This window comes from Tachyglossus aculeatus, chromosome 16 (genome assembly GCF_015852505.1).
Source record: "Tachyglossus aculeatus isolate mTacAcu1 chromosome 16, mTacAcu1.pri, whole genome shotgun sequence".
In the NCBI taxonomy this organism is placed as follows: domain Eukaryota; kingdom Metazoa; phylum Chordata; class Mammalia; order Monotremata; family Tachyglossidae; genus Tachyglossus; species Tachyglossus aculeatus.
The window spans coordinates 27,840,026-27,902,015 of NC_052081.1; the positions used below are offsets into that span (position 1 = coordinate 27,840,026).

Consider the following 61,990-nt stretch of genomic DNA (forward strand, 5'->3'; position numbering starts at 1 on the left):
GTTCAAGTGTCTGACTTTCCCTCTTTAGCTCACCATTGGAAACACCTCTGGATATATGGTAGTGGAAGAAAATGGTAAAGGATCGAGGGGGTAGGGAATTTACAATAAATGGCAAGAAATTTAATTATATATATATATATATACATATATTTGGATGAAATTTGATAATGCTTAGCAGATTTTGACTACCCTTGACACTCACCAATTTTAATTGTTGGGGAGTGACACAGTATATGTCTATAGAGCAGATGACAAACTACTTATATGCATGGTCAGATTTTTATTTGTACTAATACACCAGCAAGATTTTGGTTTCTAGTTAACAAGGTAAGAGTGTGAGCAGAACATCTTCTCTCACTGTTTCGGTGCTGCAGAAATCATGCCTAAAGAGAAAAATGGATATTTAGTGACAAATTCCTGTTGTTTTCTCTAGCTAATTTAGTTTGCTAGGATTGTAAATTTTTAAAAAGCATTTTGGTCTGGTCCATGATTCTTCCCTATTCAGATTAGGGAAAACTGAGGGTAGAATTAATTTATATATGACCTCTGATCATTATTATGGTCATATCATTTCAGCTGGAAGAGGGGAGAGGTTATTTTTCTTTGTCCCTGGACCAAAATGAAATTAAGAAAGAAATGGCAACCGTGAGGATGGGGGGGATCTCATTTTATATTACTTTACTGAATCTTTGCCTCTTCTTGTGCCTTAGTCATTCTTTTTTCTTATCAAGATAGAAAATGAGACTTTCTCTAGTGTTGCCCATAAAGGCAACTTAGACATGAGATGATAGAGTCCAGAGAACAAGTGCCTTGAAAGGACTGCAGTGGACAGGAAAAGTTTGGGAAGACCCACTACAGGAGCGGATGTATCAAATAATTATAATAATAATAACAACAATAATAAGGGTAGCACTTGTTAAGTGTTTACTATGTGCCAAACACTGTTCTAAGCTTTGGAGTAGATACAAGTTAATCAGGTGGTACACAGTTCCTGTCCCACATGGGACCCCCAATCTAAGTAGAAGGGAGTAGGATTTAATTCCCAATTTACAGATGGAGAAACTGAGGCATAGAGAAATTAAGTGACTTGTCTTCCCATTTGACTGTGAGCCCTGTGTGGGAAAGGGACTGTATCTGATCTGATTGTATTATATCTATTCCAAAGCTTGGCACATAGTAAGCACTTAACAAAATACCACAACTATAAAAATTATTTTTATGACTGGATTTCTGGGAGCTACTGCTCACATGATCTCCCTCACCCCTGAATCAGAGAATCCCTCTCTACAAGAGTTCCATTTTCCCCAACTGGCTTCTAATCATACATACACTGCTCCATCTTCTCCATTTTGGACCGAGATCTTTGACACTCCCACTTTAGGGAAGGTTGGATTTATCACGTCGTTATTCCAAAGAAATTTCACTTTTTCAATTGTTCCAACATTAAGCTCGACATCAAACTCATTGGAATGAGTAGAACCTGGTAGGAGCAATCCCCTTTAAATGTAGAAACAGAAGCAGGTTAACTCCATTTGTTGTAGGGCATCCAATTTTAAAATATTTGGAGGAATGCTGAATGCTCTAATACATTAATAGCCTAAAGACACCATTAGATAACAAGGGATAGGGATGGCAACAGCATTATCGACGGGTGAGTGGAGACCACAGCAAGAGAGAGATTTTGACTATGGAGATTATGGGGGAGGAGAGGCGGGAGAGCCAATGAAAGCAACCAGGTCTACCTGATCTCTGTAAAAATGGATGTATATTAGCTAGAAATTCCTGATGCATGCTCCAGAATTACAATCAAATGATATCCTTGGTGCCTTTAATACACAAACATGATGGGACATAAACACCAAGTTATGCGCTCTATTTTGGCATATTATGGGCTAGGCCCTAAGGATTAAAAACACAATATTGCATTACAATATGAAACTTACCTGAAAATGTGATACTGTCTTGTGTTTCCATTCCTCCCATAGAAAGCAACTTTAATCTGTCCTGTAACCATTCTCCCAGACAGAGTGGCATTTACTTCATATCTCCAACCTGCAAAAGGGAATGAAATAATCAAGTAATAGATGGTAATGTGTACTACCTTTGAGAGTAATAGAGGTTTCAAAGTGTGAATTATTATTTCCATAGGTTGTGACATTGAATCAACTCAAAGAAATGGAGACTGAAAAGTACCTGACTCTCAATATTAACTTTAAGCCTAAGAAATAATGAGCAGAAAGATATATGGTGGAAAGATGTAAGTTGTCAATTCAGAAAAAGTTGTGTTGGGCAGGAAAACGTCATCATTTCCCTGGACAAGACATGTGAGGAAAATGGAGGACAGCAGGATATCCAAGTATTCTTGAATGGGGAACTGAAATACAGATGAGGCAGGAGGGCAGAAAAAGTAATTACAAGATAGAGTAAAGCCCAATCTCAAGTAGGGCGACAAAGAGGTGGACTGCCAGAAAACCACAATAAAGAATACATCAACTTGGCAAGTAGCCATCAGGAGACAAGTTGTTCTCTGTAACACAAGCCTTCGCAAAGACTGAGACACCAAGAGATAGGTGGAAAATGAGTAGGCCCCTTTGGCACCCACCCAATAGCATGGCAAGGATTTATTAATACATTCAGACAACAATGGAGTTTGTTGGAGACTTTGGATTGTAAGCTGTGGACTCTAAGCTCATTGTGGGCAGGGAATGTGTCTGTTTATTGTTATATTGTACTCTCCCAAGCACTTAGTACAGTGCTCTGTACACAGTAAGTGCTCAATAAATACGAGTGACTGGCTGAATGAATATGTCACGTCGTATAGCTCTAGTTGTATTAGACTTTCAAAGGTAGTACACATTATCATTTTATTCCACAGTCAGAAAAGTTGTTGAGATGTGGGAGCATGCAATATTTATGGTAAACTGTCCAATCTTCTCTGAGAATGCAACAGTTTCACAAGAGAAACTTGCAAACAGAGAAATTAGACATTACCCCAAATTTAAAGAAGGAAAACAAATTTCAACTTACGAGCATAATCACTGTCCTCTCCTGTGTTCAAAAAGAACTTCTTGCCATCTTCATTATTTTTTCCAGCAAATTTATCAGCATAGTGACCCATCTGAGGACATCCTCCATTTGGACATGGGAAGCACTTATTCTAATGGAAATAAAGAGAAGCGAAGGGGAGAATTGTTTTGCTACATGCTAATTTTTCAAAACTAGGATCAAATATCATGGATTCATTCCCATTCTGAGAGCAAAAGTAAGGTTTCTGGAACTCCTGTTAGTCACGATTGCTCAATAGCTTTTTTAATGGTATTTGTTAAGCACATACTGTGTGTCAAACAATGTTATAAGGGTAGAGGCAGATACAATTCAATGAGGTGGGACACAGTCCCTGTCCCACATGGGCCTCACAATCCAAGTAGGACAGAGAACAGGTATTTAATCCCCATTTTACAGATGCAGCAACTCAAGCACTGAGAAATTAAATGGCTTGCCCACGGTCACACAGCAGGCAACTGGTGGAGCCAGTATTAAAACCCAGGTCGACTGTTCCATACCCTCTGCTTTGAGCACTAATCAAGTGTACAATAAAGTTAGCTTCCTCATTATGTATCTGCCTGTGCTGCCCCTGCATCTAATATAATAGTATTTGTTGAGTGCTTACTATGTTTCAAGCACTGTTCTAAGTGCTGGGGTAGATATAAGCTAATCAGGTTGGACACAGTCCCTGTTCCACATGGGGCTCACAGTCTTAACCCCCATTTTACATATGAGGTAACTGAGGCACAGAGAAGTTAAGTGACTTGCCCAAGGTCACACAGTAGACAAGTAGCTGAGCAGGGATTAGAATGCAGTTCCATCTGACTCCCAGGCTGGTGCTCTATCCACTAGGCTATGCATCTCTCATTCTCTCTCTGCGCCTCCCTTCCCCTCCACCCACACACTTTCCAGCTCTATCAGTTCCAGTAGTCTCATGAAATGTAGGAACTAGTTCTGAATTGCTTAAATTAATTTTATTTTGTATTCTGAAGATATTGCATGTTCATTTTGTCCTCAGGACAATTGGAGTGAGTGTATACCAGGGGAGGCAATTCTCACATTCTGTATGTAAGGGAGAAGAGAAGGATCTTTTGCAGAGTGCTTAAATTAGAGCAAGGACAGTTTCAGGGAAACAACCTGAGGTTTGCAGCCCATTATCCCTATGTTGTTTAAATATGATAACTCCAAGTGTTGATTAGACTTCACGGATGACCTTGGAGGGAAAATAAAAACCACAGATGTGTTCATATGGGAAAAAAAACACACGGACGCCCTCTCTGATAACCTCACATATTAAACACATACAGTGTACCTAAACCTCTGAACCCATTATGTGTGAGAAAAATCGATACAGTTTCTCGTAAAGCAAGCTGGAGAATGCTCCAATTGTCAAGATGAATTTTAGTGTAAAATATCTATAAAGAGTTCTAATACAACACTGTTTTCAGAGTCAACTGTGATACTTGTCATTATAAATTTCATAAGGAATAACATCTCAGTGAAGGGAGAAACAAGGACAATATGCCCTATTCCAGTTTTCCATAAAACATTTGAGAAGACTTAAGCTGTTGAGGGTCAGCAGTTATCTGGCAAATTTGAGGTGTGTAGCAAGTATTATTAAGCATTTAGGCCAATAAAATCATCCTGATTGACTTTATAAACCCCTGTTTTCTGAGACAAGAGAATAACTTACGGATTTAAAAGTCAAGTAGGAGTCACAGGGGTAGGCAGTAAAGCCATCATTGTTGATGATGCTCTCAGAATAATACTTGTAGCTTCGTAAGTGATTACAGGCCACAAAGTCACGAGATCCTAGAAAGCAAAATCCAGTTGAACATAATCACACAGCCATGAGAGGATTTTCTTTTTCAAGCCAAGCTCCTGAGTAGGATAATACCACTGAATGCATTTTTTATCATTTGAACTCTTGATCGAGTGCTCAATTATAACAGACCATCCGTGCTTTGGTCTTGATATAAACTGTAGGAAAAACAGAGACATATTGCAACACTCCCTGGCTGCTCTCAGCTATTCATTAAGTCACTCTGAGTTGGTTTCTCGTGGCACCTAATGTTGACAAGTGACATGAGACATGAGATGGTAATATTAGAATTGCACAGAATCTTGTCTAGGTGGATATTCCTTACCACTTTCATTTTACATTCAAAAGTTAATTTTATTTAGCGTCTCACTGGCTTGTTAATTATGCAGTTGTACATCATTTCCCGACTTTGAAACAATCAATAATCAATCAATGGTATTTAATAAGCTCCAACTCTGTCCACAGCACCATACTAAGCACTGTGAGAGTCAAATACAACAGAATTGCTAGGCATATTCCTTGGCCACAAAGGGCTTCCAGTTTAGAAGGGGAGGCAGACATCCAGTGCTTAGAACAGTGCTTTGCACATAGTAAGCGCTTAACAAATACATTAATTACTAATTATTATTATTTAAATATATTACAGATCTGTACATAAGCACTCTGAGGCTAAGGGTGGATTGAATATCAAGTACTTAAAGGTTTCACATCCAAGTGCCAGGCAAAGCAGAAGGAAAATAGAGTAGGGGAAATGAGAGCTTGGTTGGGGAAGGCCTCTTAGAGGAGATGTGATTAATACAGTTTGAAGGTGGGGAGAGTGGTTGTTTGTCGTACATGGAAGGGAAGGAAGTTTCAGGTCAGAGGGAGGGCCAGAGGTCAGGGCGAGATAGACAAGATCAAGGTACAGTGAGTAGGTTGATGTTAGAGGAGGAAGTCTGCAGGCTGGGTTGTACTAAGAAATCAGTAGTAAGAAATCAGTGAGGTAAGGTAGGAGGGGGGTGAGCTGATTGAGTGCTTTAAAACTAATAATAAAGAGTTTTTCTTTAATGCAGAGATTCAAGGGCAACCACTGGAGGCTTTTGAGAAGACAGAACTAGTAGCATGGCCTAGGGGAAAAGAGCCCAGGCCTGGGAGTCAGAGGACCCAGGTTCTAATCCCAGATATATCACTTGTCTGCTATGTGACCTTGGACAAGTCACTTAACTTCTCTGAGCTTCAATTACCTCATCTGTAAAATGGAAATTAAGACATGACCCTCATGTCCCACCCAATTATCTTATACCTACTCCAGCACTAGAACAATGCCTCACACATAGTAAGCACTTAACAAATACCATTTCAAAAATAAAAGTGGGGAGACACAGTCTGAATATTTTTTCGGAAAAATGATTCGCATATGATTTTTAATATGGACAAAAATGTAGTATTCACAACTATTGCCAGAAAAGCAAAAAAAAATTTCCATTGAATTCGCAATCATCCATGAATGAAATCAGAGAAGACTGCTGTTACCACATCAAGAATTATCATCATATTCTCGATCAACTCCATTTTGTTCTTCCTCAAAGAAGGGCATTGCTTAGTGACTTTACCTTGCCAAAGTCCATCTATATCCACAATCGTGGAAAGGATATTCTTCTTACATCCCGGCATCTCTTTTCCTCCATTTGGGTAAAAGTCTAAGTGTCCCACAGCCTGACTCATCCCCAAACCTGAAAGAGTTTGAACAGGAGTGAGAAAATGCCAACCCATCTCCATGAGGCTGGTTCCCTCTGCCATGTTGACGGCCCCGTAATTGAACCTCACCCATGTTGGGGATCATGGGAGCGGAATCCGTGTGAATCACATCAACAAACTTGGCGTCACTAGGATCTAGTCGTACTTCCTCTGGAGTATCTTGGAAGCAAGGTTCAGACGGATCCAATCCTGAGAGAGATACGATACGAGAGATACAAGTTAATCACTGGTCCTATACGTTGTTCCATAAAGGATGTGAACTGTGTAGGTTTGGCCTGTATGTAAATAAAGTAATACACCCAGGTTTACATATATGTGAAGGTTATGAAAGACACAATATGCACTGTGGCACAGAAAGACAGAGAAAGAAAGAAGAGAGATACATCTTGTTAAATGTCATAGATTTATTGATTTCCTGCTCTGAAATATATGCCTCTAGTTCATCATCATCATTATAATCACCAAGGTATACTGAACATCTATTATTTGCTGGGTACTGTACTAGGTGCCTATGGTGCTAAGAACTATGCTGATCACCTAATAGATAGAGGGCTAGCAAATTCCACCTGCAAACTGCTGCATAAAGAACACTGTAGTAGGTGCCCACGGTATACTGAGCACCTACTGCAAACAGAGTATTGTGCGGGAAACCATATTGACTACTAAGCAGAGTAAGAACTGATTCAACACCTAAAGAGTGCAGAGAGCTGTGTTGATTGCCTACTGTGTTCAGAGTGCTTTGCTCTAGGCTTTCACTGTGTGTAGAGTACAGAACTGAACATCTGCTGTGAGGAGAGCACTGGAACATATAATTAAAATGCCTGACGTATTCCCTGCTCCTGAAGAGCTCACAACCAGGAAAACATGTTTTAGGTCAGAGAAGACCTCCCAGCCTCCTGTCTCTCTCTACTCCAGTCCACACTTCACTCTGCTACCCAGATCATTTTTCTACAAAAAGGTTCAGGACATGTCACCCTGCTCCTCAAGAAATGCCAGTGGTTGCCCATCCACCTCCCCATCAAACAAAAACTTCTCAGCATTGGCTTTAAAGCACTCCACCATCTTGCCCCTCCTACCTCACCTTGCTTCTCTCCTTCTATAACCCAGCTCACACACTTCACTCCTCTAGTGCTAACCTTCTCACTGAGCCTCGATCTTGCCTATCTCACCACCAACCCCTAGCCCATGTCCTACCTCTGGTCTGGAACACCCTCCTTCCTCAAATTTGACAAACAATTACTCTCCCTCGCCTCAAAGCCTTATTGAAGACACACATCCTCCAAGAGGCCTTCCCAGACTAAGCCCCACCTTTCCTCTTCTCTCACTCCCTTCTGGGTGCCCTGACTTGCTCTCTTTGCTCTTTTTCCCTCCCAGGTGCATGGCGCTTATGTATATTTCTGTAATTTTATTTATTTGTATTGATATCCGCCTCCCCTTTTCTAGACTGCAAGCTCGTTGTGGGCAGGCATTGTGTCTGTTCAATGTACTCTCCCAAGTGCTTAGTACAGTGCTCTCTGCACACACTAAGTACTCAATAAATACGACAATGAATGAAAGAAGAGATTCCTCCTTCAACACTATTCTCTGCGGCATGCAGCATCAACAAATTTCCATCGTATTGATTTTATTTTTTTTATTTTAATTTATTTTATTTTATCTTTTCAATTTTATTTACCAGTGATTCTCCCCAGGCCATCTGTCTTCCTTCCAGCCTCTCCGGCAGCATGAGCTCCCATACTGTGGCCGATGATGTGGACATCAGAAGGAGAATATCCAAAGGTGGTCTGAAAAAAGGGGAGGCATTTCAGAAATAACATCATGGTGCTCACCCAATCCAGTTATGGTGGCAGATTCACTACTCTTCACATTGGCAAGTAGTAAAGCCTAGTGGAAAGAGCATAGGCCAGGGAGTCAGAAGCCTGGATTGTAATTTTGGCTCCACCACTTGCCTGCTGTGCAGCCTTGGGCAAGTCACTTAACTTCTCTGGGCCTCAGTTTCCTCATCTGTAAAATGAGGATTCAATACCTCTTTTCCCTTCTACTTAGACTTTAAGTCCCTTGTAGGACAGGGACTGTGACTGACCTGATTGTCTTGTATCTACCACAGTACTTGGAACAGAGTAATGGCTTAACAAATATCACAATCATCACTGGGAAATTCACATCTTTGCAGTGTTGAGCTCATTAAATACCATTAATTAATAACAGTTGTCAGGGGGCCACAGGAGTGACTAAACTCTCACCCTAAGATCATATTTCCCATCTTGTTCATGTTGATGTCCTGTGGGGTGGTTTCAGAAGTTTTCCTGCAGCCTTCCATTGACAAGGAGAAGCAATAGTCAGGATCGACTGCTCTCTTCTTGAATGTTCCACTTTTCTCATTCTACTAATTTTGCACAAATCTAGATCATTCGTTTTCTGGAAGCATTATGGTCTTCCAGATGACTGTGGAATAATTTATTCTAATATTTTCCCCAATATCAACCCTCAGATGGCCAGTCTCCAACTCCTATGTTCTTCCTTTTCCCCTTTTGTAAATAGGATCTTAACATATACTTGCCTTTAACAATCAACCAATCATATTTGTTGAGCACTTACTGTGTGTAGAGGACTGTACTAAGTGCTTGGGAGATACCATATAACAGAGTTGGTAGACACAGTCCCTGCCCACAATCAATGGTATTTATTGAGTGCTTACTGTATGCAGAGTATTATCCTAAGCACTTGGGAGATTACAGTACAATACAATACAATGAAGATTACAATACAATCCAACAGAGAAGCAGTTTGGCTCAATGGAAAGAGCACAGGCTTGGGAGTCAGAGGTCATGGTTTCAAATTCTGGCTCCACCAATTGTCAGCTGTGTGACTTTGGGCAAGTCACTTAACTTCTCTGGGCCTCAGTTACCTCATCTGTAAAATGGGGATGAAGACTGTGAGCCCCACGTGGGATAATCTGATCACCTTGCATCCTCCCTGAAGTTTAGAACAGTGCTTTGCACATAGTAAGCGCTTAACAAATGTGAAAAAAAAAAAGTTGGTATTTACTTTCCCTGTCCACCAGAAGCTCAGTCTAGAGGACCAGAGGGCAATCCAACACTATAATCCAGAGTTCTAATACAGGTGATCTCTTCCATAAGGATGGCTCTTGAGACATAAATTCCAAACCTTTCACAGTTAAATCAAGTCAATCTGCTATTTTTTTTTAAAGAATAGTTGCCCTACCATAATTCTCCACTCGAAGTTAGAAATACATTCTGAATATCACAAATTAAGATCATGAAAATGCATCTGGTTTCCAAAAATGACCACTCACAGAAAGGACATCAATGAAATGAGCCATTTGAGAGCCCACGACCCGGATGTTGTTCGCTGCCTGGGTGTATTCCGTTTGGGAGCCTTTCCTCCAGTCCACACAGATGCAGTTGACCTCCTCCACCGTGAACATGTTCTGACAAAAAGACACAATAAACGGGAAAATAACTATGCAATTCTCAGTGCTAAAAACATCAAACGTCAAACGTTAAATGTGTACTTAGGGAGAAGTAGAACTCTGAAAGACCTGAATGCTTCCAGAGATCTTGTCCACTGAACTTCCCCCAGTTTCAGAGTGTGAGTGTTGCTCTAGTTACTACTTAGAAGCAGCCTGGCTCAGTGGAAAGAGCACGGGCTTTGGAGTCAGAGGTCATGGGTTCGAATCCTGACTCCACCACATGTCTGCTGTGTGACCTTGGGAAAGTCACTTAACTTCTCTGAGCCTCAGTTACCTCATCTGTAAAATGGGGATTAAGACTGTAAGCCCCACATGGGACAATCCCCCCAGCGCTTACAACAGTGCTTTGCACATGGTAAGCGCTTAACAAATGCCATCATTATTATTATTATTATTATTTCTACACTTGTTGGATTTGCTGATTCTATTGAATTCCCTACTTTGTCTTCTTCCCTTCTGCCCCTCAAAATGTGAGCCCAGTGCTGAGCACAGTGTCCTGCCTCTGGAAGCAATTAATCAGTGTCACTACTAGCTCTTCCCAGAGCCACACTTTGGCTTCACAAGTGTTGCAAGTGTCTCAGGAATCCCAGTTTGCTCCTCCTCCCCACACCTCCCCCCATCCCACTCTTTGACCCCTGTGGCTTTAGCCTTTAGCTTCGGTTTTCATTTGTTTCGAAACGTCACCATTAGGTGGGAGTCAGACCCAGCCTCCTCTAAGAGTATGACTGACTAGGCAAAGGAACAGGAAACCTTCGGCACCAAACCTTGCACATGTCTGACAACCAATTTTCTTCTCCTTTGTCTAAATAGCCATGGATGATGAAACGGGTCTTTCGGTCTGTTTGGAAGTTCGAAGCCTCGATTGTTGATGGGTCCGATGGAATAAGAATCTGGAAAAAACATAAAAGGAATAAAGGCAGAATGAATATAAGTTGCTACTGAAATCTGCCTGAAGGATAATTTCCCCAGTAACTAAAGATAATAATAATAATGAGGATATTTGTTAAGCGCTTACTATGTGCCCAAGCACTGTTCTAAGCACTGGGGTAGATACAAGGTTATGAGGTTGTCCCACATGGGGATCACAGTCTTAATCCCATTTCACAGATGAGGCAACTGAGGCTCAGAGAAGTTAAGTGACTTGCCCAAGGTCACACAGCAGGCGTGTGGTGGAGCCAGGATTAGAACCCAGGTCCTTCTGACTTCCAGGCCGATGCTTTATCCACTAAGTCATGCTGCTTCTCCCTGTTGGGGGGGGCGGTAGTTTGATGATGGCCAAAGTGATTAAGTCTTATTTGCATTGGAAGGATGGTAGGGATCTATGTGGTGTGAGGGTGGGAGTGGCCATTAGTCTGCAACAGGGAGAGGCCAAGAATATATGAATGAAGGACTCTGGGAAGCAGAAAGGCAGGACCAGGGTGAGATAGTCTGGGCTGGGGAAGCTGAGTGGGGGAATGTGGAGAGGGTCTTCATGAGGACCGTGACTTTAGCCAGCAGTGTGTTCGCCTCCACTCTATGTCTCATGTGCCAGGGTTACCCTGGAAACAGGGGGTCGAGGGACTCCTATAGTCCTCCTCCAGGATTCTGGAAAGGTACATGGGGCAAACCGAAAACCTTCCCAATGATCATCAGCTCCCGTGCCCCTCACCCCAATATTGTGACTCCAGGCCTTGCTGGCTGCTGCTATTTTAAGGAGACTGCCCTCACTCTGGCCTGGGGCTCCCTCCCTCTTGGTATACAACAGATTCATATACAACAGACCAGCGCTCTCCCCTCCTTCAAGGCCTTATTAAAATCACATCTTCTCTAAGAGGGCTTCCTTGACTGAGCCCTCATTTCCCCTATTCCCCTCTCTCCCTTCTGCATCTCCTATGCATTTGGATCTGTACTCTTTGAACACTTGGTATTCGCCTCACACTCAGCTCCACCACACTTCTGTACACATCCACAATTTATTTTAATGTCTGTCTCGCCCTGAAGAATGTAAGCTTTTCCTGGGCAGGGAACATGTCTACCAACTCTGTTGTACTGTACCCTCCCAGGTACTCTGTACAGTGTTGGTACATAGTAAGCACTCAGTAAATACCACTGATTGAATGATTGACTGATCTCTAGAGCTAGAGATTGAGAAGCAGTGTGGCTCAGTGGAAAAGAGCATGGGCTTTGGAGTCAGAGGTCATGGGTTTGAATCCCGGTCCCGCCACATGTCTGCTGTGTGACCTTGGGCGAGTCACTTAACTTCTCTGAGCCTCAGTTACCTCATCTGTAAAATGGGGATTAAGACTATGAGCCCTCTGTGGGACAACTTGATCACCTTGTATCCCCCCCCCAGCGCTTAGAACAGTGCTCTGCACATAGTAAGCGCTTAACAAACACCATTATTATTAGAGCTAATTTCACCGCAGCAGCAGCTTGGACAGCCAGAAGACTCAGCATGGGCCGGAAGCCAGGGTTAGGCCAGTTTCAGGGCCCCCACCGGGGGCATTGCTCACATGTATCCTCCCTGATCAGTTTGTGAGCCCCGAGATCCACCATTCTTCTCTTTCCCCAGCTCCAGCACATTGCTGTTGTTGGGCGAGGGAAGGGAGGACAATGCTAAGGAGCAATCCAGGAGGCTTCTGTTCCAGCCTGGGTCCTATCCTTCACCACCATATTCCTCTGCCACCTTAACCTCTCCCTCAGAAAAAGAGTCAAAAACCAATGACATTATTCCAGCTTCTCATGCAGTCCCACAACTGGTAAGTGTTTCATTTTGTGGCAGTAGAAGCGAGGCTAAATTGTATCCTGTCTTGTCAGCCACTCCCTGCCCTGACTGTTGCTCTGAATCACTAGCAGAAGTGGGGTCAATCAGTCAGTTGTATTTATTGAGTGCTTACTGTGTGCACAGCATTGCACTAAGCACTTGGAAGAGTACAATATAACAATAAATGGACACATTCCCTGCCCACGTAGGGATTGACAGCCAGAGCTGGTGGGACAATAGGGTGGGATGAAATATGAGAAAATATCCTTCCTGCAACATCCCAAAGTGAAAGACATCACATTGCCGCAAGCCTCTTTAATAATGATGGTATTTGTTAAGCGCTTACTATGTGCCAAGCACTGTTCTAAGTGCTAAGCACTGTCCTCTCCTTGGTTCCAATTAGGGTCCCAGGCAGGCCCTCTTCCCCTACCCCAAATCCTGAAAAGGGCAATCTCCCTCTCTCCCTCTCTCTCTCTCTCTCTCCCTCTCTCTCTCTCTCTCTCTCTCTCTCTCTCTCTTTCTCATGCATATCGCTGGCATTTGATTTTCACGTATATATCATTGTCAGTGGGATTTAGTCAATGAGCGGTCTTTATTGAGCACATACTGTGTGCAGAGCACTGTACTAAGCACTTAGGAGAGTACAATACAACAGAGTTTGCAGGCATGTTCCCCGCCCACAACATTGACATGTTTCTGGGTCAAATTAAGTCACTAGCTCCCTGAGGATAATGCTGAATAAATGGCAACCTTAATAATGATGAAGTCTGATCTAAGCACCATACTACACAATAGGTGTTCAATAAATACCAATGAATGAAGGAGTGATCCTCCAGTGAAGGCCATATCTGCCCTGCTCTGAACTAAATCAAATCTTCCAGTACACCAGCTTATCATTTCAGTAAAGTGAAAGAGGTAGTTCGCTAACTCTCATAGGTTAATATTGCATTTATCTCAATAACAACTATCATAACAAAAGAACATTTTCTATAGAACTATATCATGGGAGAATTGAACTCTATTTGGAAGATTGGCGCTCTAGTCGCTGTTAAAATAAATAAGACTTAAACATTCTACTATTAATGGCTCTTACTTGAAAATTGTTGGGGTTTTCATTGGTGTAGAGCAGAAAGCGTGTGTTGATCTTTTCAGGACTCCAGGGTAAAACTTTGAGTGGCCTCTCTAGGGTGCCAGCCCAGGGCTTTTCATCTGTGAAGCACCCGATATCCTCAAAGCATACTTGTTTTCCTGAGGAACAAAGATTGGAATGTTGTCATTCAGTCATCTTTCCACTCCCTTTCTCTGTTGGGCAAATGATGGTACTTTCTGGGGCATCATTTTCTACATAAACTAGTAAAGTGATTAATTTATGTATCGCCACATTTCTTTGGGGATATGTGACATAGAGACCTTGATGCCACTCTCCTCCTCTCATGCAGAGAGAAGCAGGTGGACAATCAATCAAATAATCAATGATATTTACTGAGTGCTCACTCTGTGCAGAGTGTGCTAAACATTTGAAAGGGTACACTACAATAGAGTTGGTGGTGTCTGTTTATTGTTATATTGTACTCTCCCAAGCTCTTTATACAGAGCTCTGCGCACAGTAATCGCTCAATAAATATGACAATGAATGAATGATACCTGCTCTCTAGGAGTTTACAGAGTAACCACACACATGTTCCCTATTTTCTCTCCACTCTGGGCTGTGAAGGATGCCTTTCTAGATAGGAGAGGACAGGGTGACTTTGGCAGACTTCCTCACTCACTCTGTTTGCTTCCCCTGGAATGATGGTGTAGGATCCATCAGTCAACATTTCAATCATATTTATTGAGCGCTTACTGAGTACAGAGCACTGTTACTAAGCGTTTGGGAGAGTACAATGTAACAGAGTCAGTATACACTTTCCCTGCCCACAACGAGCTTACAGTCTAAAGGGGGAGACAGACATTACCATAAATAAATAAATTATGGCTATAATAAATACATTGTGGATATACTAAATAAATAATTATTATTATGGGGAGTGGGTTGTTCCACACCACTCTGGGGCAGGTATACAATATGGTAAGAGTCTATGCTCACCCTGGAGAGCAATGGGGGATTTTATTTTTAAATGGTACTTGTTAAGTGCTTACTATGTGCCAGGCAGTGTTCTAAGTGATGAGGTAGATACAAGTTAATCAGGCTGGACCCAGTACCTTTCCCATGTGGTGTTCACAGTCTAAAAAGGAAGGGGTAGGATTTAATCCCCATTTTACAGATGGGGTAACTGAGGCACAGAGAAGTTAAGTGACTTGCCCAAGGTCACACAGCAGACATGTGGAGGAACTGGGATTAGAATTCAGGTCCCCTGGATACCAGGCCCCTGCTTTTTCCACTAGGCCACTCTAGTTTTGTCATGCCAGTCTATTTGTCTAGGCAGTAAGCTCCTTGTAGGAGGAATCATGTCTACCAACTCTATTGTACTGTACTCTCCCAAATGATTAATAAACTGGGAAAGGGGCGGGGGGGGGGGGGGGGGCGGGGGGGAGAGAGAGAGCTTGCCTCTGTTGGTTGTGGCTGACAGATGAATCTACCATCTGTTCTGAATGATGAAGGCAGAGGAGACTTAAGACACTGTCTAAACCTGCTCCCAAATCCTTTGGTCTGAACGGTATTCTCACTCTCCTAATTTTCTCACAAAACCTGTGCCAGAAATTCATTCATTCAATCATATTTATTGAGTGCTTACTGTGTGCAGAGTACTGTTCTAAGCACTTGGGAAGTACAAGTTGGCAACATAGAGACGGTCCCTACCCAACAACGGGCTCACAGTTTAGAAAGGGGAGACAGACAACAAAACAAAATATATGGATGGGTGTCAAGTCATCAGAATAAATAGAGATAAAGCTAGTTGCACATCATTAACAAAATAAATAGAATAGTTAATATGTACAAGTCAAATAAATAGAGTAATAAATCTGTACAAGCATATATACAGGTGCGGTGGGGAGGGGAAGGAGGTAGGGTGGGGGGGGATGGGGAAGAGGAGAGGAAAAAGGGGGCTCAGTCAGGGAAGGCCTCCTGGAGGAGGTGAGCTCTCAGTAGGGCTTTGAAGGGAGGAAGAGAGCTAGCTTGGTGGATGTGCGGAGAGAGGGCATTCCAGGCCAGGGGGAGGATGTGGGCTGGGGGTCGACAGTGGGACAGGCAAGAATGAGGCACAGTGAGGAGGTTAGCGGCAGAGGAGCAGAGGGTGCGGGCTGGGCTGTAGAAGGAAAGAAGGGAGGTGAGGTAGGAGGGGGCGAGGTGATGGAGAGCCTTGAAGATGAGAGTGATGAGTTCTTGCCTGATGCATAGGTTGACTGGTAGCCACTGGAGATTTTTGAGGAGAGGAGTAACATGCCCAGAGCGTTTCTACACAGAGATGATCCGGGCAACAGTGTGAACTATAGACTGAAGTGGGGAGAGACAGGAGGATGGGAGATCAGAGAGGAGGCTGATGCAGTAATCCAGTCGGGATAGGATGAGAGATTGAATGAGCATAGTGGCGGTTTGGATGGAGAGGAAAGGGCAGATCTTGGCAATGTTGCAGAGGTGAGACCAGCAGGTTTTGGTGACGGATTGGATGTGAGGGGTGAACGAGGGAGCGGAGTCAAGGATATCACCAAGGTTGCGGGCTTGTGAGATGGGTAGTGTGGTAGTGCCATCTACAGTGATGGGAAAGTCAGAGAGAGGGCAGGGTTTGGGAGGGAAGATAAGGAGTTCAGTCTTGGATATACTGAGTTTTAGATGGTGGGTAGACATCCAGATAGAGATGTCCTGAAGGCAGGAGATGACCCGAGCCTGAAGGGAGGGAGAGAGAGCAGGGGCAGAGATGTAGATTTGGGTGTCCTCAGCGTAGAGATGATAGTTGAAGCTGTGGGAGTGAATGAGTTCACCAAGGGAGTGAGTGTAGATAGAGAACAGAATGGGACCAAGAGCTGATCCTTGAGAAATCCCCTAGAGTAAGGGGATGGGAGGGGGAGGAGAAGCCCACAAAGGAGACTGAGAATGAATGGCCAGAGAGATAAGAGGAGAACCAGGAGAGGATGGAGTCTGTGAAGCCAAGGTTGAATAGCATGTTGAGGAGAAGGGGGTGGTCCACAGTGTCAAAGGCAGCTGAGAGGTCGAGGAGGATTAGGGTAGAGTAGGAGCCTTTGCATTTGGCAAGCAGGAGGTCACTGGTGACCTTTGAGAGGGCAGTTTTGGTGGAGTGTAAGGGACAGAAGCCAGATTGGAGGGGGTCGAGGAGAGAGTTGGCATTGAGGAATTCGAGGCAGCAGGTGTAGATGACTCGTTCAAGGAGTTTGGAAAGGAATGGTAGGAGGGAGATAGGGCAATAACTAGAAGGGGAGGTGGGGTCAAGAGAGGGTTTTTTTAGGATGTGGGAGACGTGGGCATGTTTGAAGGCAGAGGGGAAGGAACAAGTGGAGAGTGAGTGGTTGAAGATGGAAGTTAAGGAGGGGAGGAGGGAAGGGGCGAGAGATTTCATAAGATGAGGGAATGGGATCAGAAGCACAGGTGGCTGGAGTAGCACTTGAGAGGAGGGAGGAGCTCTCATCTGAAGATACTGCTGGGAAGGATGGAAGAGTAGCAGAGAGGGTTGAGAGCAGGGGCAGTTGGAGTGACTTCGGGGAGCTCAGACCTGATGGAGTTAATTTTACTAATGAAGTAGGAGGCCAGATCGTTGGGGGTGATGGATGGAGGAGGGGGAGGAACAGGGGGCCTGAGAAGGGAGTTAAATGTATGGAAGAGCTGATGGGGATGATGGGCATGAATGTCAATAAGGGAGGAGAAATAGTTCTGTCTGGCAGAGGAGAGGGCAGAGTTAAGGTAGGAAAGGATAAACTTGAAGTGAACAAGATTGGCTTGGTGTTTAGACTTTCACCAGCAGCGTTCAGCAGCTCGAGCATAAGAGCGAAGGAGGCAGACAATGACAGTGATCCAGGGCTGTGGGTTAGTGGTACGAGAGCGGCAAAGGGAAAGGGGAGTGAGCGAGTTGAGCTGAGTAGAGAGGGTAGAGTTGAGAGAAGTAATCTGATCATCAAGATTGGGTAGAGGGGAAAGGGAGGCAAGGTGGGGTGTGAGGCGCTCAGAAAGATGGATGGGGTCGAGAGAGAGGAGTTCTCTGTGAGGTAGTAATATAGATTTACAGGGGAGAGGAGTGTTAGTGAGGAGGCAGGTGAGAAGGTTATGATCAGAGAGAGGGATCAGAAATCACATATAATAACGTCTTTGGGGGTAAAAACACATTATACTGAAAAGTGAAATGACATGAAGTTATCTAGATGTCTATAGGAGACCATTTTGAGCCATCTCAATGTGCCAATGTGATTAAAATTATTTGAAGATTAATTTAAATGACAGGTCACCTCATCAAAGGGTGGTCCATGTGGGCCCAGGGTGGCCATGGCTAGGGAGTGGGGCACGGGGGAATCTCACAATGGCATCATATGCAAATTCTACTGTCATTGGTGTCTTTGTTGAAAAGAAAGAACAGTTATATACTCTTTCTCACCTGTGGTGGTGCCCAGCAGGAGAAGGGCAACTATCCAAAGCGTCAGCATCTAAAACAAATTTAAAGAAACACAGTTTAGTCTTGTTAAACCTGTATAAAAGTTAGTACTGGCAATGCAGAAAAATATCTCCCTGACAATTGGAAGATGACTTACTGTGACAGAACCTCTCAGAGCTCAGGCACTCAGATTGAAAGTGGCACCATCCTTTTATAGCAAAGCCTTATCATTTCAAACTTCTTTTCAAGGAAACAGGCACATAAAATTAGAAGGGCAATGTGTATACTTCCAATTTTAATAATCATAAATACACAGAACATGATTGATATGGTGGGCAAAGCTTTCCAGAGCAACTGAGGTAAGAGTAAGAATATTTTAAGATGGGTGAAAGTGGCAAGAGGAGAGAAGCAGAGAAAAGAGAGAGAAGTGAACATGCGCTGACAACATCAAACAATCCTTATGACAGTCTGGAAGTCAAGCAGAATAAGGATTGCTTCCCAAAGCTACAAGGCCCAGGAATCTATAATGAATGGCCTACTGAATAAGATTCATTTTAATAGCAGTTTCAAATCAGGTGCTACACTTGATGTAGACTCAGAAGCTTCTTCCCATTATTTAACAGTCAGTCTCTTCCTAGGATCACCCCATAGAAGTTTTCAAAAATGAAATCTAGGAATGCTAAAGATCACAAGTCTTCAAGCGCTTAGTACAGTGCTCTGCACACAGTAAGCGCTCAATAAATACAATTGATTGACTAGAGGTGGATTACAACAGCACATAGCCCAGGTCTGTTTAGAAGCAGCTGCAACAAATGGTATCCAATTCACACGAATAGGTGATTCAGCCTTTGGTTTTTCAACACAATTTTATGCCAAAACAAACACAATGATAAGACTATTTGATATCTCATTAAGGATTAAAAGAGGCAACAAAATATGAAAATCATTTTATCATTCAACAATGGGAGCTATTAAATTTGTTTCTTAGTGGTATAATATAACCACAGTGACTAAAAAAGGAATCTGGTTAATTTGTAAATTGTAGGCTTTATGTAGGACACAGGGAAATAGTGTGGACTAGTGGATAGAGCACAGGTCTGGAAGTCAGAAGGACCTGGGTTCTAAACCTGACTCCACCACTTGTCTGTTGTGGGACCTTGGGCAAGTCACTCCACTTCTCTGTGCCTCACTTTACCTCATCTATAAAATGGGGATTAAGACTGGGAGCCCCACGATGGACATGGACTGTGTCCAACTTGATTATCTTTTATCAACTCCAGTTCTTAGTACAGGGCCTGGCACATAGTAAGTTTTTAACAAATACCATTAAAAATTAGGTATATCTTATCCCCTAAAGATGATTCATCAGTCTTCCCTTTACTCTGAAGGCCTGAAGGACTATTACCATTCTCACCAACAATCACTAGAATAATAACGATAATAATGATGGCATTTGTTAAGCACTTACTATATGCCAAGCACTGTTCTAAACACTGGAATAGATACAAGGTAATCAGCTTGTCCCATACGCAGCTCAAAGTCTTATTCCCATTTTACAGATGAGGGAACTGAGGCACAGAGAAGTTAGGTGACTTACCCAAGGTCATACAGCAGACAAGTGGAGGAGCCGAAATTAGAACCCACGTCCTCTGACTCCTAAGTCTGGACTCTTTCCACTAAGCCGCTTTGCTCCTCTAATGCTAACCTTCTCGCTGTGCCTCCATCTCACCTATGTTGCTGCCAACCCTTCACCTACATCCTTCCTCTGGCCTAGACCTACCTCCCTCCTCAAATCCTACAGACTCTCCCCGTCCGTCCCCCCCCCGCCCACGAAAGCCTTACTGAAGGAAAATCTCTTCCACTAGGCCTTCCCTGAATAAGCTCTCCTTTCCTCTTCTCCCACTTCCTTCTTATGACCAGGTAGTTACATATGACTATGACCAGGTAGTTACATAAATTGTCCCTGTCGTTATGAAGCTTTCAATTCATTCATTCGTTCATTCAATCGTATTTAGTGAGTGCTGACTGTGTGCAGGGCACTGTACTAAGCGCTTGGGAAGTACAAGTTGGCAACATATAGAGACGGTCCCTACCCAATAACGGGCTCACAGTCTAGAAGACGGGCTCACACTCTAATGAGGGTGGTAAACAGACACAGTTGTCAAATTTATAATAGGCAATATATAAAAAACTAAGTAAATAACTTATAGATAAATGAAAGGACAGATATATACATGAGTGTTGGGGTGGTTGATTGGGAAGCGTAACCAGGAAAAAATGGGATTAATCAAGGCATGCTTCCTGGAAGAGGTGGGATTTCAGGAGACCTTAAAAGTGAGGAAAGACATAGTCAGATTCAAGATGGGAGGGACTTTCAGAAAGGTGAGGAATGTGGGAGGAAGTTATGAACAATAGCTCAGACATGAAACATTTTGAGAGTAAGGTGTGGTGATAATATTTATATATATATATATTTATATCTGTGTGTACACACACACACACACACACACACACACACACACACACACACACACACATATATATATATGTACATATATATGTATATTCCCCCTGACCTGGAATGCCCTTTCTCCACATATCCACCAAGCTAGCCCTCTTCCTCCCTTCAAAGCCCTTCTGAGAACTCACCTCCTCCAAGAGGCCTTCCCAGACTGAGCCCCTTTTTTCCTTTTCTCCTCCCCATCTCCCTGCCCTACCTCCTTCCCCTCCCCACAGCACCTATATATATATATATATATATATATATATATATATATATATATATATGTTTGTACAGATTTATTACTCTATTTATTTTACTTGTACATATTTACTATTCTATTTATTTTGTTAATGATGTGCATTTAGCTTTAATTCTATTTGTTCTGACAACTTGACACCTGTCCACATGTTTCGTTTTGTTTTTGTTTTGTTTTGTGGTTGCCCTTCTAGATTGCGAGCCCGTGGTTGGGTAGGGACCGTCTCTATATGTTGCCAGCTTGTACTTCCCAAGCACTTAGTACAGTGCTCTGCACACAGTAAGTACTCAATAAATATGATTGAATGAATTAATGAATGAGAAGGTTAGCTTGGGAAGAGCAAAGGGTAAGAGTTGGGCTTTAAGCAGGAAAAGAGAACTAATAGGTGAGAAGTCAGCTGGTGGAGAACCTTCAAATCAATGGTCAGTCAATGAAAAGTATTTAATGAACACCTGCTGTATGCAGAGCACTGTACTATGTGCTTAGGAGAATACAATCAAATTAATAGACAGGATCCCTGCCTTCAAGAAGCTTAAAATTTAGTAAGGGAAGACAGAAGCTAAAAAGAAATAGGAGGAAGTAATAGAGTATAAAGAGGTGTGTGTGGGGTGTGTGTGTGTGTGTGTGTAGTGATATCAGAAGATGACTAAAGATGTGGAGAGCAGTGACCTGTTGCATGTGAAGTGGGAGGGAATTCATCAGCAAGGTGGGTGTGAGCAAGAGGTCAGTGATGAGAGAGATGCAACTTAGATCCAGAGAGTAGATTGGTTTGAGAGGGAAAAAGCATGAGAGCTGGGGTTTAGTTGGGGAGGAGAGTGGAGATCTGCTCATTTTAACATGGGCTCACACAACAATGAAAATAATGAACATAAACCAAATCTGTGTATTTAACTGGACCAGATCAGATTTCCTGTAGAATTTGAGTCCCTTTCCCACCCAATAAGCTGTGAAATTATTTGTTAAGCATTGATTGTTTAACATGTCTGAAAGAGAACAGCTCATCTTTTCACCCAAACCCTGTCCTTCCCTTGTCTTTCCCATCACTGTGGACAACACCAATTGCCTCCATGTCTCACAATCCTGAAACCTTGGCATGATTCTCAACTCATCTCTCTCATTTATACCCACATATTCATTCTGTCACCAAATCCCGCTGGTTCTACCTACAAAAATCCACCCTTTCATCTCCAACCTAACTCCTACTACACTGATCCCAGATTCTATCCCATCTTGATTATCCCTATCCCTTTGCCAGCTTCCTTGTTGACCTCTCTGCCTCCAGATGTGACATAAGTGCTGTGGGTTGCGGGAGAGCTGAATAAAGGAGGCAAATCAGGGTGACAGAGAAGGGAGTGGGGAAAGAGAAAATGAGGGCTTAGTCGGGAAGGACTCTTTGCTATCTCTGAATCAAGTACTGTGCTGCATGCTAGAGTAGATACAAGATAATCAGGATGGACACAGTGCTCACAGTGTAACAGGGAGAGAGAAGAGGTAATTAGCTCCATTTTAGAGCTGAGGAATCTGAGGTATAGAGAAGATAAGCTCAAGGCAAGTGGGAAAGTTCGGACTAGAACTATCTCCTAATTAATAATAGTAATAGTAATAATAATTTTGGTATTTGTTAAGTGCTTACTTTGTGCCAGGTACAACTCTGGAATTGATGCAAGTTCATTCATTCAGTTAGTCATATTTATTGAGTACTTACTATGTGCAGGGCACTGTACTAAGCGCTTGGGAGAGTACAATACCACAATAAACAAACACATTCCCTGTCCACAATGAGTTTACAGTTTAGCGGTAGAGACAGACACTAGTAGGAATAATAAATTACAGATATGTACATAAGTGCTATGGGGCTGGGAGGGAGGATGAATAAAGGGAGCAATTCAGGGTGACAGAAGGAATGTGGGAAAAGAAGAAAGGGGAGTTTAGTCAGGGAAGGCCTCTTGGAAGAGATGTTCCTTCAGTAAGGCATTGAGGTGGTGGGAGAGTAATCATCAGTAGGATTTGAGGAGGGAGGTAGGTCTAGGATGTAGGTGAGGGATTGGCAGCAAGATAGACGAGATGGAGGCACAGCGAGAAGGTTAACAGAGGAGCAAAGTGTGCGGGCTGGGTTGTAATAGGAGATTAGCGAGGTGAGGTATGAGAGGGCAAGGTGATTGTGTGTTTTAAAATCCATGTTGAGGAGTTTTTGTTTGATGCGGAGGGGGATGGGCAACCACTTGGGTTTCTTGAGGAGTGGGAAAACATGTCCTGAGCATTTTTGTAGAAAAGTGAAGTGAAATATGGACTCGAGTGGGGAGATGCAGGAGGCAGGGAGGTCAGCTAGGAGACTGATACAGTAATCGAGGCAGGATAGGATAAGTGCTTGTATTAATGTGTTCATAGTTTGAATACAAACTATCCAAAGTGCAGATTTTACCAATATGTTATGAAGGTGGAACCAACAGGATTCAGTGATGTATAATGGATAATAATAATAATTTTAGTTATGGCATTTGTTAAATGCTTACTATGGGCCAGGCACTGTACTCAGCACTGGGGTGGATGCAAGAAGATTAAATGTAGACAACTCTCAAGAAATTTGGAGAAGAATGGTATTTATATAAAGTCTGAAGGCACATCTCCTCCCTGACTAATCCCTCCTTTCCTCTTCTCCCGCTCCCTTCTGTGTCACCCTGACCTGCTCCCTTTACATTCCCCTTCCCAGCCCCACAGCACGTATGGACACACCTGTCATTTATTTGTTTCTATTAATATCTGTCTCCACCTCTAAACTGTAAGCTAGTTGTGCGCAGGGAATGCGTCAGTTATATTGTACTCTTCCAAGTGCTTAGTACAATGTTCTGCACAGTAAATGCTCAGTAAATACGACTGAGTGACAATGGTGGAACTGGGGGGAGCCGGACATTTAAGGGAGGAGTTTCTTTTTTTTAGGATGAGGTCACATGTGTACATTTGAAAGCAGAGTTGAAGAAGAGAGGTGAAGAAGAGAGGTGGCCAAGTGATTTAATAAAGTATGAAGTGATGGGATCAGAGGTGCAGGTGGAGGAGGTAGATTTTGAGGGGAAATGAGAAATATCTTCTTGAGTTACCACTGGGAATATTGGGAGAATTGAAGAGGGAGGCTGCCCTTAGGAATTAACTAGGTATTGACTTTTTCATGGGCACAGGATTGCTAGCCAGTATATATCATTTGAGGAGCAAGGAAAATGTAAAAAATAGTTCACAGCAATGAGAAAATATTCTCCTGCCACTGCAGAGTGTTTTGGTCTGCTATCCTTGTATAATGATGAGCTATGGTGGGGAGTGTTATGGTCTGTTATCTCTGGTAATGGTAAGCTGTGGTGGGGAGATGGAATTATCTGGGAGAAGGATGGTTGTGTTCACAAGGACAATTCCTCTAAGAAACTATAAATTTAGTTTTTAAAAAGCCAGAAAATCAACCCCTTCTCCAAGTTTACTGTGTCCACTAGGTTGTATTGTAATACAGACCTCCATTTCAAGTAGGTCCAGTAGGAACTGAGTGGATTCCCCTCACTCTGTTTAAAAAAACAAGCCCCCACCCCCCAACCACCACTAAAGATGGAAAGGAGAAAGATGTGTGTTTGTCCAAATGTGTGTCTTAGAATGTAAACTCTTAGGCAAGATCTGCACCTATGTATGTTCTATACAACACATAACACTGGCTCAGTACATAAATCTTTTAAAATGTCCATAAACTATGGATGAGATAGTGTTGTTTGAGAAATACCATGCTCCTAACATGTGAAAAAGTCCCTTGGGAACCAAATATTTTTGTGAGGTGTAGCAAATATTCATCCGGATTTAGGACCAATCCCAAATTTCGGTTTTTAATACTCCCTTCCTCACCCTTCCAAAAATGACCAATAATCATGAAGGCATCAGCAGCATATGAATGACTATACACATCATTTGTTTTTATTGGTTCTAACTAAAAGTGATGATATTTTGACACATCTTTAACAGGGGGTGAGTATCAGCAGAACATTTTCTCTCACAGTTTCTTTGCTGCAGAAATTATACCTGCCAAGAAAAAGGTCATGTTAAGTACAAATGCTGATTGGTTGACATGGCTAACTGATCCTGGCTCTGCCATCTGTCTGCTGGGTGACCTTGGGCAAGTCACTTCACTTCTCTGGGCCTCAGTTACCTCATCTGTAAAATGGGGATTGAGAGTGTGAGCCCTTTTGGGACAGGGACTGTGTCCAACCCAATTTGCTTATATCCACCCCAGCGCTTATGTGCTTGAAGCATAGTAAGTGCTTAACTACCACAATTATTATTATTATTGTTATTATTTATCAGCTAGATGCCCAAAAGTAGTGAGCAACATTATTTACATAAGAAAGGCTACTAAGTGACTTGCCCAAAGTCACACAGCTGAAAATTGGCGGAGCCCACGCTGCTTCTCTATTGTTAAGCTATTGTTAAGCTTCTTTGGATTCTACTCAGTCTCTTTCCTGGGGGAGACCTAGGTAGCTCTGAGGCTCTTTGATATCTCAAGGTTTACTTGGTCCATGATTATACGTACTTTTGTCCATCGACAGTCTGCACTACTATCATGGCAGCCCCAACTCTGGGCAAGGTCGGGTTGATCAGGTTGTTGTCCCAGAGAAATTTAACTTTCTGAAGATCTCCAACATTAAGCTCTGCATCAAATTCATTGGAATGAGTGTCACCTGGTTTGAGGAATCCCCTAGAAATACGGGAAGATAAAAAGGTCATGGTCAGTAATAGATTCTGATTTTATAAGGCAGAGCTCATTTTGCTATTGACATTTACCCAGATGGTGATGCAAAACTCACTTGTAGATTTCATATTGCCTGGTGTTTCCGTTGTTGCCAAACAAAGTAACTTTGACCTCTCCAATAACTCTGGCTCCAGACAATGTGACAGACACCTTATATCTCCAACCTGCACCGAACAAATGAAATCAACCAGATTAGGAGTTTCAGAATAGATCTTTTGGAGGCTACATCAGAGAATGAGGTTGTACACTTGCAACTGGTTAGATGGTGAACACACCGAAGGGAAGGAATGTGTCTTTTGCTATTGTGACCCTATCCTAAGCTAGCAGTGTTCTGTTCACAGCAAGGGTGTAGTAAACATTGTTCAAAATCTCAACCTGGGCTATCTCTCTCCACAGAGTCAGACGACTCCCTGAATACGGGATCCCTGAAACTTGGAGCAGGCCCACTCAGGGTCGACATCAGGCACTGGGCCACCTTGAAATTGGTGAACATGTTCCACTGTCTCCATTCTGTATGAGGCCAAAATCCATTCAAACTCCTGAGCCTACAGTGTCCCTCTTCTGATGCCACACTCATCCCCCACCTCCATCCATCATCTGGAGCCTAGATGTTCCCTTCTAAGGTCTGTGTTTCCACCAGGGTGGTTTTCTACTTGAGGAGGGAGCTGATACACTTTTAAGCACCAGTACCCTGCACTCTCCCCCTTTGCTCACCACTTGAAGTTGGCCTGGACCGACTTCAGCTTGTGTAGAATGCACATTTCGTAGGCAATGAGCGTACACCTCACCCAGCACGTAAAGCCTGAGGAAGGGACAATGGCAACTTACGAGAAAAATTAGTAGCATCTCCAGTGTTCAAATAGAAGGCTTTTTCCGCTTTGCTTGCTTGACGGGTGTACTTATCGGCGTAGTGACCCATCTGGGGGCAGCCTTCAGAAGGGCAGGGGAAACACTTGTTCTAATGAAAACGAGCAAGTCGGTTAGCATGGAGGCCATCATTTCTTTCATAGAACCTCCCCTTCCATCCTCAGTCTTGAGGATTCAGTTCCCCCAAAATAAATTCCACTTTCCGGAAATGAAATTTTCCCAAGTTCAAAAGCAAGGCCCCCTTGCCCTCTAATTGAATCAGCATGTGGAAAATGTCATTTTCGATAAAATCAATTGAATGCTGTGTGAAGGTTGGCCCCTCTAGACTCTAAGCTTATTGTGAGCAGGGAATATGTCTGTTTATTGTTCTATTGTACTCTCCCAAGTGCTTAATACAGTGCTTTGCATGCAATAAGCACTCAAATACAGCTGATCGAATGAATGAATACTAAGTGAAATATTATTATTATATTTTAATTATTATATTATACTATATTATGAGAATAATTATTTGCCCTGTACTTTAACACTGGACCAAGCCTGCATCCAAGTGGAATATGTTTAAATATCAACAGTGCACTAAGCAAAAATCATGCAATTTCTCTGCAAAAGAAAATATTTTGAAGGTCACTTGCTGTTAAAATTGGACTTTGAAAATGAGGGGTAATTTTACTCATTCTCACTGTTTATGTGATCAGATCATTTTCTGTGATCAAAGACCAGGCTATAGTTCTATAGTCTATATACGTTCTATAGTCACATCATAAGTTACCTTCCATAAGTCATAAGTCATATGTCATGCCATAGGGTAACTTACAGCTTGAAAAACACTGTAGGAATCACACGGGAATCCAGTGAAGCCATCTGGATTGATGATGCTGTCGGAGTAATATTTATAACTCCTCAAGTGATTACAAGCTACAAAATCACGAGTTCCTGCAAAAATGAGTTCCAGTGAGAAATCCTGATATCCTTGACAGTGTTTCTTCTTTGGCAGCAAACATCACAGTGGGAATAGTGAACAAAAACTGAAATGTGAGTTAGGCAAGCTCCGAAACCAGAGGAAGGATCTACCTCTGGTAGGCTGGTTTTATTGCTTGAGAATTTTTCACTTTGTAGCTACTCAAACTCTGCACATATTACTAGATAGATTTTTTTCTATCTAGTAAATAGAAACTAGATAGATAGATAGATAGATAGAATTATTCATGATTTTCTAAGTCTAAGGTCATAGGTTGGGAAGCAGTGTGGTCTAGTGGATAGAGCATGGACCTGGGAGTCATAAGGACCTGGGTTCTAATACCAGCTCCACCACTTGTCTGCTGTGTGACCTTGGGCAAGTCATTTCCCACTGTGCCTCAGTTACCTCATCTGTAAAATGGGGGTTAAGATGGTGAGCCCCATGTGGGACAGGGACTGTGTCCAACCTGATTATCTTATATCTACCCCAGTGATTAGCCTGGCACATAATAAGTCCTTAACAAATATCACTAAAAAAAATATTGGCTCTGGATATATAATTTGTACTTTGAGAGTGGTAAAGACCATGAAGAAGGAATTATTACCCTCAGGACACATCTCCTCTGGGAAGAAAGATGGATGAACCAACATGTAAAGGCAAGAGAGATTGTTTCTTAAAGAGAGGCAGTGAGGCCTAATGCCAAGAGTGTAGGATTGGGCATCAGGATCCCAAGTTCTGGCTCTGACCCTGTTAATTACCTGCTGTGTGACCTTGGAAATGTCCCTTAACTTCTCTGAGTCTGTTTCCTCAGCTCTAAAGTGGGAATAATATCCCTGTTCTCCCACTTTCTTAGAATGTGAGCCCTGTGTGGGGCAGGGACTGTGACCAGATCCCCTTATCTTGTATCTACTCCAGCTTTTGTCTCAGAGTAATTGCCTGATACTGATCATTCTCACTAAAGCTGGATCTGCCCAATGTTTTATCATTGACACCATCATCCACACTGAGTGTCTGCTCTGTGCCTGCTCTAGGCAGAGCAGTTTACTTAGATTGTGAGCCCCACAGGTGGCAAGGCCTGCATCTAATTTCCACCCAAGTACTCCCTTCCAGCACTTAGAAGTGGCATGGCTTAGTGAAAAGAGCATGGGCTTGGGAGTCGGCTGTGTGACTTTGGGCAAGTCACTTAAACTTCTCTGTGCCTCAGTTACCTCATCTGTAAAATGGGGATTAAGACTGCGAGCCCCACGTGGGACAACTTGATAATCATGATTCTACCCCAGAGCTTAGAACAGTGCTTGGCACATAGTAAACACTTAACAAATACCATCATTATCATTACAATGCTCTGCACAAACAGTAAGCACTTAACAAATACCGTTACTACCACTTCTACTATTGCTAGACACCGTTACAAAAAAAAGAAAAAGACAGTCTTATAATGATAATAATAGTATTTGTTAAGCGCTTACTATGTGCCAAGGACTGTTCTAAGCGCTGGAGAAAATACAAAGTAATTAGGTTGACCCACGTGGGGCTCACAGTCTTAATCCTGTAGCTGAGGCACAGAGAAGTTAAGTGACTTGCCCAAGGTCAAACATCTGACAAGTGTAATCTAATGAATTCCTAATTGCTAAGTACAATTGGCTAAGAAATACTGATAGTAATAATGGCACTGGGGTGCATGCGAGCAAAACCGGTTGGACACAGTCCCTGTCCCACATGGGGCTCATAGTCTTAGTCCCTATTTTACAGATGAGGTAGCTGAGGCACAGAGAAGTAAAATGACTTGCCCAAGGTCAACAGCAGACAGGTGGTGGAGCCAGGATTAGAACTTAGATCCTTCTGACTTCCAGGCCAGTGCTCTATCCACTAGGCCATGCAGCGTGGCTCAGTGGAAAAAACATGGGCTTTGGAGTCAAAGGTCATGGGTTCAAATCCCAGCTTTGCCAATTGTCAACTGTGTGACTTTGGGCAAGTCACTTCATTTCTCTGTACCTCAGTTACCTCATCTGTAAAATGGGGATTAAAACTGTGAGCCCCCTGTGGGACAAACAGATCACCTTGTAACCTTCCCAGTGCTTAGAACAGTGCTTTGCACAAAGTGCTTAATAAATGCCATCATTATTATTCTAAGTGAAATAAATATCCCAAAGGATCATACTTTACCTTGCTGTATAAACTGTAACAGAATAGGAGGCTACACAAAACAGGAAATGAGAGCTGTTGACTGGAATGCATTTGGCAAAGCATAACATTGTCCTCAGAGTTTTACCTTCCCAGATTCCCTCTATGTCTATGATCTGTGAAATGGGGTTCTTCTTACATCCTGGCATTTGCTTTCCTCCATTGGGAAAAAAGTCCAGGTGTCCGACCAATTGGCTCGTTCCAAATCCTAGAAGATTTTAAACCAAGGGCCAGTAAACACAATGTAATTTACCACCGGGAGAGCAGTTCTACAGGTTCCTCTTTAGGGCCTCATTATTGAGGGCTCACCCATATAAGGGATAACAGCAGCAGAGTCGGTGTGAATTACATCAACGAAATCAGCATCACTGGGATCCAGCCGGACTTTCACTGAAGTTCCCTCGAAGCAAGGCTCAGCTGGGTCCAGCCCTAAAAGAAATAGATGCCCAGTCATTTCCCATTATTGTTATTATTATTAATAGCAGTATTTGTTAAGTCCTTACAACGTGCCAGGCACTATACTAAGCGCTGGAGTAGATACAAGGTAATTGGGTTGGATACAGTCCCTGTCCCACATAGGGCTCACAACCTTAATCCCCATTTTACAGATGAGGTAACTAAGACACAGAGAGGTTAAGTGACTTGCCCAAGGTCACACAGCAGACAAGTGGCAGAGCTGGGATTAGAACCCAGGTGCTTCTGACTTCCAGGCCCAAGTTCAGTCCTTTGCTTTGGAGATAAGGGTATGTGTGATATATACGTGTGGGTGTACACCACGTTGTTTATACACCAAAGAAAGAGCTAGGGTGTGCACAGTGCTTCGTGAGTCTCTGGAACAAGAACTACCCCAGTGCTTAGTACAGTGCCTGGCACATAGTAAGTGCTTACAAATACCATAATTATTTTATTATTATTATTATTATATGTGTTAAACACTTACTATGTACCAAGCATTGTTCTATGCACTGGGGTGGATTCAAGGATATCAGGTTGGACACAGTCCCGGTCCCACATGGGGCTCACAATCTAGATAGGAGGGAGTAGGATTTAATCCCCATTTTACAGATGAGGAAACTGAGGAACAAATAAGTGAAATGACTTGCCCAAGATCACACAGCAGACAAGTGGCAGAGCCGGGATTAGAACCCAGGTTCTTCTGACTTCCAGGCCCATGCTCAGTCCTTTGCTATGGGGATAAGGGTATATAACAAATAAAAAAGAACCATAGAAAAGAGGTTGAGAGGCAGACCAAGGAAGAAACCAAAAAAAATGGAGAAATAAATGAAGTGACTACAGTAAAAAATAACAACTTCCTCAGCTAGTGTCCTCCAAAATGTTCATCTCAGTTGGGAGTTGCCTTTCTGAGGCAGGAACAGAAAAATTTCCAGGCTGATGTCCGATTTGCCCAGTCAACCTACCCGTAATCCTTCCAATGCGGCCCTTTACCCTCGAACCGGCCTCTCCAGCAGCATGAGCTCCCAGGCTGTGGCCAATGATGTGGACGTCAGAATAAGAGTATCCAAAGTTGGACTGTTGGGAAGGACAATTCTTTAGAATGGACAGACCAAACCCTGGCATAAAGACTGGTGAATTACAGAACTCTGGCAATTCGATCCATTTCACAGTACACATTACAGGCCTCCCTAAAGATCTCTTCTTGGTTGATATTTCCCCATAGAGTACCTAAAGGATGGCCATCTCTTCGAGGGAAAAACCCATCCATTGTTCTTTCTCCCAAGCTCTCCATGCTTATCTTCTGGCACTCATGTAGGCCAGAAATGCAGTTTTATCCATACTTAAAAAGCCCTTACTCAATCCCCGGCCCCTTCCAGCTACTGCCCCATCTCCCTGATCCCATTGCTACCCCAAATTATGGAAGTGATCATTTATACATGCTGTTTTCACTTCTTCACCAGTTCTCAACTCACTGGAGTGAACCCTCAGACCATATCACTCAATTGACACAGCACTCTCTAAGGTCACCAGTGACCTCCTTAAAACCAAAGACAAAGGGCTCTTCTCTGTCCTAATCCTCCTCCTTCAAATACTTTTGGTTTCAGATTGCTGATGCTGTACTCACTTGGTTCTCTTCTTACCTCTATGATACTCCTTAGTTACCTTTGCTGGCTCTCACCCCTTATCATTGGTGTCCCTCAAGCCTTAGTTCTGGGTCCTTCACTCACTCCCACTCTCTAAGGGAACTCATCCAGTGCTAAGCTTCTGTTCATCATCAGTTCGAACTACTACTGCTCTCTGCTTGATCCTGTTCAATTCAACATCCAACTGTTTACTAACTGGGAGCCACATGGCCTGGTGGACAGAGCATGAGCCTGGAAGTCAGAAGGACCTGGGTTCTAATCCCGGCTCCACCATTTGTCTGCTGGGTGACCTTGGGAAAGTCAGTTCACTTCTCTGGGCTTCAGTTGCCTCACCTGTAAAATTGCAATTAAGGCTGTGAGCCCCATGTGGGACAGGGACAGTGGCCAACCTGATTTACTTGAATCTACCCCAGAACTTAGAACAGTGTTTGACACATAGTAAACGCTTAACAAATATCATTATTATGTTGATGAGGATGATGATGATTACTAATTCAGCTCTTAGCCTTGCCCTGCAGTGCTCTGTTCTCATGTCAAAGCTGTTGCTCATTGGCTAATAACTTCATGGCAAACATCGCTCCCATAGGCATTATGTACAAACTCTTTCCCATACTTTTGTTCCTACATAAGGCCTCCTATTATTTCCTAAATGCCTTCCCATGTAAAATTCAAAGAGAGAGCAAAATCATGGGATGGAAACAGACATTGTGAATGAATTGGAGACATACCTGGAAAATGAAATGTTATTATTAGCTTATTGGGTAAGTACTCACAGAGAGAACGTCAATAAAATAAGCAATTTCAGCACCCACAACCCGGATGTTGTTCGATGCCTGGGTGTATCCGGTCCGAGAGCCACTTTTCCAATCCACACAGATGCAGTTCACCTGTTCCACTGTAGTCAGTCTCTGGGACAAGCATGCAAGTGATCCAAAGAGGAAAGAAGGAATGAGCATTAGCACAAATTGCCTCCAAAATCTCACACTCAATAGAATCGAAAACTGGAAGCAAAGGTCCATCTGTTAGTCTACTCTGACAATTCTCCAGTCAGAGAGCACTATATGCCAAAATTGAAGACCCCACAAACATTGCCTCCTAGTTTTTCTTAAACTAGAGTGGGTGGGAACTCCCATTTATTATGAGCCTAATACGAATAACAAACATCAACGCCCTTCCGGGCAGTTTAAATTTGCATCGTAAAGGCAGATTCACTCCAAGATTAGTCATGAACAGTTCTTCCTATCTTGCTTAAATGATCACTACATGTTAGGGATTTAGAGGAAGAGAGAGTTCATGACAGCAGATGAATGCAAATTTTTATTATGGAAAATAAAACACTTAACAATTCAAGGTACTGTGCTCACATTGTTATAAAGGGTTGTTTGCTTATTCACAGTTTATTGAAGACAGGCTATCGACAGCATTTTCCACTAGAGGGTTCCTTGGTTACACGGGTTTGGAAGAGTGATCTAAATGGGGTCCTAAAGTAGCGGATTATCTGAATGCCCATGCTCCCTTTTGTTACCTTTACAGATACAGTGATGGGAAAGTGAGAAAACACACTCTGCAGATTGTGCATGGGTTGGAGAAAACACATAATGGAACTGTGAGGATGAGAGAAATAATCCCAAACTAATGCAGCCAGAGAAGCAGCACCTTTTTGGATGTTGACCACGGGCTGAAAGTCCACTGAGAGACATTGTTTCCTCAATTTGAGCTAGAATGGACGCTTAGTTGAGGCTAATGCTTTTCTGACATTAAGTAAAACAATTGCCTAAAGAAAAGCAAAAGCAGATATTTCTGTTCCTTAACAAAGGAAATCCTGGGCAACCTTCTTTGTCTCAAAAACTTGACAGGTCACAGATCCTCTTTGACACAATTTTTCTACTTTTTCATTTGCAAAAATTCATGTTTGCCTAGGCCTCAGATACACTGCAAAGAATGAAGCAATCTGGCAAAGATTCCTCTACATGTACTCACAAGTTAACCAGGGGAGGGGAAGAAAATTGATCATTTTTAGGAACATTCATTTCCCCAACAGAAACAAACTCTCATTACAAGGCAAATGACTGGGCAGTAAAAGTGTTTGGGATGATGCCTGGACAACCAGAAGCAAGCATTGTCTTCCTGTATTATAGCTAAAGAAAATAATAATAATAATAATGGCATTTGTTAAGCACGTACTATGTGCTAAGTACTGTTCTAAGCGCTGGAGGGGACACAAGGTCATCAGGTTGTCCCACATTGGGCTCACAGTCTTAATCCCCATTTTACAGATGAGGGAACTGAGGCACAGAGAAGTCAAGTGACTTGCCCAAAGTCACACAGCTCACAAGTGGTGGAGCCGGGATTAGATCCCATGACCTCTGACTCCCAAGCCCATGCTCTTTTCACTGAGCCACACTGCTTCCCTTTTTCCCAAGAAAAGCAACATGGTCAAGCAGAAAGAGCCTGGGCCTGGGAGTCAGAGTACCTGGGTTTTAATCCTGCCTCTACTACATGTCTGCTGTGTGACCTTGGACAAATCTCTTGCCTGCTCTGTGCCTCAATGACCTCATCCGTAAAATGGGGATTAAGACCATGAGCCCTATGCGGGACAGGGACTGTGTTCAACCTGATTGGCTTGTATCTTCTCCTAGCACTTAGTAAACTGCCTGGCACATAGGAAGCACTTCCCAGATATCATTAACAAAAACTAAACAAAGGCAACACCATACCTTGCACATGTTGGACAACCAATTCTCTTCTCCTTGGTCAATAAATCCATGAGTGATGAAGCGAGTTTTCCTTTCAACTTTGAAATTGGAGCCCTGAATAGTTGATGGATCTGTAGCAAAGAGCTCCTAAGAAAAACAAAAAAGTTTTAACAGTCAACCTCTTCACATACATGCAGTTTTAGCAACCCAATGGAGATCACCTGATACATTCGGTAGCAGTGGGAAAATCAGTTCATGGAATACACTTGGGTAAAAACCCTGGTCCATATTCCTGTGGGAACATTTCTGGAGAATTGTCTTTGTAGACAGACCATGAAATGAATTTTGTAAAGATTTCTTATTTCTCTTCCTTTTTCAATCAATCATTAGTATCTACTGAGTGCTTACTCTGTACAGGGAGAGTACTGTTTAAAGCACTTGGGAGAGTACAGTAGTTAGTAGATGTGACCCCTAATAATAATAATGATGGTATTTGTTAAGCGCTTACTATGTGCCAAGTACTCTTCTAAGCGCTGGAGGGGAGTGTCGGGGGTAGCGGGGAGGGGGGCCGGGCAGGGGGCCTGGGGGAACTGAGATAGGTGGGGGGTAGGGCAGGGGGCTTGGAGAAACTGAGGTCAGAGCGGAGGACCTGGGAGAGTTGAACCACGTGGAGGACAGGGAGGAAGAGAAACAGCGTGGCTTTAGTGGAAAGAGCCCGGGCTTAGGAGTCAGAGGTCATAGGTTCTAATCCTGGCTCCGCCCCTTGTCTGCTGTGTGACCTTGGGCAAGTCACTTCACTACTCTGGGCCTCAGTTCCCTCATCTGGAAAATGGGGATGAAGACTGTGAGCCCCATGTGGGACAACCTGATCACCTTGTATCTCCCTCAGCGCTTAGAACAATGCTTGGCACATAGTAAGCACTTAACAAATACCACCATTTTTATTATTATTATCAGGTTGTCCCATATGGGGCTCACAGTCGTAATTCCCATTTTACAGATGAGGGAACTGAAGCACAGAGAAGTCAAGTGACTTGCCCAAAGTCACACAGCTCACAAGTGGCAGAGCCGGAATTAGAACCTATGACCTCTGACTCCCAAGCCCGTGCTCTTTCCACTGAGCCACACTGCTTCCCTACCCTTAAGGAGTTTACAGTCTCGTTGAGGGAGTCAGACACTGGAATAAATTACAACAAATTAGACTGGACTAATGGATAGAGCATGGGCCTGGGAATCAGAAGGACCTGGTTTCTAACCCCAGCTCTGCCACTTGTCTACTCTGTGACCTTGCACAAGTCATTTGACTTCCCTGAGCCCCAGTTCCCTCAACTGTAAAATGGGGATTAAATACCTGTTCTCCCTCTATTTAGACTGTGACCCCCATGAGGAATACCATTATCTTATATCTACCCCAGTGTTTAGAACAGTCCTTGACACAGTAAATGCTTAACAAATATGACAACTAAAAGGTGTGCCTTCAATTTCTGCTAGCCCTCAAGGATCACAAACCCACAACTTCATCACAACAGTGAAGAAACATTCCTTTCAGAAAAGTCACAGGTTCAACAAACAATCGATAGAAACACAGACAGGTAGATAGATAAGTAGCTGTACTTCGTGCCTACAGTTGACCCTACTGATGAGAGATATTATTCATGTGTTTAGTTGTGGCTGAAAAGACAGATGAAATGACATTTCCTATTGGTTTTTGAAATTGGAGATCTCAATACATAGGGGATCTGTGGCCTGAAGATGAAGGGTAAAACAGAAAACTTTGAAATGTTGAGGGACCAACAATCTATTCCACATTGTGTGCACATAGAAGCCGTCCTCTGTTTTGTTCAAAAACATCTTTTGAATCTTGGTATTTCAAAGTCTTTCCCCATGAAGGACAATTCTTCTGATTGTAACATACCAGTTGGGCCTGTCTATCGTCTTCCAGCAGTCAATGGAACACCTCATTTTTTGATTATAAAAACGTTTCATTTGCTCTTTCTACATGCAAATACCATAGCTTCTTGAGTAAACTGCTAGCATCCATTCTCCTCACATGTCCTATCTAGTGAAACTCTTGCAGTGAGCATTGCCCTGGAATAATTGCATTCTATTGCCAACTTGGGAAGAACTGTGGTGTTTGTACCACTGCCTGGGATGCTGGGATACTCTTGTTCTGGGGTGAATGGGAGGGAACTGAATTGTGCTTTGGAAATGTCACTAAAAGGGAATGCCAGGAAGCATCTGTATACATAGTAATGAGATTCATTTGAGGATTGGCAATTTAATGCACTTAAGCCAGCACTAACTCTTCTTCCTTTTAAGGAGGAAGAAATTCCAGATTATCTGAGCTCAGACTCCCTTGACAGTATGGTTTAAGGTCTCATCTTTTCCTGTTTCTCTTTTCAGTTGTGATAGGTCAATCAATCAATCAGTGGTATTTATTGAGAGCTTACTGGGTGCAAAGCACTTTCATCAGAAGCTTTTCATTCTTTTCAGTAACAGAGGGGATCTCCCATAATTTGTTCTGGGCATCCCCATGGTTTTATCCGTGGAGGATTTGATTTGGCCTCTTGCAGTCTTGCCAGTACATGGGTTTCCCCCAAGGTTATCCTCTCAATTCTCCATTAATCCCTCTCCATCCAATTCTGTAATAAAATCATAGTGGAATTTATTAGGTGCTTGCTATGTGCTAAGCACTGGGATGTGTTTAAGGTAATCAGAGCAGACACAGTCTCCAAGCCACATGGGGCTCAGGGACTGTACCTCTGCAACTGTTCCTGTTACTCTGTTAGGCATGGATATTCTAATATGGTCAAGATGAGTACAACATCTCCTTTATGGTGTTTATTTGAAGAAAAGCCCATGCCAACTTCTAAGTAGTAAATTCCTCTCCTTGCTTTCTTTCATATCTAAGATTTGGTTTCTAAAGGGAAGCAGTCAATAATTACCATTGATTGATTGATAAATGAGGGCGCTCTCAGTGGTCATTTTGAGTTGCAGCAGGAACACAAATTATGTAAAGTGGAAGTGACCCTTAAAGAATGGCCTCACCAAAGCCCTTCACATGCTTATATGTCACAGTCCCCTCATCCTCCATTGCCTTTAAATAATGCAACTTTTTGGCATAAGCTGGAGCACAGTTATAGCATCAATATTGAAAAGTACCTCTCAGGGCACAGATCAGCTGTTCTCAGGGAATAAACTAGTAACAGCTGAAAAGGCATCAAGGGATGTGAGCTCCTTGTGCATCTTCCAAATCTATTGTATTGTTCTCTCAAGTGCTTAATCAATCAATCAATGGTATTTATTGAGCGCTTACTTTGTGCAGAGCACTGTACGACGCACTTGGGAGAGTATAACACTATAGAGTTGGTAGAAATATTCCCTTCCCACGATGAGCTCACAGTCTAAAGGGTGAGGCAGACAATAATATAAATAATTTAGAATATATAATCTAGAGACATATATGTAAGTGCTGTGGGGCTGAGCATGGAGTGAAAACCAAATGCCCAAAGCTCACAGAGCTTAGTACAGTGTTCTGCATTAAGCAAGAACTCAATAAATACCACTGACTGACTGATTTACTGCAGGTTATTTGTTAAATGGTGACTGCAAATTTTATGTGTGGAGTCGAAGAATTGAACTGTATGTTTTAAGAGGCCTCAAACACTTATCATATATCTATCTCAGCACTTAGCTCATAGTAGACACTTAATGAACTCCATGATAATAATAGTGATATTGCATGCACATGGCACAGAATAATGATAATATCAATAGATAGTACTATTACTATTTAATCACTCAATAAATAGCATTGATTATTATTATTATCATCATTTTTGTGGTATTTCTTAAGTGCATTTACTATGTTCCAGTCACCACTTTAAGCACTAGGGTAGGTACAAGATAACCAGGTTGGACACAGTCGATGTCCCACAAGGGGCTCACAGTCTTAATCCCCATTTCACAGATGAAGGAACTGAGGCACAGAGAAGTGAAGTGACTTGCCCAAGGTCATACAGCAGAGAAGTGGCAGAGCAGGGATTAGAACCCAGGTCCTTCTGACTCCCAGGCCCGGGTTCTATCATCAGTAAGCCCTCTAGGCTACCCTGCTTCTCTGCATATATACTGAATATAAAAACTAAACCTTTGTCACCACTAACACAAAGCACGGACATTAAAATTGCACCGGTCTTACCTGAAAGTTGTCTGTGTTTTCATTTGTGTACAGCAGGAAGCGAGTGTTGATATTTTCCGGGGACCAGGGTAAAACTTTCAATGGCCTTTCTATGGTTCCAGCCCATGGAATCTCATCTGAAAAGCAGCCAAGTCTCTCAAAGCAAACTTCTTTTCCTGAAACCATAAATTTTAAAAGTGGATTCTTAGTCACTAAACTTGAGAACATTTTTTGTTACCATGGAGGATGGCTTTAGGGAACGGGAGAGGGCTATAACTGACGGGTCCTATGTGACCCCAGAAGGACTATAGAATGTAAGACAGATAGCAAGGGTGTAAAGAAGAACATAAAGTGAAAAGCCAGCTTAGAAAGAAACACGTAAGGTGGAAGGCCAAATGGGAATGTAGAGAAAATGTAATCATTCAATCAATCAATCAATCAGTGGTATTTACTGAACACTTACTATGTGGAAGTAGCATGGCTTAGTGGATACAGAATGGGACTCGGAGGCAGAAGGACCTGGATTCTAATCCCGACTCTGCCACCTGTTTACTGTGTGACCTTGGGCTAGTCACTCAACTTCTCTGTGCCTCAGTTATCTCATCTCTAAAATGGGAATTAAGAGTGTGAACTCCACGGGGGATAGGGACTGTGTCCAACCTGATTAACTTGTATCTACCCCAGTACTTAGAACAGTGCTTGGCACTGTACATCGCTTAACAAGTACCATAATTATTATTATTATGTGCAGAAGACCTTACTAAGTGCTTGGGAGAGTAAAATACAACAGAGGTAGCAGATATGTTCCTTGCCCATAGTGAATGCAATGTGGAAGACTCAGTATAAGATCTGAAGGGTCAGATCATCATCATCATCAATCGTATTTATTGAGCGCTTACTATGTGCAGAGCACTGTACTAAGCGCTTGGGAAGTACAAATTGGCAACATATAGAGACAGTCCCTACTCAACAGTGGGCTCACAGTCTAAAAGGGGGAGACAGAGAACAAAACCAAACATACTAATGGGCAGATGGGCAGAAAGGGTAGTAGACCACCTATTGTGGACAAGATACTGACCAACTGAAGAAAGGAAGTGAGACCAGCGAGCAGGGGTCCTGTGAGGAGGATGAGGAACAATGAAGGTGGGGTGGGGTATGTGTGTTGCAGGGCTACTTGGCCACCCTTTAGGCTATAAATGCTAATCCTGGGTTCTAATACTGGCTCTGCCACTTGCCTGCTATGTGACCCTGGGCAAGTCACTTCATTTCTCTGTGCCTCAAATATCTCATCTATACAATGGGGTAAATGGGGACATGGATTGTGCCCAATCTGATTAGCTCATATAACCCCCAGCTGTTAATACAGTGCCTAGCATGTAGGAAGCACTTAAATAAGACAGAAAAAAAATTCAACTAGTTTTGAGTCTCTTCACCTGTTATCAGTTGGGTTTGAGAGAAGACTTCCTTTGGAGTGAAGGCCAGCAGAAATACAAGGCTTCCCTTGCTTATATGACCTGCTGTCTGGGTTATTGGGTTAGTGTGGAGAGGGCTGTAGGCCTGGATGGGTTGGGAGAAGTGGGTGCAGAGGGTAGGAAGAGATAGGAGCTGGGTTTCCTGGCCACGAGGAGCAGAGTTTGGGGGGTGGGGAAGGGGGCTGACCCAAAGCAGTTTGGATTGTCATTCTGCTTTCAGAAAGCCAGGGTTTGTCAAAATAAAGTTGGTTAAATGTGATGATGATGATGATAATGGCAGATAATTAGAGGAGACAAAGTAGAGGCAGCTGACGTAGACAATTGCTCAAGTTTGGAGAGGAATGGTAGATGGGAGATAATTGGAGGGAGTCACGGGGTAAAGGGTTTTTTTCTTTCAGGATGGGGATGAATGTCTTTCTCCCCATCTAGGCTCGCTGTAGGCAGGGAACATGTCTACCAACTCTGTTTTATTGTTCTCTCCTAAGTGCTTAGTTCAGGGCTCTGCACATACTAAGTGCTCAGTAAATACCATTGATGATGATGATGACCAATTTGAAAGCAGTGGGGAAGAAGCCATTGAAAATGAGAGGTTGAAGATGGCAGTCAGGAAGGAATAAAAGGAACACGCAAGTGTTTTGAAGGGATGGAGTTGAGGCAGGGAGGGAGATCTCCTGAGATACTGCTGAGAAAGAAGGGAAAGATGAAGAGGGTGCAGGAGGAGGGAGGGAGGGACTGAAGAGGAGCAGGGGAGATTTTAGGGAGATCATGCCTGATGGTTTTGATTTTATCAATGAAGGTGTCTGATTGTGTCATATGACTGGCTGAGGGACATGGCACTATGTTGGACTGTCGTTCAACCCCATGTAGATATCCATAATTTACTTTAATGCCTTTCTCTCCATCTAAACTGTAAGCTCCTTGTGGTTGGGAAACATGTCTACCAACTCTGTTGTAGTGTAATCTCTCAAGTGCTTAGAACAATGCTCTGCACACAGTAAGCACTCGACAAATACCATTGATTTTATCACCTCTGGATTGGTAAAACTGATATGATGCCCAGACTACTTCATAAGCCACCCAAATGACTCTTATACAAATCATACCCTTGATGTGGACATAACAAGAAGCTGCGTGACCTAGTGGATAGAGCACAGCCCTGGGGGTCAGAAGAACCTGGGTTCTTATCTCAGCTCTGCCACTTGTCTATTATGTGACCATAGACAAGTCACTTACTTCTCTGGGCCTCAGTTAACTCATTTGTAAAATGGGGATAAAGGCTGTGGCCCCATTTGGGACATGAATTGTGTCCAACCTGACCACCTTGTATCTACCCCAGTGCTTAGCACAGTGCCTGGCACCTAGAAAGTGATTAACAAATACCACAAAAAACTCAATAGATATTTTCAATTAGACCCTTCAACTAGAAGGGTCTCCTGAAGTCACCCAGCACTTGTCTCCTGTGTGTCCTTAGGCAAGTCGCTTCACTTCTCTGTGTTTCAGTTACCTCATCTCTAAAATGGGGATGGAAGCTTTGAGCCCCAACCTAATTACTTGGCATCTACCCTAGCCCTTAGTTCCATGCCTGGCACATAGTAAGTGACGAATGAATATCACAGTTATTATAAAATGACTTAAGTAGACAACCATTTGGAAAGATTTCATGAACTGACGTGTCCATATGACGTGCATCTGTAGTGAAACTGGTGGATTGTTTCTTACCGGTGGCGGTGCCCAGCAGGACCAGGGGGACCATCCAGATCAGGAGCATCTAAGCGGATTCAAATACACAGAGTTCAGTTGTTCCTCTAGAAAACCCAAAGAATGCACCATATCCAGATTCATTGCAACTTTTCTCTCAAATGACATTTTAAAAGAGAGTGGTGTTGGGAAAGATGACTTACCATGGCCATTTCCTCCAACTCCACCCAATACAAGAGGGAGTGTAGAAGCCCTTTTATAAGCCAAGTCTTATCGTGTTGGGCATTTTTCCATGGGAAAGGGACATGTAGAGAGAGAAAGTGCCAAACTTATATTTCTAAATTTATATCACCAAATATAGACCAACCAAGGTTAGGAGAGTCGAGAAAGCTGTTCAAGGAGTCGATTCGTGGGAAGAAGAGGAGTGTGTTGGGGTTGGGGGAGGGCTCTCCATCTTGAACTTTCGATAAACACATCAATCTCAATCTTAGGGGGGTGGCCTATTGCAAAGAGCGTAGGCCTGGGGTCAGAGGACCTACTTTCTAATCCCGGTTCTGCCACTTGTTGGCAGAGTGACCTTGGGCAAGTCACTTAACTTCTCTGTGCCTCATTTACCTCATCTATAAAATGGTGATTCATTTCCCGATCCCCCGCCTACTTAGACTATGATCCCAGTGAGGGGCAGGCAATATGTCCCACCTGACTATCTTGTTTCTACACTTAATAAGTACCCAACTAACAGCATTATTATAACTTATTATCATTATCATTATTGTCATTGTTGTTATCTTTATTATTGCCCTGCCAAATGTGATTTGCTTTCTGTTTTTACAGTTCTAGATAGGGTGTGTTTGGTTACATGAATGCAGGGGTGCTTCTTAGGAGCAGATAAGTGGGTTCTCAGTTCCACACAGCCATTTCACGAGCCTTGCAAATAAGATCTCAACATTTTGCAGCAATTGGCATGTTTTCCCAGCCTGCCTTCCTCTGGAGAGGTGACTACATACTAAAGGTAATGGAATCAGCTTTCTTTATTTGCTCACCCAGATATAGGCATGCTCTCTCTCTCCACATTTGGTTTTGATTTCTCCCTGGTTGTCTCTTAAGATTTCCAGGACCAGAGAGTTGAGGAGAATGGCAGGAGGATGAGCTCTGCCAGAGTCTTGGATGAGTGGTGGAGCTGGGATTAGAACTCAGGACCTTCTGACTCCCTGGATTGTGCTCTATCCACTAGGCCACCCTGCTTCTTCTCACATGAGCCATCCATAACAGAGTCATGTGCCAAGAGACAACAGATCCTAGAGTAGATTGGGATGGGGTGGTATCACTTTCTTCTGAAGTCTCTGTTGAGGGCCCAACAACATCCCCTTCTTCTATGCCAGCTCCTTCGAAGAAGAAGAAGATGTACGGAAACATGCTGTGCTCTGGGCAGGCCTGGATGCCACCAGTGCCTAGTAACCAAGTCAATCAATTAATCAATCAATTAATCTAATTTATTGAGCACTTACTGTGTGCAGTCCAGGACACTATAAACTAACATTCTCACTGTACCTCGATTTTGTCTATCTTGCCAAGGGCCTCTAGCCCATACCCTGACTCTATCCTGAAACTCCCTCCCTTCTCAAATCCGACAGACAATTACTCTCTCCCCGTTCAAAGCATTATTTGAAAGCACATCTCCTCAAAGAAGCCTTCCTTAAGCCCCCCTTTCCTCTTCCTCCGCTCTATTCTGTGTCACCTTGACTTGCTCCCTTTATTCATTCCCCTCCCAGCTCCACAGCTCTTAGGTACATATCTGTCATTTAATTATTTATGTTAGTGCCTGTCATCCCCATAGACTAAAAAGTTGTTGTGAACAGGGAATGTGTCTGTTTACTGGTATATTGAACTCTCCCAAGTGCTTAGTACAGTGCTCTGCACACAGTAAGTGCTCAATAAATACTATTGAATGAATGAATGAAGGCTTAAAGGAAGAATAGAGGAAGGGGGAAAGAATTCTCCTCTCAGTACTTTCCAAGAGCACATAAGGCTGTATCCTCTGGACCTTTGCAGAATGGTTCTGGATAAATGAAATTGAAGTCCATGGGATCAGAGAACAATCCAACTCATAAAAGACCTATAAAATTGAAATTAACCTTGAACCTATCTTTGAAAAACCATCATCCTGGCCAGGTGTTCTGTACAGGTGAAATAGGAAAGCAGTTAATTAGAAAGGGATCCAAAATCTAGTTTTAAAAAAATGTAAAATCCTTTGTAGAAATATGAGAACAAAAAAAGCAATGTCTGTATATGCCCCATGGAAGAAGGAAATGATCATTCCTTCTGTTGACACTCACACTCCTCTCCCCTGTAAATCTATATTACTACCTCACAGAGAACTCCTCTCTCTCGACCCCATCCATCTTTCTGAGCGCCTCACACCCCACCTTGCCTCCCTTTCCTCTCTACCCAATCTTGATGATCAGATTACTGCTCTCAACTCTACCCTCTCTACTCAGCTCGACTCCCTTGCTCCCCTTTCCCTTCGCTGCTCTCGTACCACTAACCCACAGCCCTGGATCACAGCCACTGTCTGCCTCCCTTGCTCTTATGCTCGAGCTGCTGAACGCTGCTGGCAAAAGTCTAAACACCATGCCAACCTCGTTCACTTCAAGTTTATCCTTTCCTGCCTTTACTCTGCCCTCTCCTCTGCCAGACAAAACTATTTTTCCTCCCTTATTGACATCCATGCCCATCATCCCCATCAGCTCTTCCTTACATTTAACTCCCTTCTCAGGCCCCCTGTTCCTCCCCTTCCTCCTTCCCTCAACCCCAACGATCTGGCTCCTACTTCATTGGTAAAATTAACTCCATCAGGTCTGAGCTCCCCAAAGTCACTCCTCCCCCTTCTCCAACCCCCCTGCTCTCAACCCTCTCCACTACTCTCCCATCCTTCCCAGCAGTATCTTCAGATTAGATCTCCTCCCTCCTCTCAAGTGCTACTCCGGCCACCTGTGCTTCTGACCCCATTCCCTCTCATCTTATAAAATCTCTTGCTCCGTCCCTCCTCCCCTCCTTAACTTCCATCTTCAACTGCTCACTCTCCACTGGTTCCTTCCCCTCTGCCTTCAAACATGCCCACGTCTCTCCCATCCTAAAAAAACCCTCTTGACCCCACGTCCCCTTCTAGTTAGCACCCTATCTCCCTCTTACCATTCCTTTCCAAACTCCTTGAATGCATCATCTACATCCACTGCCTCGAATTCCTCAACGCCAACTCTCTCCTCGACCCCCTCCAATCTGGCTTCCGTCCCCTACATTGCATGGAAACTGCCCTCTCAGAGGTCACCAATGACCTCCTGCTTGCCAAATCCAACAGCTTCTACTCTATCTTAATCCTCCTCGACCTCTCAGCTGCCTTCGACACTGGACCACCCCCTTCTCAACACGCTATCCAACTTTGGCTTCACAGACTCTGTCCTCTCCTGCTTCTCCTATCTCATCTCTCTGGCCATTCATTCTCAGTCTCTTTTGTGGGCTCCTCCTACCCCTCCCATCCTCTTACTGTAGGGGTTCCTCAAGGGTCAGTTCTTGGTCCCCTTCTGTTCTCTACCTACACTCCCTCCCTTGGTGAACTCATTTGCTCCCACAGCTTCAACTATCATCTCTATGCTGACGACACCCAAATCTACATCTCTGCCCCTGCTCTCTTTCCCTCCCTTCAGGCTCAGGTCTCCTCCTGCCTTCAAGACATCTCCATCTGGATGTCTGCCCGCCATCTAAAACTCAATATGTCCAAGAATGGACTCCTTATCTTCCCTCCCAAACCCTTCCCTCTCCCTGACTTTCCCATCACTGTTGATGGCACTACCATCCTTCCCGTCTCACAAGCCCACAACCTTGGTGTCATCCTCGACTCTGCTCTCTCGTTCACCCCTCGCATCCAATCCGTCACCAAAACCTGCCGGTCTCACCTCCGCAACATCGCCAAGATCTGCCCTTTCCTCTCCATCCAAACTGCTACGCTGCTGGTTCAATCTCTCATCATATCCCGACTGGATTACTGCATCAGCCTCCTCTCTGATCTCCCATCCTCCTGTCTCTCCCCACTTCAATCTATACTTCACGCTGCTGCCCGAATCATCTTTGTGCAGAAACGCTCTGGGCATGTTACTCCTCTCCTCAAAATTCTCCAATGGCTACCAATCAACTTACACATCAGGCAAAAACTCCTAACTCTCGGCTTCAAGGCTCTCCATCACCTCGCCCCCTCCTACCTCACCTCCCTTCTTTCCTTCTACAGCCCAGCCTGCACCCTCCACTCCTCTGCCACTAACCTCCTCACTGTGCCTCATTCTCGCCTGTCCCACCGTCGACCCCCAGCCCACGTCCTCCCCCTGGCCTGGAATGCCCTCCCTCTGCACATCCGCCAAGCTAGCTCTCTTCCTCCCTTCAAAGCTCTACTGAGAGCTCACCTCTTCCAGGAGGCCTTCCCAGACCTCCCCCTCCTCCCCCTCCCCATTCCCCCGCCTTACCTCCTTCCCTTCTCCACAGCACCTGCATATATGTGTATATGTATATATGTTTGTACATATTTATTACTCTATTTACTTATTTTACTTGTACATATTTATTCTATTTATTTTATTTTGTTAATATGTTTTGTTTCATTGTCTGCCTCCCCCTTCTAGACTGTGAGCCCACTGTTGGGTAGGGACTGTCTCTATATGCCGCCAACTTGTACTTCCCAAGCGCTTAGTACAGTGCTCTGCACACAGTAAGAACTCAATAAATATGATTGAATGAAAAGGAACCAAAATGTTTTTAGGAACAGAGTATAAGTGTACAGAATAAAGAATTAAAGGAGTTTGGCCAAATGACATTACACAGAGAAAAGATATAAATGGTCAAATTATATTTCCAAGAGGAATGACTGGATACAGATTTATGAAAGGCAGATGTTTCCTCTTTATAATGGTCTAGGTAGTAAAATGTCCAGTGATAGATAGATTGTTTTTCCAGAAAAACTAGTTAAAAACAGTCCTGAACAGAAACGATTGAATACGATTAAATACGATTGAAACACTGAATAGGTAACAAATACGTATATTCTTGCCTTTTTTCCCAGAACATTCATGTTATCTGATTTAAGAAAATAGAATAAATATTATTCTATTGGGTCTCCTATATTTTGAAGGTCACATCAGTTCAGAAGCATGGGGTAGCATAAGGTAACACTGTCAAAAACTAGATTGTAGTTAAACTAACAACTTTGCTCCATTCATTCCTACAAATTCAGTCAAAACAAGTACATTGCCAATTCTTTACTTCATTTTATCTTCGAAAACAACAGACCATAGCCTCATCTCTTCAGGCCAGGGGGTGGATAATCAGTTTCCCATTTATAAAATGCCCATCTTCTAAAGCTACACTCCACAGGCCAGTCAGGATATTGTAATCACTCAAGAGAGCTGACATGGTTAAAAGTTTCCTCGACATCCTGGGGACCATTGATAGCATCAGTGAACACCTTAAGTTAACCTATCAGTCAATTAACCAATAAATTGTACAGGATACAGAAAAAGTAAAAGGCATAATCAATTCCCCTGCCCTTATGGAACTTACAATCTTATGGGGAAGATTAGGCACTAAATCATTTACAGTTAGGAGGAAAAAGAGACTAGAAATATGGATAAACACCTGTTCTCCCTCCTTCTTAGACTGTGAGTCTTCTGTGGGCAGGCACTTTGATCCTTCTGTACTGTATCTATATCCACACAAGACCGCTTGTGGCATAAAGTAACAAATGCTACAATTATTATCATTCAATCAATGGTATTTATTGAGTCTTACTGTATACAGAGAATTGGACTAAGCGATTGAGAGAGTACAATACAATGGAGTTAGTAAACATGTTTCCTGTCCACCAGGAGTTTACAGCCTAGATGGGGAGACAGACATTAATATAAATAAATAAATTACAGATCTATGCATAAGTGGTGTGTGGCTGAGGGAGAGGAGAATATCAAGTGCTAAAAGAGTTTAGATCCAAGTGCATAGGTGATGCAGAAGGGAGAGGGAGTTGGGGAAAATAGAATTGAATAGCGGAAGGCCTCTTGGAGGAGATGTGATTATAATAAGGCTTTGAAGGTGGAGAGAGTGGTGGTCTGTCTTGTACAGAGGGGAAAGGAGTTCCAGATTAAATGAGGGAGAGGGGTTGATGGTGAGATAGATGAGAATGAGGTACAGTGAGTAAATAGGTATTGGGGGAGTGAAGCAGGCTAGGGTGAATGGGTAGTAGGAAATCAGTGAGATAGGATAGGCAGGGGAGAGCTCATTGAGTATTTTAAAGTTGATGATAAATGGTTTTTGTTTGATATGGAGGTGGATGGGCAATCACTGCAGGTCTTTGAGGAGCAGGGAGGTCATGGACTGAATAGTATTTTAGAAAAATAATCAAATAGCAGAGTGAAGTATGAACTGGTGTAGGGAGAGGCAGGAGGCAGAGAGATCAGCCAGAGGGCAGATGCAGTAGCCAGGGTGGGAAACGGTAAGTGCTTGGATCAGGGTGGTAGCTGTTTGGATGGAGGTGAAAGGGTGGATTTTATAGATGTTGTGAAAGATGGTGACAAATTGAGTATGTGGGTTGATTGTGAAAATTGAGTCGAGAGTAATGGCAAGGTTGGGCTTGTGATATAGGAAGAATAGTGCTGTTGTTTGCAGTGATGGAAAAACCGGGGAGGACAAAGTTTTGGTGGGAAGATGGGGATTTCTCGTTTTGGACATGTTCAGTTTCAGATGTCCTGAAAGCAGAAGGAAATGTGAGACTGCAGAGAAGGAGGGCTGGAGAGGTAAATTTGGGAATCTTCTGCATAGAGATGGTAGCCAAAACCAATGGGAGTAAATACATTCTCCAAAGGAGTGGGTGTTGATGTTGATTAGAAGGGGACCCAGAACTGAGCCTTGAGGGACCACCACTGTCATAGGGTGGGAGGCAGAGGAGGACCCTGCCAAAGAAACTGAGGAGTGGACAGAGTGAGAGAAGAATCAGGAGAGGACAGTGTCAGTAAAGCCATGGTTGGATAATGTTTCAAGGAAAAGGAGGTGGTCTTCAGTGCTGAAGGCAGCCGGGTGGTCGAGGAGGATTAGGATGGAGTAGAGGCCATTGTATTCAGCAAGGAAAAGTTTACTGGTCACCTTAGAGAGGGCAGTTTTCATGGAGTGAAGGGGGTGGAAACCAGATTGGAGGGGATCAAGGAGATAATTGGAGGAGACAAAGTAGAGGCAGCTGAGATAGACAACCCGCTCAAGAAGTTTGGATAGGAATGGTAGATGGGAGATAACTGGAAGGAGTCACAGGGTCAAGGTTTTTTTTTCTTTTAGGATGGGGATGCCTGTCTTTCTCCCCATCTAGGCTGAAAGCTCGCCGTAGGCGGGGAACATGTCTACCAACTCTGGTTTATTGTACTCTCCCAAGTGCTTATTTCAGGGCTCTGCACAAAGTAAGTGCTCAATAAATATCACTGATGATGATGATGATGATGACCATATTTGAAACCAGTGCGGAAGAAGCCATTGGAAAGTGAGCAGTTGAAGATGGCAGTCAGGAAGGAATAAAATGAGTGGGCAAGTGTTTTGAAGGGATGGGGTTGGAAGTGGGGAGGGAAATCTCCTGAGATACAGCTGGGAAAGAAGGAAGTGATGAAGAGGATGCAGGAGGAGGGAGGGAGGGACTGAAGAGGAGCAGGGGAGATTTTAGGGAGATCATGCCTGATGGTTTCAATTTTATCAATGAAGTACACAGCTAGGATACTAGGACCAAGAGAGGGGGAGGGGTCAGGAGATAGGTTAAATTGTACTCTTCCAAGCACTTTAATACAGTACTCAGCACATAGGAAGCACTCAATAAATACCAGTGATTGATTGATGATTGATTAATGAAATATTAAAGTGAACAAATCATTATGTGCATGAGTGCTATGGAGCTGGGGAGCCAGTCTTCCTCCTATTAAAACTATGAGTTCCATGTGGTACAGAGACTGTTGTCCAACCTGATTAGCTTGTATCTACAGCAGAGCTTAAAACAGTTCTTGACACATAGTAAGCGCTTAACAATTACAGTGACAATAATAATAATTTTAAAAGGGCAGAGATGCTGAATGACACTTATTCAAAACAGTGTGACCTAGTGGATAAAACACAGGCCTGGGAGTAAAAAAGACCTGGGTTCAAATCCCGGCTCTGCCACTTGTCAGCTGTGTGACCTTGGGACATTCACGTACCTTCTCCGTGTCTGTTTCCTTATCTGTAAAATGGAGATTTTAAGACCATGAACCCTGTGTGGGACATGATCTGTGTCCAACCTAATTATCTTGTATCTACCCCAGTGCTTAGTACAGTGCCTGGTATATAGTAAAGCCCTACTGAGAGCTCAAAGCCCTACTGAGAACTCACCTCCTCCAGGAGGCCTTCCCAGACTGAGACCCCTCTTTTCCTCTCCTCTTCTTCCCCTCCCCATCGCTCCCCCTCCCTCACCCTGCCCCACCCCCTTCCCCTCCCCACAGCACTTGTGCATATTTGTACATATTTATTACTCTATTAATTTTATTATCATGTATATAGCTATAATTATATTTTTTCTGATGGTACTGACACCTGTCTACTTGTTTTGTTTTGTTGTCTGTCTCCCCCTTCTAGACTTTGAGCCCACTGTTGGGTAGGGACCATCTCTATATGTTGCTGATTTGTACTTCCCAAGTGCTTAGTACAGCGCTGTGCACACAGTAATAAATATGAATATATGAATAAATATGATTGAATGAATATAGTAAGCACTTAACAAATACCATTTTAAAAATCCGAATCAGATTGGACACCTCATAAATACAGGTTCACTTTCCATCCTTTCATCTTATTTTAGGTTGGAAAATATAGCCCACAAGTATCTACTTCATGAACAAATCAGGTCCTTGAAATAATCACATCTGCAAATTTAAATATTGACATTCAGATGACATTGGCAGTCTTTCATTCCATATATATGTGTTCCAAATTGTAAGGGACAGTCACCACCTGGCTGCCATGCCCAATCAATATTTTAACCAAATGTTCCACGGCTGTATATAGAGAACTACTTTTATATAACCTGATCTATTCTGAACCTCACTGTGAATTAAACATTTTGAGAAGTCGTGACTTCTTCAGTTCAGAAAGTTACTGCACGGGTGGATGAATGATCATAAAAATAACTTTCAGAATAATAACTATGGTATTTATTAAGCACTAGATAAAAGGTCATGAGATTATGAAAGTTTTTAAAGGGAGACCTAAATACTTTGCCTGTCAGGCACTTTAGCCCCTCTCAGGATCACACCTGGAGAGTTTCCAGTATTCTACCAGTCTCCATTACAGGAGGGAGAGTCAAGCAGAGGCCTACCCATTCATTTCTAGCTTGGCCAGTGGCTAGTGAGTGGAAGGCTATCTGTTACAGGTCAAAGTTCCCCTGTGTTGGGCAGCAGCAACATGGGAGAGAGTTGAAGGGAGACTCAAGTTTACTGCGCAGAAGAAGGCAATGGTAAACGACTTCCATATTTTTACCAAGAAAACTCTATGGTTACACTACCAAAACGACCACAGAAGAGGGGGGTGTTCTGGGAGGGATGTGTCCTTGGTGTCGCTACAGGTAGGGAACAACCTGATGGCATAAGACCAAACGATACAGATACTTTAATGAAATGACTATCTGCTCTCTGTCTTCCTGCCATTAAAGGGCATCCTGGAGCTGGGCTAGGGAAACGCTGTTCTAGTGAAAATGAGGCAGTCATTTCTTTTGGTGGGAGTCGCCTTGGTTACATCACACCCCAAGAGGAAGAAATTCAACTATGAACTAATCCCTTTACAGACAACGAAGTGCTGAACTCCTGTATTGTCTGTAAAAGTTAAAGCAGTATGGCCCAGTGGAAAGACCAAGGGCCTGGGAGTCAGAGGACTTTGGTTCTAATCCCAGTTTTGCCACTTGACTGCTGTATGACCTTGGTCAAATCACTTTACTTCTTGGTGCCTCAGTTTCTTCATCTGTAAAATGGGGATTAAAATTGTGAGCCCAATGTGGGATATGGACTGTATCCAACTTTATTATCTTGAATCTACCTTAGTGCTTAATACAGTGCTAGGCACATGGTAAGTGCTTAACTAGTGCCATAATTAATTTTTAGGGGCTAGGGACCAAGTGCTGACCAGGTTTTTCATTTATTTATCTCCCCCTCTAGACTGTAAGCTTGTGATAGACAGAGAATGCATCTGTTCATTGCTATATTGTATTCTCCCAAGTGCTTAGTACAGTGCTCTGCACACAGTAAGTGTTCATGGGAGCCCATTGTTGGATAGGGACTGTCTCTATATGTTGCCAATTTGTACTTCCCAAATGCTTAGTACAGTGCTCTGCATACAGTAAGTGCTCAATAAATACAATTGAATGAATGAATACTCAATAAATGCGATTGAATGAATGAATGTTCCTAGCTGAACTATGAGTCCAAGGTCTGGTGTTTCATTTAGCTACAACTTCCTTGGCTGCAGATGCCATTATGTTACTGGAGCCTTTTTTTAGTTTCAGTCCCACAAGCTGCTACATGTGGGAAGAACAACTGCTCCCACTTAAGGAGTGTTCAATAGGCTACGCAATACAAAATACCATAAAAATAACATCCCTGGAGCAAGTTTCCATATTATTGGTTGCTGGGCGAAGACAATGCTATTTTTAACATTCTTCTTAATGAAATATCCCTGTCCCATGGAGCCCCATTTTTCTTTTTACAAAGGATAATACATCATAGGAAATGGAATAGTTTTGTATTATTTAATCAAAATGCATTTTAGACCGCACATCGGCGATCACATAGTAAGTATCCACTCACTGAAAAAACATCAATAAAATATGTTCTTTTAGATCCCACAATCCAGGTGTTGTCTGATACCTAGGTTTGTGTCCAGGTGCCTCAGAGGCTGCTCACCTGCTCTACTCTAAACAGGTTCTGATACAATCACGAAATAGAAGCAGAATGGGATGGTGGATAGAGAGCAGACTTGGGAGTCAGAAGGTCATAGGTTCTAATCCTGCCTCTGCCACTTTTTTGCTGTGTGACCTTAGGCAAGTCACTTCACTTCTGTGTGCCTCAGTTACTTCATCTGGAAAATGGGGATTGAGATTGGCAGCTCCGTGTGGGACAGGGACAGCGTCCAACCCGATTTGCTTGTATCTACCCCCAGCGCTTAGTACAGTGCCTGGCACCCAGTAAATGCTTAACAAATACCATAATTATTCCCATTTTTCCTCAGAGAATTCCTTAATTAGCTTAAAGCTGGAGGCAAGTGATAGCCTGGAGATTACTGCTATTTTCAATGCTTTGACACCTACATTACCACTAACCCTTGGGTATGTGGCAGGGGCATTAGCAGCAATGCCCTTGCCCAGGTGGGCCTGGGCCAAGGAAAGATAATAATAATAATAGCATTTATTAAGCACTTACTATTTGCAAGGCACTGTTCTAAGTGCAGGGGAGGTTACAAGGTGATCAGGTTGTCCCACGAGGGGCTCACAGTCTTAATCCCCATTTTACAGATGAGGGAACTGAGGCACAGAGAAGTTAAGTGACTTGCCCAAAGTCACATAGCTGACAATTGGTGGAGCCAGGGTTTGAACCCATGACCTCTGACTCCAAAGCCTGTGCTCTTTCCAATGAGCCATGCTGCTTCTCTAGATGTGGCACCTCACCCCCTCCTCTTCCCCTACTCTGAATGTTTCTTGCTCATTGCTTCCAGGAGCTCTCCCTGTTCACCCTCCACCCACATCAACCCAGACTTGCTGTTCTGGTTAAAGGAATTTAATTTGATCGCCTGCTATATGCCACATTCTGTGCTTTCCGGGTGACCCAAACCATTATGTAAGACTCCATTTTAACTAGTTCACAGACCGAACTGTTTGATGTTTATCTTATTGTACTTGTTAAGCGCTTACTATGTGTCAAACCTATTCTAAGCACTAACATAGGTACAAGTTGATTAGGTCAAACACAGTCCCAGTTCCGCATAGGGCTCATGATCTTAAGTGGGAGGGAGAACAGGCATTGAATCCCCATTTTACAGTTGAGGAAACTGAGGCATAGAGAAGTTACGTGACTTTCCCAAGGTCACACAGCTGGCAATTAACAGAGTGCAATTAGAACCCAGGCCCTTTGACTCCCAGGCCTGTGGCTCAGTGGAAAGAGCACAGGCTTGGGAGTCAGAGGTCACGAGTTCTAATCCCAGATCCACCATTTGTCTGCTGTGTAACCTTGGGCAAGTCACTTCACTTCTCTGTGCCTCAGTTACCTCATCTGTAAAATGGGGATTAAGACTGTGAGTCCCACATGGGACAAAATGATCACCTTGTATCCCCCCAGCGCTTAGAACAGCGCTTTGCACATAGTAAGTGCTTAACAAATACCAACATTATTATCATTATTATTATTATTTTCCACTAGGCCACTCTGCCTCCTCAGGCCTGAAAACCCCTCCCTCTTCATGTTCCCACCTTCAAATCTTATTAAAATTACATCTCCTACAAGGGATCTTCCTCGATTAAGCCCTCAATCCCCCTACTCCCGATCCCCTCTGCATCACCCTTACACTTCAACCTGCACCCTTTAGACACCTGCTATTCACCCACTCTCTGCCCCACGCCACCTATGTACATACCTGTAAATTATTTTATTTCATCTGTCTTGGCCAAAGTCACACAGAATCAGGACTGTGGCAGAATAAGGACTAGAACCAGGTGTCCTGACTCCCAGTCCTGTGATCTAGTCCTGATTCTGCCACTTGCCTATTGGATGACCTTGGCCAAGTCATTTAGCCTCTCTGTGTCTGTTTCCTCATCTGTAAATGGTGATTAAATTCCTTTTCTCCCCCTTAGATCACGAGTCCTGTATGGGTCTGTCGAGTATGCCACAGAACCTTCTCTTCTACAATTAATAATTTCTCTTATTTAAATGCTTACTTTGTGCCAGTCACTGTACTAAGTGCCAGGGTGGATATAAGCAAATTGGGTTTGACATAGTCCTTGTCCCACGTGGGGCTTACAGTTTTGATCCCTGTTTTCCAGATGAGGTCACTGAGGCCCAGAGAAGTGAAGTGACTTGCCCAAGGTCACACAGCAGACAGTGGCGGAGCCGGGAATAGAACCCATGACCTTCTGACTCCCAGGCCCGTGCTCTATCCACTATACCATGCTGCTTCTATAACACAGAAGGCAAATTGCTTCTGGAATCCCCATTTTATGGATAGGGAACTGAGGTCCAGAGAAGTGAAGTGACTTGCCCAATGTCACACAACAGGCAAATAGTGGAGTCACAGTTAGAAACCAGGTCTCCTTACTCCCAGGCTTGTGCTCTTTCAACTAGGCCACACTGCTTCTTGGTATTTCTCAGTGCTTTGTGGCAGCACTACTTTTTCTAGGTAAACAGTTATTTTACAAATAATTATTTATGATATTTGTTCAGCACTTTCTATGTGTCACGCTGTCTTATAAATAATGGGCTAGATACAAGTTACTCAGGTTGTCCAACAGGTTTTTTTAATCCTCATTTTATAGTTGAGGAACTTGGGGCACAGTAAGGCTAAGTGACTTGCCCAAGGTCACACAGCAGGCAACTGGCAGAGCTGGGATTAGAACCCAGGTCCTCTGACTCCCAGGCCCAATATTTTGTTCTATGACAGCTGTGATTCTGGAGGAGTTCAGACCTAGTGTTTTATGAGTGGGGCCTTTTGATAGAGAATCAATAGATTTGTAATGAAATTCCATCTTTTATTGAAATAATTGTTCATTATATTCCACAAATTATCTCCCTTTTATCTCATGTTAAAAAAAAACTGAAAAGAAGTACCCTGAAACAAGGCTGCTTTTTCTGGATTATTAGGTGAAACAGTCCTGTTGCTTCTTTTTTGCTTTAAATTCATCAATCAGTGATATTGATTGAGTGTGGGACTATAAAAGAATTGGTAGACGTGATCCCTGCCCATGAGTAGCTACAGCAAATCCTCTCCCAAACAGGACTCACATTCTAAATAGGAGGGGGTAGGATTTAGTCCCCATTTTGCAGATAAGGAAAGTGAGGCACAGAGCAGTGAAGTGACGTGTCTCAGGCCACACGGCAGGCAAGTGGGGAGCTTACAGTCTACAGAGGGATAGAGACATTAAAATAAATTATGTCTTTGTACATAAGTGCTGGAAGAGACGATTTTAATGAGGCCTTGAAGGTGGGGAGAGTGGTGGTATATGGAGGAGGAGGAAGTTCCAGGTCGAAGGGAAGATGTGGGCAAGGGACTGGTGGCAAGATAGACAAGATCGAGATACAGAGAATAGGTTGTCATTAGTGGAGCAAAATGAGTATGCTGAGTTATAGCAGGAAATCAATGAGGTAAGTTAGGAGGGGGCAATGTGACTGAGTGCTCTAAAGCTGATGGTTTGATGCAATAGGTGGATGGGCAACCACGGCGGGCTCTTGTGGAGTGCAGAGACATAGTCTGGATGATTTTTATAGAAAAAATGATTTGGGCAGCAGAGTGAAGTATGGATCGGAGAGAGGAGAAGCAGGAGATATGGAGGATGAGGGTTCCCAGAAGAGCAACCCCAACGGCTGAAGAACTGAGGGACTAAGTGTGAGGAAAGATTACTGAGAGTTAGCCAAATCATTCAAAAGAAGAAAGCCGGGGAAGAAAAATAATCAGTCCCGATTAAGTCCATTTTGACTACAGAGTTCCTGAAAGCATCAAAGTCACCATACCCAACCCCCAGGACTGTTCTCTTGGTGACATTTTAGATAGGCTAAATGAGTTTCTGAAGTTTTTCTTTTCATGAGAAACTACGTTAAAGTACACAAAGGTCTAAAATTCATGTGTAATATTTGTATGTGTCCTTTTCCTTCCTCTTCACCCTCACATTCTCTGATTACAAAAGTAGAGTCTGTATTTTGCATTGCTTAAGAGCAGATGATACTGCAATTAAATATATATATATATATAATATATATAATTAAATATATATATATATATATATATATATATATATATATATATATATATATGGGAAAATAAAACTCTGCTTTAATTAGAAATGTCAATAATTGAAAAAAAAGTGGATTTGGTCTATGGAAGTGTTTGGATTAGCTATGGGCCAGCCCAGTGGCTAACCTTCCACCTTACTGGAGGCTATGTTCCATCTGGTTGAAGACTAACCCTACACCCTGACATGTTAGCATCATTAGTCCAATTTACACACTGCTGATTATTTTTGTGAAAGAGTAATTTCTTTATACTTTAGCTTCCAAAATTATAATGCTATCCTACCTTCTAGATATGGGACAAGAAGATTAACCTCTACATTACTTATGGACCTCCTCAAAAACACAATATGGGAATTAAACTGAAAGTATGCTACACAAGCTTTATACACAGAATAGACAGCTCTGCCCTCTACTGCCCAATAATCACAACTCCTGGAAATTGGCTATGGTCAGAGTTTCACCAACAATTTATAATTCCCCACAGTTTCAAAAGACAAATTGAACATTATTGTCTGCATTCAACTTTCAATTTATAATTGCTCTGGTTGTTCAGAATTTGGAACTTTGTGGCTGTGTGCACATATCTGCCACAATGCATTAGATCTGTGACATTCTGATTCAGCTTGTAAAACTTGGATGGTTCCTGCCCAGCCATACCAATAGGAATTCAGTTTTCACCTCTCCTTAGCTTCTTACCTCTTTCTAACAGCTCCCTACCTCACTAAAATGAAAAGACTAAACCAACTCACAAAATCACCCTTGGAGGCATTTTTTTTTAAAATGGCATTTATTAAGTGCTTATTATGAACCAGGCACTATACTAAGCACTGGGTTAGACTTAAGATAACCAGTTTGGACACAGTCCCCATCCTACCTGGGGCTCACAGTCTAAGTGGGAAGGAGTAGGATTTAATTTCCATTTTACAGATGAGAAAACAGACACAGAGAAGTTAAGTGACTTGCAGAAAGTCACACAGCAGACAAGTGGTGGAGTCAGGATTAGAAGCCAGATCCTCTAATTCCAGGCCCATGCCACAGCATTAGTATTACTGCTAATATTGATACTGATAAAAATAACCTAGGGTCTATGAAAAGAAACAGATGGAAATTAGGCATAAACTCTGCACATTTACTAATTATCCACAGCCTGGTTTTCATTATGCCTATTCCTTGATTTTCATTAGCGTGGTTCCACTGCTTATTTTAATTGCTGTGGTACGGCATCTGCTTCAATTTATGGGATTCAAAGAAGTGGGAGTTTTATAACAAAGAAAATCATCTGGTGGGAAGTACAGAGAACATTAATTGTTCATTCTCCAAGGAATCACAAGGTCACCTTTGCCTTGGCATTTCCATCAGTGTGGCTAATAAATGAAATATGGGCCTATAAAGGAATGCTGTGGTTTTCATCCTAATGTCCTGGCCAAATTCATTCTCTAGTAATTCAATAGTTCTCAGGATACCTCTCTTTCTGGTTTCAGTGACACATGGTTTTTCTCATCCCCTTAAAAAAATCCCATTAATAACTCTTCCATCACTTCCTAAATAATGGGCTTCTCAGGAGATGCTCTGTCTCATTCTAGTGTAGCACATTTTAGAGAACAAATGAAATGCAGCCTGCCAAATGGATTGGAATATGCAATAACAGGAGATGCTGCTTATGCATCATCATTTTAATGTTAAAACAACACTATACCATTTCCTCTAGGCTTAGAAGGACAGACTTAGTGCTTTACACACATGTTTATGGCAGCAAAAAGTCAGGATTAGGATAGTGTGCCTTTATGAGGAAAAGCCCCAAAGAGAAATGAGAAGTGCTATGTAAGGAGCTGAAGATGAGAGGAAGCCCTCCTGCACTGAAAGATCAAATATATAAATATGTCTAGTCTAGTAATATAACTATAAATATAAAAATATAAAATATAATGCTTCATATTTAAAATATAACATATATGTATATATTATAGTTGACCTTCATATTCAAAGAAGATACCTGAAGAAGATTCAGCTCTGAAAGTGTGAGTGACAGTAAAGGTCAATGCAGTCAGTTAACCAGTCAGTCAATCACACTTCTTGAACGCTTAGTGAGTGCAGAGCACTGTACTGTACTGACTAGGACAGTGGGCGTGTGGGCATGCTAGGTTCCCCAACTTCCTCGGGAGCCATGGAGGAGGGAGGACAGACCCCAGCAGAGAAAAAAACTGGACAAAAAAAGTCCAGTTTCCAATCATTCACAATGGTATGCCGTTCCCACATTTACTGCTTTACTGCTGCCAGGACCTGTTTACTTTCATCTCTGCTTGTTCTTTAATAAAACATTTAGTGAATGGCTTGCTTACAAGTGAAGATACACACCAACAGGGAGAAAATGAAATAGTACAGGTACTTTGTGCCTCTGTTGGGAGCTTTAATTTGACAGAATGCAGGACCACCAGTTAGGAGACCTGGGTTCTAAATTCGGCTTCACCACTTGATATAGTGCATGACTAGATAGAAACATAAAAATGTGGCAAAAATATACTATTTTTAAAATGTCTGTTTTATTATATGTGCATTAGCCTTAATTTGTTTGGGCTGAGGTGGTACAGGCAAGTGAACTAAACTCACGTCATGTCAGGGAGACAGCACGATTTTCCAGTGCTTCCACAAGAAGCAGCATGGCCTGGTGGATGGAGCATGGGGCTGGGAGTCTGAAGGACCCGAGTTCTAATCCTTACTCCACCACTTATCTGCTGAGTGACCTTGGGCAAGACACTTAACTTCTCTGTGCTCCGGTCACCTCATCTGTAAAATGGAATAAAGACTGTGAACCCCGTCGCACACGCAGTACAGTGCTTGGCACATAGTAAGCACTTAAAAAATGCCATTAAAAGAATGCTTCCAATACTACCTGATTTCCACCTGAGATGTCAAAACCACCTCTGAGACATACAAATCAAGTCTCACTGTGCCAAAATAGCTTGTTGCTTTGGCAAAAATTGCGTAGGGTAGCCGGGGCACAGAGAGAAGAGAGCAGGGCTGATACCAGGGATGGAAGGAGGTGAGAGCTTGTAGCCTAGTAATGGCTGCCTGCAGAGTGGCAGTATCATCAGTGAGAAGGGGTAGAGAAAGGAAATGACATCAGCATCACTGCCTGGCGATGTGGTGGACATTTAACAATACCTTTCCAGCATTGCTGAGGTAGGTAATCCATAGGTGGCCTAATGGAAAGAGTCCAGGCCTGAGGGACAGTGGACCTGAGTTCTAATCCTGCTCTGCCACAGGCCTGCTATGAGACCTTGGACCAGTCACTTCACTTCCTTCTGCTTCGGTTTCCTCATCTGTAGACTGTGAGAATGTGTCAGTTTGTTGTTGTACTCTCCCAAGTGCTTAGTACTGTGCTTTGCTCACAGGAAGCCCTCAATATATATGATCGAACAAATGAATGAATCTGTAGATTGGGAATTAAATCTCTGTTCATTCAATAGTATTTACTGAGTGCTTACTTTGTGCAAAACACTATACTAAGTGCTTGGGAGAGTACAATCTAACAATAAACAGACACATTCCCTGCCACAAGGACCTGTTATCCCACCCTCTTAAACTATGAGCCCTATGTGAAACAGGGAATGGATCTGATCCATTTTTATCAACCACAGAATTTGGCACAGACTCGCATTTAGCAAATACCACTGACATGATATAAAAACTTCTTCTGTGAAGAATAAAACTCATCAGTTTGGTGGTGATTAGCACAGCACGATATCCCTTGCACCTCACTGCTTGAACCTTTCTGGGTGACGTCACCTTGCTGGACCCACGGTCTTAAGAGCTGCCTGTACTGCACTTTCCCAACCACTTAGTATAGTGTTCCGTGCACAGTAAGCGTTCAATAAATACCACTGGTGGTGATGATGATGACAGACAGGGCCTCAAAGGAGTCCCAATTCCTCTTCTGGTAGGTATTTGGAGAGGGAGTTTCTTGTGTGGATTCCTTCTTCAAGGTCATGAGAAGTGGAGGGAAGGGTGCAGCAGTGTGAAGCAACTGTAGCTGCAGTACAGGCCTCCTCATTTCTACCCCAAGCTTGCTTAATGATGTCACGTGACCATGCTCATTACGAATATCACCTCCTGGATGCTGAACACTCTCTGAGGGAGAGGGGAAGTAATGAACTCTCCCCAGAGAAAATTCACAAAACTCCTGGAACCGGCCTGAAAAATGTTTGCTCTTCTTTTTTTCATGGTATTTGCTAAACACTTACTATGTGCCAGGCACTGTACTAAGTGCTAGGATAGATACAAGATAATCGTGTTGGACACAGTCCCTGTCTCACAAGGGACTTAATCCCCACAGACTTAATCCCCATTTTACAGTTAACTAAGGACCAGAGAAGTTAAATGACTTGCCCAAGGTGACACAGCAGACAAGAGGTGGAGCTGGGATCAGAACTCAGGTCCTCTGACTCCCAGGCCTCGGCTGGCCACAGTGCTTTCTCTTTCCCATCACCCATTTCTCTTCTTTCCCATCACCAGCAGCAGTGTTTCCTGGACATCTATGATACTAGGAGCACATGTATATATTTGAATGCCTAGGAGTATACTTAAAATGGTAGAAGATATGACCCCGGCCTTCAAGGAGCTTATGGACTTGTCTCTGGGTGAGAAAGAAGGGACACAACAAATAATAAAAACAAGCAAAAAAAAAAGAAAATGTCCCAACAATGTCATAAATTAAAAAAATATTATTATGCACAAAAGAGCATACAAATAAATACAAATGAAATATAGCCTAATAAATAAAAATGGAACATAGTCTTTTGGCCATGTTTTAGCTCTAAAAGCCCAATCTGTACAGTTCTTAACCCAA

The 61,990-nt window shown here is 43.0% G+C and overlaps 2 protein-coding genes and 1 non-coding gene across 3 annotated transcripts; 1 reads left to right on the top strand and 2 right to left on the bottom strand.

The window, feature by feature from the left end:
- Window positions 1–298: 298 nt before the first annotated feature.
- PNLIPRP1 (pancreatic lipase related protein 1) lies at window positions 299–18,429 on the bottom strand. The gene is made up of 12 exons (XM_038757649.1): window positions 18,381–18,429; window positions 13,934–14,088; window positions 10,862–10,987; window positions 9,921–10,055; window positions 8,280–8,388; window positions 6,674–6,793; window positions 6,460–6,579; window positions 4,739–4,857; window positions 3,028–3,157; window positions 1,944–2,052; window positions 1,330–1,497; window positions 299–383 (listed from the first exon to the last, which is right to left on the bottom strand). Exons 1-12 carry the CDS (start codon window positions 18,427–18,429, stop codon window positions 320–322), a joined length of 1,404 nt encoding a protein of 467 aa, XP_038613577.1. The 3' UTR covers window positions 299–319.
- Window positions 18,430–25,090: 6,661 nt separating this feature from the next.
- LOC119938706 (pancreatic triacylglycerol lipase-like) lies at window positions 25,091–42,134 on the bottom strand. The gene is made up of 12 exons (XM_038758613.1): window positions 42,037–42,134; window positions 38,916–39,111; window positions 34,739–34,864; window positions 32,795–32,929; window positions 31,341–31,452; window positions 30,232–30,351; window positions 30,011–30,130; window positions 27,595–27,713; window positions 26,739–26,868; window positions 25,966–26,074; window positions 25,692–25,856; window positions 25,091–25,183 (listed from the first exon to the last, which is right to left on the bottom strand). The coding sequence occupies exons 1-12, from the start codon at window positions 42,132–42,134 to the stop codon at window positions 25,120–25,122; spliced, it is 1,494 nt and encodes a 497-aa protein (XP_038614541.1). The 3' UTR covers window positions 25,091–25,119.
- Window positions 42,135–51,398: 9,264 nt separating this feature from the next.
- Window positions 51,399–51,535, top strand: LOC119938881. The gene has a single exon (XR_005454576.1). It is a non-coding gene; the product is annotated as a small nucleolar RNA SNORA7 (small nucleolar RNA).
- Window positions 51,536–61,990: the final 10,455 nt, after the last annotated feature.

Coding starts and splice junctions, on each gene's coding strand:
- PNLIPRP1 (XM_038757649.1), bottom strand. CDS start 18,429: ATGCTGACGCTTTGGATAGTTGCCCTTCTCCTGCTGGGCACCACCACA. Junction 3,158..4,738: donor CCTACTTGACTTTTAAATCC/GTAAGTTATTCT, acceptor TATTTCCATTAG/AATAAGTGCTTCCCATGTCC. Junction 1,498..1,943: donor AGACAGTATCACATTTTCAG/GTAAGTTTCATA, acceptor CTACATTTAAAG/GGGATTGCTCCTACCAGGTT.
- LOC119938706 (XM_038758613.1), bottom strand. CDS start 42,134: ATGCTCCTGATCTGGATGGTCCCCCTGGTCCTGCTGGGCACCGCCACC. Junction 32,930..34,738: donor GGTTGTCCAACATGTGCAAG/GTATGGTGTTGC, acceptor TGCTTGTCCCAG/AGACTGACTACAGTGGAACA. Junction 26,869..27,594: donor CCTACAGTGTTTTTCAAGCT/GTAAGTTACCCT, acceptor CGTTTTCATTAG/AACAAGTGTTTCCCCTGCCC.